Source organism: Diplotaxodon limnothrissa, linkage group LG6 (genome assembly GCF_057381915.1).
Source record: "Diplotaxodon limnothrissa isolate DT_005_m linkage group LG6, D_limnothrissa_male_GT1.1, whole genome shotgun sequence".
Classification (NCBI taxonomy): Eukaryota; Metazoa; Chordata; class Actinopteri; order Cichliformes; family Cichlidae; genus Diplotaxodon; species Diplotaxodon limnothrissa.
Genome location: NC_140601.1, coordinates 13,155,487 through 13,226,614, shown reverse-complemented (window position 1 = coordinate 13,226,614; position 71,128 = coordinate 13,155,487). Strand labels below are relative to the sequence as shown.

Sequence of the window (71,128 nt, the reverse complement as noted above, 5' to 3'; positions counted from 1 at the left end):
TTTCTTCTTCTTTTCTTTTCCAGTAGTTGAACATATAATTGATTATGGTAATGGTGTTTTGATTTTGTACCGCAAAGTTATCTTCCTCATAGCTATAAGCCAGTGAAGTTTTCTCACAGCAGCTTTGCCTGTGTAGAGCTAAAAACCTTAATTCCTAATGTAATTCGAGGATGTAGTTGAAAGACGGGATAGTTCATGAACAGTTCACTTTGTATGCATACATTTTCAGTTACTTGGTTTTAATTTAGGGAGATTAGTGGCTTGCAAATTTGCTGCATGAAAAATTGGTGTGCTGCTGAGTCAGTAACCTGATAAAAATCAGGAAAATCTTTGACAACTTTTCACTTTAAGCTTTTGATCTTTGATAACTGTAAAACAAACGGAGGTTTTTGATTGGTTGATTGATTGATCTGGTCAAGATGAGCATTTTGATGGCACTACTTTTGCATCCCATGCTTCGATCTTTATTTATCATTAGTTATGGCTTATAAAATAATTAGATAATTGGTTATAAATCGCTAAAACGAGCAGCACGATATACCCAAAACAAAGAGAAGGGGTAGCAAGAGAGGAAAGGAATCCCAGATTTGCCCCACCAACAACATTGTCCAATGAAATGAACATGTAGGATAAGCAAACCATGAAAAGTACGGATTTTATATGAGCTTGTGCATATAGTTTGAAGCGGGAGGTTGTGCAGGACATGAAACCTGTGCTGGGACACAGCCTGCAAAGTTAGTGCGGAGGTGGGATATCTGGGGGAGAGGATATCTTACAGCTGGGACTACATCGCCCCCATCTGGCTTTTTGGAGAAAAGCAGCAAGGACAAGAATCTCGGAAAGAAAAAAAAGCAAATTCATCAAGTTAAGGAGAGTCTGGATGTTTTTCATTACCTAACAGTAAAGTCCTTGAGTCTTGGTAATGAACACTGAGTTGTGTATACTTTTGAAGTATAATGCCTGGTTGCCTGTATTTTAGATAGCTCGTGGTGAGAAAGTGTAATGAAGTATAACTCAGCTTGCTCAAATGATACAGTATTTACTACTCAAGTAATGTGAAGCACTGTAAGCCCCGTGAAGCATTCACGGGGCTTACAGTGCTGCGTTCACCCCCTTCCCATTTAATCACGTGTCAGATCATCAAACAAATGTTAATATCAGAAAACGATAATCAAGATTAACACAATATTTTATAATTATTATTTAATTTTTTAAAGAGAAAATGAACCAAACCTACTTGCCCCTATTAAATCATGAATGACCGGGGTTAAATTTCAATTCCACTAGCCAGAGCCCGGCCTGATTACTGGCGGAAGCACTGAATCAAGTTAAATGACAAAATGAAATAGACTAAAAGATCTCATAAAACAACAGCTGAGAAGCAAAATGATTGACAACTATCAGTCTAGATGGTGCTACAAAGGTACAATTACATCATTCACAGGCAGAAAGGTTTTCTATCAGGGAGTTTTCCTTTCATCCCTTTATCTGGATAAAAACAGAAATTCTCTCTTGAGAAGGAGAGACTCCAAAGGGAAACTTTGATATTTAAGATCATTGTTTGAGGACACCGGGCATCATGGTGGTCCAGTGGTTAGGACTCTTGCTTCAAAGCAAGAAGTCACTGGGTTTGAATTCATCTCACTGGTAGGGGTCGTTTCTGTGTGACCTTTGGATGGTTTCCCCTGATAATCTAGTTTTCTCCCACAGTCCAATGGTAAATTGGACCATACTTGTCTAGAATATGTCCCCTTTGCCCTGTGACAGCGGGGATAGGGTCCAGCTTTAGTAGGTGTTGACCAAAATGAAAAGACATCGTGGATGGTTTGTGGGAAGTCTTTATTTTATTATAAACTATGTGATGAAGTCAAGTTATTCAGCAGACATCTGCCCCTCCCTGAGCCTGGTTCTGCCGGAGGTCTCTTCCTGTTAAAGGGGAAGAAACCACTGTTGCCACGTTCATGTTCAAAGTGAGTCATCTGATTGTTTTCTCTGTATCATTGTGTTATTGTATTTTTTGTATTATTGCAGGGTATCTACCTTTCAATATAAAATGCCTTACGATGACTGCTGTTGCGTTTTTCTGTTACATAAATAAAATTGAAATGAATTTTAATTATACCATTATCATCTCTCTGTATATGAGCAAAATAGGTGACTGGTTTTATTCTAAAGATACAGACTGGTGAAGCTCTCTAAGAAAAAAGGGACAGCTGTACGATTAAATGGGTTACAATGACTTTGCTCTCCCTGAACAAAAATATGCTGGTCTGCCTGGTTGTGTGGCACTGGGGGTCCAGCACCTGTGTAAACAGTATGAGAAAATGATACAGGAACATGGCCACTCAGCTCGCTGCAGAGTTTGCAGCAAAGAGGAGAATTTGAGGAATGACAAAACTCAACTCCTGACAGTGGACATACAAAAGAGAAAGATTTGATCAGGTTTTTTTCAATTCAGGCAAATATTCTGAACAAGCCAAACTTACTCAGCATCAGAGAGGCTGATACATGTTTGATGTTAGGACAACACCCCTGTGTCTTCTATAAGGCAATAGGACTATTAGGTTCTGTCAGTTATTCTTTGAACTTCTCTTATTAGTTTTTCTGACTTTTTCAAACTGAGCTCAAAGGTTACTTTTACATCCTCATCCCCTTGACTCATGCTATATGGAACCAAGAATGGGTTCAAACAACTGGACTTCAGAATGGTCATATCTGGGCAACTGAATGGCTTTGCAAAGTGATAATAGAAGTCGATAATAATGTTATATTGGATATCTCAACTTTTTTAGATCGTAAAGGATTAAAAACATTGTTACTCTTTAGTTTTAAAACGCACGTGAATGTTTTGCGCCTTTGTATATCCACTATGATGTATTACAGCGGTGTAAGCTGTAATGCACAAGTAAAAACTAACACACTTCCATCTGTTAATCATCTGTTTTGTAAATTATGGAGGTTTTTTTGGTCCACCCCAGATAGGATCAAATTGGGCTGTATGTGTCCCACGGACCTGAATGATTCTGGGAAGAAGAACCCACTTTCAGCCCCTCCTTGTAGCACCACTCCGAGAGCAGCGGGCAAAACACTACCTGGGCTGTGCTCTATCAAGGTAAACAGAGCTAACGGGTACAACCGGCCAATATTTTCAAAATAAGTTTCTTGTTTAAAGAAATGCGTTGCCCTTCGCTTGAAATCGAAGCGTAGTTTGCCAACTTAAAACACATTATTTCATAAACTACCATTAAATTAAGATAAGCATCACGCGTCACGTTTACTTTCGCCTGTCACGCGTTTACGTTTTTATTTTGAAGACGTCCTCATACAGTTCCGGCACCGCTCGGATTCTTTCTTGGTAATTTGACATCGCTGGTTAACGGCAGCCTGGTTGCTAGACGACTCAATCTGCGACGCCGATGAGAAATCAGTAACCTCTGTACCGAAAGACAGCAGCATTTTAACAGTTTTAAGGAAGCTATGCTCTACAGCCCACGTTACCGTATGAACTGCTTATTATTAAGGAAAGTTAGCTGTCCCAAAACACGTAAATTCCCAGTTGTAGCATAGCTAGCGTCTCTTTTGTTGCCCCCTCTGTGTATTTCTTAGCAAGAGAGGAGGCGACGTGAAGTGAGATTTGGGAGTTGGGAAAAGATGACCGAATTAGAAGTGGAAAAAGTCGAGTTTTCCAACCTAACATAACATTTATTTACTAGCGATGTTCAGTGCCAATGCTAAGACGTCTTTTCAGGCGAGTGATGTCCAAACAGATGAAGACTACGAGGAGCTGGTGAGTGTTCTGATCTGGCTGGGTTAAAGATACAGCTGTTTACTTAAAACTGACTTTACAGTGGTTCTTGTTGGAATTGCTTATTAAAAGCCTATAAGGTTCTATAATTTAAAGCCATGGTAGTTTATGGCAGTTGTTTTCAGCACTTTTGACTTCTCAATCAGAGGGGATTTCTGTCTTAGTATGGGTGTCTTACGCCTCCTAGGTTGAGGATGGCTTCTCGCTCCCTGCTGATGTTCCAGTAAAGGTAAACAAATGGACTCGTGAATCTAATCTGTGCCACATGAACACATTGTTATGTCTTTGTTTTTATGGCTGGGACATTTCCTTTGCTTTCGACGTGCTCTTCCGCATGAAACCAGTTTCATAAATACTCCTGTCATCTGCTTTGCCCCCTTCGTGTTTGTCCTCTATCAGAAAACGAAAAAGAAAGTCTCTTCTGGCAAGCCTCCTCCTTCTCCAGGTGAGTCCTGTTCGGCTGCACTGTAGGTAGTATTTTCAGACTCTGTAGGAAAACCCACCTTGAAAGTTATGTTTGCTTTTGTATTTGTAGGGTCTCCATACCTCACCAGTCTGAATGTGAATCACAGGAGAGCAGCAGTGGGTGCTTGGAGACTACCAAGGGCCTCTCTGGGGGACACCAGATTGGACACTCCCGGGGAGACTGGCCCAGCTCGCCTTACTTCCCTCAGCAACGGCCTTGGTAGGTGTCATGAAGGCACAACAAGCTCTGTGAATGGTGCCTACATAAATACATTAACAGTGAATGGGTTTATCTGCTTGCTTGAAATGAAACAGTTTATGGAAGGCTGTACAGCAAAAACAAGGAGGTAAAGGGAAATATAGGTTTTCAGTGATTTCGTCACATATCTGAACTTAAATGCATTATTCATGCTCTGCAGCGCGTCCTCGAAAAGTGTGAAAAGGCATGAGTCAGATGCAGTATTGACTCGTGTTGGAACAGTTTGTGTAAGCCAAACTTCTTTTTAATGTTTATTAGCACATCATCTAGGCTTAAAAACAAGCATGGCACAGGCATCTAACACTGCGTTATTAAAAACAATAGAAATCTGCCAAATGAATCAGGAAACCGAAGCATGTTGACAAGTAGCCTCTGTCTGTTTCTCTTTTTCAGATGTGTCTCAAACTCTGAGATCAGAGTGTGACGCCACACCAGAGCTCCTCATGCAGACCCTGAGCACGAGGAAATCCAAACATCTCCACTCTGCTTCCAACGGTGAGAGAACGCGTTTGTGTATCAGACTTAGAAATGGAGCGAAGAGGGAGACAGAGCTGAAGGTCAGGTTTTTGTGCTGAACAGGAGACGCTTAAAAAAAGGAAAAATACTGGCTGTGAAGGGAGTATGATGTGATATTAGTGCAGTCAGTGTTGTTTTTCACGACTTACAAAGCCAAGCATGTGTTGTCTTCTTTGTGAAATCATTTACCTTCTCCCATCATTTGCAGGTTTGACTTTAGTTACAAGTGATTTCATGAAGAAGGAGGACATGTACGATGAGATCATTCACCTCAAGAAGGTAAGGAGTAACACAATCACACGTTAAAACAAGACATGCATGCCTGCACATCGGTGTAGTGACTTTTCCATCTCGTTTTTGTTCTTCTTCTCAAAAATTCTTCCTCTTTAATTTAGTCAGGCTTCTTTAAAATGTAAATCCTTATGCACTTATTATATGTTTGAGTAGTCACTGGTGCTGTTCTCTGCAGAGCCTTCATGAGCAGAAATCTGACAACCAGCAAATGAAAGCCAAAATACGACGCCTGGAGGAAGACAATGCCAAGAGAGAGAAACAGATAGAATCACTGTTGGATCCCACTAAGGTAAGAATAGAAAATTATTTGTTTTTTATTTTTTCGTGTGTCGTTTTTTTGTCAAAGAAACTAAAATGATGGAAAAAAAAAACCCCAACTGTGCAATGTTTTTCCTGTAGGGATCTGAATATACGCGTAGTTTGGTAGATAGGAAAAGAGAAGGGAGCGTGGTGAGTATATCCAGTGGGTTAGTGAACATGCCGGGAATAAATGTAATTTTTAGGATGTGTTTATAACAAGAAAAGCTGATCCTCTTTGTCAAGGTTATCAATGGACTGAGGCAGAGGATCCTAAAGCTGGAGCAGCAGTGCAGAGAGAAAGAAAACGCCCTGAGGTAATGCCGTCCTCCAACTTTGTCTCTGTATGTTTGGTTTCTGTGTAAAACAGAATGATGCTCATGTGATTTATTTATTTTTTTGCTTGTTCAGTAAACTGCAAAGTGAGCTGAGGGCCACCAACCTGGAAGAACTGAAGATTCGAGTCAAATCATACTTTGAGGAGGTAAAATCAGTCCCACTTTGCCCACTGTGAGTTTGGTGGTGTGTAAAGGAGTTCAGTAAAGTGGGTCTGTTTGCCTTTCCTTTTAGATCCAGAGACTGAGGATGCTTCTAGAAGCAGCTGAGAAAAGGTGACTGACACACACGTGTCTGAGTGTAGCCGAGTTCAGGAGAATCACGGATCTCCGTCGTCATCATTATAAAAGGTTAACGAATAAACGAGTATGTTTCTGGCATTGAGACTTCCTTACCTGCTCTGTTGCAGCTGTCGAGCCGAGAGCAAATGCTCCCAGAGGCAGCAAAAAGCTTTGAGCTCCACAGTTCACCGTCTGACTGAGAACCTGGAGCAGCTTCAACAAGAGAACGTGGCACTCAGAGAAGAACTCAACACCGACAGTCCTGCTGGAGGAGCCAAAGGTCTTTTCTCACACGCCACAACGTAGTGCTGAAAAAACCAGCAAGAGTCAGATATCAGTGTAAAACGCCTACAACTCGCTGTATATTTTACATACAGTATGTACATATGTATAAAACCGGGAGGAGTAAAAAACCAATGATACTGGAACCAGTGTGTTCTATATGTTGATTTAGGGTCCCGTTAAAGGAGCTTGTACTAGAAACATGCCTTCCTGTCTCCTAGTAAAGCTCGCTGCTATAAAACAATTGTATTGTTTTTAAATCCTAATTGGTTAATACAGTTTTTCTTTATGATCTACGTAGGTTGCCATTACTGATTACATTCCAGCTAACATTAAGTGCAATGCAAAGACAAAGGAAACAAAGGAATTGGTATTAGTCTTTACATCTGTGCTGTTGGGCGAAAGGGGCAAAAAGTCCTTGTGGTCATGGATGCAGGCAGCTTCCAGAAGACTCAAAAGTTGTAGTTTTTAAGCCACAACTAAAACAAAATGCTGTGCCTCCAATTAAACACACAAGGAGACTAAATGCACTTTGGTCACAAGTGAAAATCCTGGAGATCAAGAGGATGGTCATAAAGTGGTTACAGTTTTCTGCTGTGTGCTGTAATGTTACTGAAAATAGTGTAATGATGTGTCCCAGATTACAGAGAGTGGAGTAAACAGAGACTGTTGAGACGGCTGTTGGAGGTGGAGAAGGTGAGAGGAAGCCGTAACCAGTTGTTCATGTAAACACGAGCAGTTGCCTGCCTCTGTTTCTAAGCTCGCAGCTAACAGACTCTCTCCTCCTGTCAGAGGCTGGAAGACAGCAAAAGACACGCCCAGTCACCAAAGAGCGCCATCCTATTGGATAAGGAAGTCCAGACCACACTCACTGAGAGTCTGGCGTTTACCATGGCAACAGAGGCAGTGGTCTCCGGGGGAACGCTCACTGATGAAAGGGAGGAGGTTTCGGAGTTGAGGGAACGCTTGAGCCAATTGGAGGAGGAGAAAATGGCACTTGAAGAGTTGCTGTCAAGTAGAGAGTGAGTGACGAGCAGCCTGAGACTGCTCAGTTAAAAAACAAAACACTACTTCTAAATGTAAAAGTCTAATAAATGAATGATGTGAACCTACCACATTATTACATCCGTAACAGCAGCTGTTGTTCTCTATACTTAATCTGTGTTGTCTGTGGTTCCAGTGGTGAACTGAAACAGCTGAAGGCTGAAAGAGAAAAACTTGAGAAAGCGACAAAACAGTGGAAAGCTGAACAGAAAAAACTACACGATGAAGAGAGACGGCAGCATAAGTACACTTTCACTCCTGCATTTGGTGTTTGACATGGGTGTGATTCAGTGTGTCCACACTTTTCTTCAATTTGCATTGTTCATAAAATTGATCATTGTAGTTTTAAGTTAAAAGCCAAGTGTAATTCCATTTTAAGTCTTAAGTAATAGATAAATATGTAATAATAATACTAATACTAATAATTATGATGATTTGCAGGTGGAGTTTGCTTTTATTGCAAAGTTGTGTTTATTTACTGCTTTGCACGCGTGTGTTTTGTGTTTCCCAGACAGGAGTTGAAACAGTTGCGAACTCGGATCCAAACTCTGGAGGAGGAAAACAGTAAACTTGCACAGGCTGAGCTTTCCTCTCTTCCTCCCACATTGGCAGAGGAGACTCAGGGCAGCACAGGTGTGAGAGAGGGAGAGGAGAGGGACACGGGGAGCAAAGAGGAGGCAGAGGGAGGTGAGGAATCAGTCACAGATGACGGAGAGAAAGAAGAAATGGAGAAAGCAGCATTAGACATTCAGATATGCTGGAGGGAGCACAGAAACAGGGTATGTAACACGCTTATGCAAAGGAAGTTATTAATATCTGATAGAAATGTTATGTAAAAAAAAAAAAATGTCTAGACACTGGCCCAGATTTCTCTTTCTGTCCATATCCGTCCTCTGCATTCTCTTTTAAGGACACGGTGATGCTGCAGTCAGCTTTAAGAGGCCACCTCTTCAGAGACTCGCAGCTGAAGGAGCTACCGGAAGATGCACTGAATCAGGTTTTACCCACACGCTTCCATGCGATGCACTCATATCAAGCCGTACTTGTAAAGCATCGAGAACAGTGTACTAATAAAAACAATAAATGCTACTTTTCATGGATACTTGAAGACTCATGTCTCGTGTTAAGGTTAATTTGAGCATAACGAGTGCTGATTTTGTTTTTCTAATGCTGGGTAATGATCAGCAGGTGTGTGAAGTATTTTCAGCAATGAAGGACTTAAATGTAATTTTGTTTTTCTTTCTTTTTTTCCTTCAAACCCAAACAAAAGGGGAAAAATTGATTAAACCAGAAATTACTTGTGTGCTGATGTACTTCCAACAATCCTACTAGAGATCATGATGTCCTTAATAAGCCAGAGTCAGCGTTGCAGCTAACACAAATAACCACTAGGTGGCTCTAAAAAACATTTTCTGGTGGGTTGGCTGTAAGCTTTTGTCCCTGCTGAAGCTTTCTTATCTCTTCCCCCTTTTTTGCTGTTTCCAGGTTGAAAAATCCTCAAACTTCAGCGATGAAGCTTCCTCCGTTGGTGACACGCTGGATGATGACGCCTTGACGATGATACAGTCGGCGTGCAGGGGACATCTGGCTCGATGTAGTCTTGCACAAGAAAGGTGACTCATTTATGCACTGAATTAAAAACCAAAACAACAAACAAACAGTCAAACCAAAGAAAAAAATCCACAATTGCTTGTTTGCGTTTGTGTGTTAGGTCTGTGCCTTCTTTAATGGAAAACAATTTTCCCACGCTGGCACCAAGAGGAAGTGCATTACCACACCCACCCAGCAAAAAAGGTGAGGTTCTCGCCATCTTTTAAAAATTGTTTCTATGCAAACACATCCACAGCAAACTATCAAAATATTCATCAGAACACAGCAAAAAACCAAAAAAAGTCACAGCTCTCCATCCATCTTCAGTTCAGGGATAGGGGTTGATGCACCCCAACACGCTGTACAAATGTATTCAGTGCCTTCGTGCTACACTGTAACTGCTCAGTGCTCAGACTTCATATTCACTGATGTATGCACCTCCCTGCTCTCAGGTTCCAAATCACTTATGATTCCTTCCCCCCGGCACTGCTTTGAGTATTGATGGATTTCGCTGGAGCAGTAATGTAATTCTATTGTCCCTGTCTGCTCAGCACCAGCGAGGGCACCGTCTGCCTCAAATAAAATAAAGACTTAAGAGGGCACTCAGCAGACCTTCACACCACTACTGCCTCTACTTTACTAGGAGTAAAAAAGACTGTTTAGGAGCTTAACTGTTTAAACAGAGGCGCAAATGACAAGAAGAAAAAAAGAGTTTGGAAAAATATCCCCCAAACTCTCTGCAAGTAATTCAATGTTAATTAAACTTTACAGAATTATATTTAATGCGCTCACGTCAAGCGATCGCAACATCCGCGATGACTCAGGTCTGTCGCAGCTTCCCATCAGCAGAGCCATCACACAAACGATTGCAGGGATTTGACTGTGTCATGCTGTGATGCAGTTCATTTCAGCGCCGAAGTAGAACCATTTTTTCCTGTTAAATGCCAAAATAGGAAATCAGATGATGACAGTGATTAATTATGAAAAGATCGAATGAGCATGGAACTTTCCATGTGACTGAACCGCTCTGTGAATTATCCTCAATCCTTCCTAAGCAAGAAAGTTAGGAGTTCTCTGAGAACATTGTGCGAAGCTGTTTCTGTTTCAGGAGTCCTGCCTTCACATCTGTCTGCCCTAACTGACTCCCCCATTACTTTCCCCGCCATGTCCCAGAGTATTGAGCATGTCACAGCATGCTTGTGCATAGAGCAAAGCAGTGATGTCAGCATTTTCCCCCCTATAATCTTACAAGGATGCCTCTGCATTTGATACCTTGTGGGCTTCACTGAGAGAGTTTAACCTGCATCGTTCCAGCTTCTTTTCGATCTGAGAACACGTGCTTTCTTATGGAGCTTTACAGTGTGTCGTATTGTGTCATGCTTCACTGGTTACATTGTAGTTATATTTTATAAGTTGTAAAGGACAGCCTCCAGTGAAGCTGTTTTTTACCATCTTCATTTGATGTTTTTAATAATGTGGTGAAAGGCCTATCATGAGCAACATGAACTCCCTCGCTGAGCTGTTCTAGATTCCTACAGACAGGGTTTTATTTGTTGAAAAGTTTAGTCAATGCCACGAGAGAAGAAATGGTCCATATTTAAATGCATGCTGTTAGCACTATAGCATCTGTACATGTGTCTCTGAGGGTGTGGCTGAATGGCATTAATTACTCTTTGCTGTTCTGTTAATAAGATGCTGCATCTCTCAGTGATGATGGTGAAGAGGAAGGTGTAAAGAAAAATACCCGGCCTGCGTCTAACATCTCTGCCTCCAGGAAGACACTCACAAAAGGTCAGACAGAGGTCACAGCAAGTGTTTATTTCTTTCATGGCCTTTGTTCTTAAATGTAAGTGTTAAAGGTAATTATAGAGGAGTGCGTCCACACACCTATAAACATGCGTGCTGTATGTCTCCTGCAGCCCAGAGCGAGTCTCGTGACATCGATGAAGACGCCGCTTTCTATTCTGATGATTCTGATGACATCATCGTGTCTCCGTCACGCCCATCGAGAAGCTGAGTAGTCACTAAGTATAGTTACTGAGTATAGTTACTAAGAAGTTTAACTTCTTACTGAAGCTGCAAATAAAAGCTGGGCTGTTCCAATAATGTTTGTAATATCAATGACAATATTCACTGTGTAACACGAGCTGCTCCCATGCCAATGCCAATAACAGGAATATTCTCAGAACATGTCTCAGTGTTGATGTAAGGTTATGAGATGTTTTTTTTTCTTTAATCAGACAAGAACATAAAACGAACAGCCCATTTTTGTTGAGTGTGTTATTCTTGAGCCAAATATCTCTGTTTAATTAGTCAGATTTATTTTTGCTTCTTTTTGCCTGCTGCATGGGAATTCAAATTGAAATTACAGTAATAAATGCATTTATTTCTGCTAACCTAGCAGGCATCACTTTAAATTCATCTGGCTTCATCAGGCTGTAATAATCCATAAAATCACATTTGCACATGCCTTATTTGGTAATACATGAAAGTCAGCACACTAATATATTTTGCATGCTTAGTTTGTTATAGCTGAGTCTGCGGTGTGGTTGAGGGAAAGCTCTTAACTGATGCACTATTGAGCCAAACTGTGAATAAGTTATAGATCAGGCTGCTGCAATACTGAAACGGTGAGAGCAGGGGAGGATACACAGGGACTGTGTCTAATGCCAATAATACTTGTGCTTTAAAACAGACAAATGAGTCAATAAAATCAACGATCGAGTGCATTTGTCTCCACATGATCAGTGTAACTTAATTTCTGATACAGTAAATAAAATGTTTTTCTAATAAAATCTCCAGTCTCATGTGGTCCTTCCCAGAAACTATTACCTGTACTTACATTTTGTGCTTATTTTCCCAAACACTTCTGAGAGAAGTAGCATGTACCCCCTATTTTTTTTTTGTTGTTACACCCTTTGTGTCCATACACTTCTTAATGTTTGAAGTCAGCTAATATCAGTTCCACTGTGTATAAAATCAAGCACATAGCCATGCCGTCTGTCTTTACAAACCTTTGTGAATAATGTGTAGTTTTAAAGAGATGGCTGAGTGTTGTGCTGTAATAGGAACCACAACAAAAGCTGATTGAGGTGTAGTGAGAAAAAAAATCACCAACACTCTGCTGACTTTAGAACTGCACAGCTCCAGACCTGCTCTGGCACTGAGGATTGTACAAAAACCTCCCAACAGTATCATGATCAAGAGTTTTAGCTGAAACAAAAGAGAAACTCTTTACTAAAACTCCTCAGAATAGTGACAGAGTTAAGTGTCATTACTCCATAATGTTGTTCATGGATCTCTTCTCATGTAGAGAATAAGTCTGAGAACAAAAGGGGTGCCTCTGGGGAAAACACAGAGAACAACCAGTGAAATATAGGATTTTATTTCAAAATGTATGTATTTGAAATTAGCCCAGTGTTAAAAGTACAAGTGAAAATATAATTTCTATGTATTTATTATAATGTAATAAAAAATCACCCTCGACACTGAAGATGTGCATCCCCTGAGTCTGCAACCCTCAACCTCTGATATCATATTTATTTATATTTATTATTGGTAGGAGACATTAATATTGTTTGGGACTGTTTTTCTGATTTTTTTTTTTTTTTCAAATTTGGAAATATTCCAGGAAAACATTTAAAACAATTTCTAGTGAAAGACCCATTGTGTTGCTTTCCACCTGTGTCGTAGTCATATAGGCTTTCTAAAATAATCTTCACCATTGTGGAGGATAAAACGTCTAATGTGTACTTCCACCACTTCAACACCAGGGGGAGGCTTTTTTGCGCATTTGCCCTCTCACATACACATCTACAAACTCAGGCGCGCGCTTGCAGAAACACACGCGCTCACACGCGCGCGGAGCTGCCGCAAAGCCCCGTCCTTCAGGGCTTTTAAAGCACCGTGTTTGCTTCACGCTCCAACAATACCATCCAATTGAAGAGCCACAACGCTGAACCGGCGGTCACTGTGGGAAGACCGCCGACGAGCACGAACCGTGAGCAGGGGAGGACAGCAACTGTATTATTATTAAAAAAAATAGATAGTGGTTTGCTGGTCAGATAATTTAACCCCTAATCTGCCGTGACGCTTTTGCGGAGGGTGAAGGCAGTCGAAACGGGAGGACGTCTCGGTGAAATGTGAGCGGACCGGGTCGGTGACCGTTATTCCGTTCTTTTCAATGTGGATGGGACTACAAGCGACTCGCTCGTTGCAGCTAGCTCGGTCCGGCCGCGTTGATGCAGCAACAGCGCACGGCTGTCGTGCTCAAATCTACCGCCGGATTCGGGAAGACAATAGGTGAAGTATACGCCGGTCTGGACCTCCAAGACTATACCAAACGAGGGTCTGCATCCGCTTGGGCTTCACTAGGTAGGTCATAACACGGTTCCTACCCACCCCAGCACACGGACTTGGATGTCCACAGGCACGCAGACCTCAAAATGAATTCTTCCTTTTCTCCCTTCTCGTTGCCTTGACGACTCTGTGGTACTGCGGTAGATTTAATGGACAAAGCGGGATAGAGCTAGCTAATCTGGGTTTGCTAACATTTTATTGAGCGCTGCGATAGATAAATAAGGCTTGAATGCTGAATGTGTAAGGGTACCCGCGAAGGGGCTGACCTACATGTACCCATACAGTAAATTCAGTACAACGGCCATCCCCCCCTCCCGTTCAAGACACATTTATTTCACGAAGCCTGTGTTTTTGCAGTATGGGCGTAAATTGGGTGACGCTGTCATGGATGCTCTTGTCATGCCATAATTCATGTACAGGTTTAACGTTTGGGCGAAATGTACACTTACTGAATGTCTTGTCGGGCTTTAATTACATTTAATAGGTTATCGGTGATAATTGTTGTGCGGTTGTTATATAGTATAATATAGTTATTATAATGCATTGTGATACTGGCAATAAGCCAAACATACATCACTGTAAAGGAAGGCAACCTCCCAAATAGTAAAGTCATATGTCATATTGCAGTCTTTTTGCCTTTGTAACAAAACACACAGAAACCTGTAACCCCTGTGTTTTACAGCAGGGGTGTTTTATATTGGTCCAATGGGAAATGATCACGAAAGATTCAGCAGCTATACTCTTATTGAAATTAATAAATTGTGAAAATATATGCATAACTAATGAATAAAGAGGGTATCCATTATATTGGCATTTTTGACCCGCCCTGTTAGTGGGTATTGATTACTGTTAGGTCATCACATTAGCCTTATGATAACATGCGAATGCTGCGTCTTACTCTTCATCTAATGCGTTTGGTGACATTAAAAGTTGCTTCGTGTCCTCCTCAGATGCAGTGATTGGCTGTTTCTTTTACAGTGTCCCTGTGAGGAATCGGGCTAAAGAGTGAAGTGAGAGCCGGCAGGCAGCTGCATCAGGATGGCGGCCGTGGTGAATTATTCTCCGCCTTGGTGGGTGAATCTGCTCCACCGGTTGCCTCATTTCAACATCGAGTTTCAGACAGTGAGCAGCGACTTCAGGCCAGAGGACTCTGAGTACCAGAAGGTAAGACAAGTGCGGGAGAATAATTACCTCCCACTCAGAAATTCATCATCTCCTTCATCGTGCAGCATTGCCTCATCATCGTACCTCCTGCCACATGCCCACACTGTAATTTCACAGCAGAGTGGCCAAGTGGTGACTGAAGCCGTCCTGCAGCCAGAGTTGTGGGGTCTCTCCCTGCATCGATCAGTGCGCTGTGTGAATGTGTGTGTGTGAGAGAGAAAAAAAGAGAGAATAAAATCTGTGAGCCTATTCTTGTTCCACAGTCATAGACAGATGAATCTATATAAATAGATACTGCATATGAATAGCCTGACTCTGTAGTAAAGCGAGAAGGTAAAGGAATCTTTCTGTCTTCCATTTATTTTCTGCCAAATACGTTTGTAGTCCACGTAGAGAGTAAATAAGGGAATAGAAATGCAATCTCAAACCCACTCGTGCTTGTCTGACAGTGGTTTAGCCTCTATTAGCCTTTTTAAAGACGTATTTACATTTGTAAACAGTGACTGGTTCATTGAACTGAAGTCTTGCAACAGATATCCGGATATTTGAATTGCACTGTAAGTCCCAGACCGTGGAGAACCTGTAAATCAATGAATTTAGTAATCAGTTAAGACTTATTTTTTTGCAAATTAAATTTAGTTTGCTGTAGAACTCCTATTCTGACACATAAAATATCCAACATAACACAGCGTAGTACTAAGCACCGAAGGTACTTATAATTTCAAAAAATAAAATCAAACGAAGTAAGTAAACACTGTTTTACACTCTGAAACTATAAACCTTTGTTAACAGTGCTCCTGGTGTTTTTTTCACCTTGTAAAGCGCGTGGCATGATGCAGTGTTGGTAGGCTGGAGCAGCTACACAGAGCTGTGCAGGACACTGTCTACGTGCTGAAACTGTACTGTCACCTGATGGCAGTGCCAAAAACACATGGAGCAGTCAGTAATGTGGGCTGTTTGTCCCATTGTTTGTGCTTTGACCCCTGTCATGATCAAACAGGAAAAAACAATGAAAAAAGCCATTGTCTGAGGTCTTGTGATTTTTATTTTTTTATATTTACATTTTTTTGCCCTTCTTCTTGTTCATCGAGAACTCTGCTGTTGTTCCCCTCAATCTCCAAGCCAACTAGTCAGCCAATTAGCAGTCAACCTATGAATAGCATGATCGACGTTGGTTAAATTCCCATAATTCTTCACTCTGTTTAGCAAAAAAGGTACCAGTTGGACACCAGCACAGGCCATGAATCCATATTAAGTCTGTGTAATCATCTGTGGACAGATTGGTTTTTTTTTTTTACCTTTCAATGATAAAATGTGGTGGTTTGTGAAAGTATCATCACTCTTGATGAACTGCTTGCAGCTCATACATATATGCAATCTGTAATATGAGGTAGTGAGTAGGAATTGATTTCTTGGCTCTCTAGACACCATTAGAAGTGTAGGAACCAATGGCCACAAATAAATCACAGACAATTTTGAAAACCTATTAATATGTAAAGTCATTTATCACTGGCAGAAATCCCAATGTGATTGTCCTACTTGTATATCATTATCAGTGTAATATCTGCTGATTTGCGAGGGTTGGTTGGACAAAATATGCAGTCAGCACTTTGTGCTCTCCGATGGTCCGTTTTTCCACAAATTTTCAGCATTTTATTGGATTAAAATGAACCTGATACTTGGAAAAAACTAATGAGGAAAAATCCCAAATTAGATTTCTTTGAAAGCATAAAACTAATTGATATCATTCTTGGATTAAACACTGACTGAGTCAGGAACGGTGCATTGGAAAGCAGCTTCATCTTGAAAGGGGGGGGGGGATTAGCCCCAGTTTTGCTGCATTTCATTAGAATCCTCAAACAAGGTGACTCCCAGGTCTCTGCAGCAGTAAACCCAGCCTCGCTAGGCCATATAAAGCAAAGGCACATCACTCAGGATCTCACATTTCATGCACCGCAGTCATCCCTCAATGCATTTGCTGACACTACGGGGAGAGAAGGGAGGGCGTACAAGTTCATGCGCTGAGCGTGGGAAGGCACCCACAGCCACGAACAAGGGGAGGGAGATGAGAACCGTAGAGAGAAGAAGGGAGAGAGGAGGAGGAGGAGGAAGAGGAGTGAGAAACATAAAAAAGGGACTGATTGGAGCCGAGAGGAGAGAGAGAAGGCTCCATGAGCCATGGGAGGTGCTTCCAAATTGCCAAATAGCCACTTCCTGCGAGCTATTCAGTGTTTAACTAAGGGCCTTTGTAGATGTGTGTGCCAATGTGTTTGCCCACTGGAATTTTAAGGACCCCCCTTTTAGACTAATTACATCCTGACATATTTTAGCAAACGAGGCGGTTTCTATGTCAGTGAGGATTTTGTGCTACGACCATACGTTTGTTTGTACAGCTGTAGACGTTGCGTGCACTGTATTTATATATATATATATATATATATATACACACACACACACACACACACACACATACATACATATATGTCACGTACAGTATGTTCGCTTTCTGTGTCAGCGCATTTAGAGCTTGCTCGTTGAGATGAGGTCACACAGCTCCCTTGGGGGGGTTTCGTGTGTGTTATTTCGCAAGTGTGTGTGTGAGTGAGTGAATGTAGGGGTTCCATTCAGGGTGAAATCGTTAATTCTGGCTAGACGCAGAGGAGGGAGAGATAGAGGTTGAGAAGGACAAGGAGAAGGAGGGTGAGTTGGACTGGGGGGAGGGTGAAGGGGAGGGCTGGAGTCTGTTGTGGAAGAATGCTCTCTTTCTTTCTTTCACTCTTTCACTGAAGCCCGTCTTTAGATTGGCTCAGTATATCTGTCTCAAAGGCTTTCATGCATCTACTCATCCAGCTGAGAAGCACATAAACACTCGGGCGCACACATAACAAACAAGGTCTTACACAGTGTCTTTCAGCACACGGTGTTCGTCACCGCACCACGACATTTCTCACACACACACACACACACACACACACACACACACACACACACACACACACACACACACACACACACACACACACACACACAATAGAGAGAGATTCTTCTGTGCAGTGTTTTTCTTTCTGATGTGATTTGGCTCGGGTTCATTTGCATTCAGCTTTTGAAGCTGGTCACAAAAAAAAAGAAAAAAGCTCTCCTCTCACACCATGTCTCACTCACTCACTGGTCTGTGATGACTTTGACTGTAGTGGGGATGCTGACTCTGTGGCTTTGTGAAGAAAACCGTTTGCGTTTTTTTTCCTGGATAGCTGAAATAGGAGCTCTTATCCTGAGGTTCTGCATTTGTGTTCATCTGTTTGCGTTATGGTGGAATCGCAAAGTCAGCTCGCAGCCACAGTTAAGCAGCTGCAGAACATTACAGAGGAATCATGTGACCTGTAATAACACACACTTTCATATTGCCAGCTGTGGAAAGTAAGTCAGTAATTGGTATTTTGGATGGTTTGCTACAGTTTGCACTGAAGAAGGCATTTCCTCGTAGCAGTTTAGAAAGATGATGCTAGCGTTGAATGTTTTTTGTGTGCGCTGTCCATGCCTTTATGCTTTGGTAGCTCTTTGACCCAGTGGCACAGGTGAATATTAACAGAATGAACTTGAGGTCAGTGAATGCCTCAGGAAAGAAGTTGAGAGGATAGTAGGCCAAATTACAGAGTAACACACAGGCAGGGAGAGTGCAAGGACAACTCAGTGAAGTGGAAGTGATTGATCCTGTCATCTCAAACACACACACACATGCATGCACACTTGTGGGAGTGCATGTACACACACTTAAATGGGCAGATTGAAAGTAGATCAGTGTGCCGGGGTGTTTAACGTTTAGCCCCTCCTCCAGCCTGCAAGCTGATCTCTAGTGTGGAGATGTGCACGCACGCACACACTAATGTACACCCAGGCTCACCATGCTTATTAGGGGCTAATTGATCCACGCCTAATCTGCACTGATGGTTTGTTAGCCTGACAGTTAATCTAACAGCCATCAAGCACACCAGGAGGAGTTCTATGAGTACTAGGTCAGTTGTTGTTGCTTTGTAAACATAACAGTCATGACTCGCTGATTTGCACTTTTCACTGGCAGGTGATCATTCAAATCATATTTCCTGCAAACTGTGAGATATCTTTCATTTCTAGCTGCTTAAACATAAACTTTCACTTCATTACGTCTCTTAACCACACTAAGCACTGAGTAATTTTGGGGTTTGATAATCTTGATAAGCTTTATCGGAAATGGTGTCGGTGGAAGGGTGACTGTGAAGAAGTAATTCTTTAGGAGGGGAAAGAGGGAGAGAAAGCTGAGGTATGCCAAATTACACAAGAACTGCACTGAAAATCAGTGGCAGTGGGACTTACGGGGTGACGAATCCAAATTTGAAAGCTTTTGTCCAAAGTGTTGTTAGTCTGCACAGAAGAGGTAGAACAGTGAGTGTCTACAGCCATCTGTAAAACAGGGTGGAGACTGTCATTGTTTTGGGAGAATTATGAACAGAGAAAAGTATCATCAGATTTTGATCCACCGTGCAATACCATCTGGAAAGCATCTCATTGGCAAATCCTTTATTTTTCAGCATGACAATGATCCCAAACAGTGCTACAAAGGCATACCTGGATAGAAAAACTATCGGGCATGAATACTATCAGTGATAGCATTGGCCTTAGAGGAGGATCATCTTTATGGAACAAAACGCAGCCAGCATCCAAAGAAGAGCTTTGAATGTCCTTCAAGAAGCCTGGAATAAGAAATTAGAAGAAAGTTTGCCTAAAACGGTTTCGTCTGTGCTGAAGAATAAAAGGGGTTTAATATTCCAAATATTGACTTTCAAGCTCACTAAAATTGTACAAACTCTGTTTATGCCTTATATGGCGTATCTTATTAATTTTCATTTACACGTGTTTAGGTAAATTTCAATGGTGTTTTAAGACTTTTGCATTGGATTGTATATGTAATTCTTTATATGAACAGACTTAATAGTCTGTAGTATAGTTTATCTATAGATAGCTTTATTGTATGTAGTTGATTTTAGTTGCATTTGTTTGAACTACTTGCTTTTTTGATGATCTGTTTACTAGTTGTTTTTCAGACGCCCAGGTTTTCTGTGAAAATTGCTTTTTTAAAATCAAAAATGCACACTCTGAAAATGTGAGTTTATTGATGAAAAAATGACATTTAATTCGTTTTTAAATACTGTTTTGACTAATGCCAATTTTTAAGCCCTGCAGTTTGATTGCATGGCCTAGCCTACGTTTTTCATGAGTTTAAGCTGTGTTTGGAGGCTTGGGTTTTCACCTTTCAGCCCATCATATGGGAACAGGAGATTTTCTCTGTGTTCACAGTGAGTTTCTTTCCAATGTTGTAGCAAAGCATGTCGCAGCCTTGCTGTCTCACTCATGCTCTGTGTTTAATTGGGTTAACCAAACAATTGTATTAACCCTGAAAGACATGCTATAAACAGTCCAAAAATATTTCCCTGCCTAGCAACAGTAAGGCTGTAAATAAGACTTGCAAACACAAAAACAAATCTGCAGAAAGAATTACCTAGTCCCCTGATATCTGATGATCTTCTCATTCATTCAGGCCAGTACAGTATTCTTTTTTTCTTTTCCATTTTGGCTTAGTCATTGCATGAAACTGTTTCAGTGCCGAAGGCTGTCTTCAGACTGCAGGCAGAAGTCTAGTTATTTTTTCTGGTTTCTGAACTGAAATTTACATTCACAATTCTATTATGTAGTTAAAATAGCCTGTGACAACCTGAAAATTGTCTCTGTGAAGCAATTCATGGTACAATGCCACCACTCATGGCTCCGACTCTGCACCCACACACGCCACAAGAAATGCCATAATTAAAAAGCTGGCTGTCGTCTTTGTGCTCTTTGTCATCTGCTCACAAATTTTCCCACACAAACTTATGAAGTAGAAAATGTAAACACTAACTGTGACCTCCATGTTTATTTCTGTATGACATGTGACGTCTTTGCCATTGTTCTTTTGGGCATGCGAGTCACCACAGCATCATGAGCAGTTTGCTCTGAAATCAGATCTCGGCCACTTGAAAAAAAACATAATCCAACCAAAATTGAACTCTTATGAAAGGGGAAACCGTGAATTCATGTAAAAATATTACTTTCTCTCCATGAATGTGTCCTACTAGTGACATGTATCATAATGTATATGTGCAGTTTCATTGCCAGTCTGTTACGGTTAATCTGTATCTCCATTTAGTTTAAATCCCTTTGTTGATTTTACATACACACATACCTATACATAATACCATAGACTAAGAATCAGGAAACTCATGTCATTTCCTCTCTCATCATCTTTAATCTGTTGGGAGGAGACAGTCAGGGATAGCTGGGTAATAACCAGATTTCTTCTCCTTGTCCTCCTCCTTCTTTCTGATGAGCAGGGCTCAACATTGCTAATAGCACATTTGCTGAGATGGACCCTCACTAATGAATATTTTTTCTTACAGTCAGAATTTGCACAATAAAATACTTAAATTTTTTAAAATAAAACTACTGGAGGGGATAATTTAAGACAGACCTGTTTGTTTTGTACAGCACAGCTATTTTAGGAATAAGCGTGTGGTAGTGTAATAAGACAACTTTTAAAACTACACAAATGGCAGACAATGGCCAAGGGACGTAGTGTGTAAACATCGCCAACACTGTGGACTCCATAACTGCAGAGCTCCAAACCTCCTCTGGCATTAACATCAGCAAAAAACTGCACCGGGAGCTTCGTTGGCTAGATTTTCAATGCTAAGCAGCTCCTGTAGGTATAAAGTATAGCTAGCTCAGTACTTTTGTCCATATACTATAGTTGTAACTTATCTTGTAATGAGGTACATCACATTTAAACATTGCACCAGGTCACAGCCATAACTGTAGGATCTCACACAGTAGACTGATGCGTTTAGTAAATAATGATGCCTGGCATGTTTCACTACACATATACTGTATGAAAAATTTTGCTGTAGTATTCTAATGAACCCATACCTGATTAGATTGGCTCTAGCCCCCTATGTGTTGGTATGGTGCTATAGTGCTGTTACATGTGCCTCAGCTCACACACCAAGAAGCACTGACATTATTAGGGTGCATAGTTTTTCTTAATGTGAAAAGAGATTTGTGCCTTCAAAGACAAGTTATCACTTATATGCTTTTGTGAGTAGCTAGCGTGAATTGTACTGCTTACTGAAAAAGTCCAATTTAAAGAGGCAGTGAAAGTAGAAATAGAAGTGAGAACATTGCAGTTTTAGCTGGCCCCTCATTCTAACATTTTAGACTAAGATGCTGAACACGCAAACGTGGCACAGTCTCTTACTAACAGGTTAGCACTGTTTTTTGTGCTCATGCTAGCATGCTAACATTGGCGTCTAGCTCAGTTGGATTTCCAGCTCAGAAAGTCCTTTACTTCAAAAGTAGTGCCATGCCTAGTGGTTTTGACATCGTATTGAATATAGGTGCTTAGCAACTCGTTTAGACCCATATTTACACATAGCTGGTTCAATCCTTAGGAGGATGTTCATGTTTCTCCATTATTTTTTCATTGGAACCATTCTAAGAGGCTCAAGGAAGAAGACCTTTAAAACTGCAGTGATTGTCTGTTTTTCTTCGTGTGTGTGTTCTTTTTTTTGCTCTTCTAATCCTTGCACGAATCCTGTTGGGTTAAGAGACACAGTCCCAGAGATTGCTTTTCCTGATATATTTTAATAAGCTTAAAGATGTAAGGGCATTGCCGTCTGGAAATCAGCAAAAATATGAGGTCAGTAGCAAAAAAGCAGCAGTTTAAAATCTTGGGAAGTCAGGAAGTGTTTGTGGAGGTGGAGTCCCATTGTGTTTATCATCAAGGGTCCCCAGAGTTGCACTGTTGCAGTTTGTCACCATGTAGCTCCGTGGCAGAATTCCTTTGTCTGCCTTAAGTAGTCTAGCAGGTGGAGATTTTTGGTTTTCCAGAAACGTGTAATTGTCCCTCATGGTCCTCCAGTACAATGACTTTTCCAGACAGTCCCAGAGGGGAAAGAAAAATCAACATTTCAGCGTGTGTGTAAGATAAAAAAAGATTTCATCAGTCCCAGCCAAACTGCTGTAACAGCTCTCGTGTCTGTCTTTACCGGCTTCTTCCTTTTTTAGAGTTCACTTCAGTCATTTTTCACATCTGCTTCCTTGTACGTCTCTCCAGCGTGTCTTTTTTTGTTTCAAATTTACTCCCCCTACTTCTCCTTCTGTCTACCCCCATCACCCCCACCCTCTTTTACACTTCAAAGCTTTTAGAGGGTATGTGATCTGTGTGGTGGGTCTCTGGCGCATACAGCTCCCCAGCAGCAGCGCTTCCTCTCACTTGTGAAGGTGTGTGTGTGCATGTGCTTGATGGTGTGCAAATACAGGAGAAGGTAAAAATTTTATGGTGTCTATTAAAAGCCCATTCAACAGTCACTATTTTGGGGGCCTCAAGTAGCAGGAGACAGGAACACAGTTTTGCAAATACATTCACATGTGTCTGGCAAATCATGTGGTCTGTTGGTGTGTCTGGTTTCTGTTCATATCAGCTAATTTGCTTCCTTAACCCACATCCTAAATGGCCCACTTCCTTGTGATAAAGGAAACCTCTCAAACACGATGCATCTGAATGAATCAAGACAAAGTTTAATGGAAAACGTGTAACACAAACTGTACAAAAATCACAAATGTCTTATTTTTGCTAATTGGTTTTTTGTTTTTTCTCTCACTCTTTCCTCAGTCTGTGTTGCTCCTCGGTGCTGTGGCGTTGCTGTGTTTGGGCCTGGACCTTATTTTCCTCCTTTTCTACTCTTTCTGGCTTTGCTGCCGGCGGCGCAAGAGTGATGAGTCCTCACACTCCCATATGCACTCCCAGCAGCCTAGCGCTGACTGCTGCTGCACCGCTTGGTGCGTCATCATTGCCACACTCGTCTGCAGGTGAGACGTTATTCCTATGAGATCGACTCTTCTGTACAATGTGATGAAGCTGTTTGTGCTTGAGTGCGTTTAGCAACATCCACCTTTGCATCACAGTCTGTAAGATGAGTAAGGGAGGATTGTGTCTCATTGACTTTGAATGAAGTAATGTCGTGTGTTGCTGAACTGAATTGTGGATCTGCTGCTTCACTTTACTTATGCTGAAAAGTTGATGAAAGTTCAGAATGTCGAGCACCATATCAGCCACGTTTATTCAAATGGTCCAGCACTAGCTAGCTCTCGTTAATGTAAAGGTATCCACAGCAACTTGGTTGGCTTGCCTTAAGAGTGCCAGTGTTGCTAATACTTTATTTAAAGTTAGAAGTTGGAAATGTTGACTTCCAAGACTGAATTTATAACTGGAACGCCCCCTCAAGTTGGATTTCCAGCTCAGAAAGTCCTTTACTTCAAAATCCATGTTGGTGGAAGTGCACATAAAAACTGCAAAACCTCTCATCTGTACTACTACTGTTTTGTATTTGTGACTTACTAAATAAGTCACACACAGAGACCCAACCAGGCTCCATCTTTGTGTTTAAGGGCAGAAAAACAGACATTATACTGTATTGCTAGATGGATGCTTCTACATTGCTAGGAGCAAAACAAATCCTCTTCTTTCCTTTCTTTTCCGGCTTGAACGCAGTCAAGTCGGGAGTGATGTCATTCCCTGCTTTGACATCTGACTTCGGAGGTAAATGAAGCGCAGCATTAGACCATCAATCCTGCAAAGAAACAAAACAAAACAAAAGTCAGGGATGCCTTTGTTTGGCAGTGCTTAAGTGTGAATGCTCCCATAGGGCTGAGCCAGCATAATTAGCTATTCACTTGGAAGAGTTGCCCTCTAGCCCTGGACTCAAATTTTCTCAGGGGGTTGCTAAGATAAGCGTTATACAGCCAGTTAGTGTACAGCGTGCAGCTGAAAAGGGATAGCAGGCTTGTAGTGCTTGACTAACAGGCTGAGCAGTGATGACTTAAGGCAAACGTTTTAATTTTCTTCAATCAGAACAAGTTTCTCTCATCATTACTTTGGAGCAGTGAGTAGCATGAGCAGAATGACTTTGGATTTTTTATTTGTCTCTTACTTGTATTATATGTGTACAACAAACACATGCAGTCAACATGTAAATAATTTTTGAATTAGTTATCATTAATAACTAGTTTTGTCTTAGCACACATTGCATCCAAGGTATACAGGAGAGCATTTCTGAAGCATCCTTGAAGCAAAAGGTCTACAGCAGCGGAAAACCACACCAAGTGACACTACAGTCAGCAAAGAGCAGGAAACTGAGGCTACAATTCACTCAGGCTCGCTGGCCTCAAGCCCTGTATTAACAGTTCAGGCTGCTGCTGGTGTAATGGTGTGGGAGATTGTTTTCTTGGCACACTTTGGGCCCCTTAGTATCAACTGATCATCATTTAAATACTATGACCACAGTATACCCATCTTCTGATGCAGGATAATTAATCATCTCAAACTGGTTTCTTTACATATTACAGTGACTTGCCTATACTCAGGTGCAGCATTTTGTAGTTATTTAAGATCGTGATCGTTCTCTCCACTGCTCTGTTTCAACATGCGTGTGTGAGTGTGTTTATCTGCTTTGCCATGTGTATGTTAGTGTGTTTATCTATTTAACCATATGTGTGTATGTGGGGCTAGCCAAGTAGAACATATAAAGTAAAGATAACAAAAGTGTGCAGATCAATGATAACTCGTCATGACACTGTAAGCGCTATAAAATCTTTCCAGAAAGTGTTAATGCCTGAAATGGTACGCCTCATGGTGGGTAAGCTAGTCCTGATGAGAGAATTAGCAGGTCTATTACAGCTGCACGCCCTGACAGGACAATAGATAAATAAAAAGAGGCCGAGGGTAAGAAGCTGACAGTGAAATGCAGAATAGGTGGCAATGGTGGCAAGTCACCATTCCAGCTGCTGTATCACATGCATGAAGCCCATGTGGCATATTTGGGAGCCAGCCAGGTGGTGACACTTCAGTGTTTGTGTTTATCTGACTCTGAAGGCTTTGTACGCTCTGGGTTCTTTAACCCAAGTGACCCAGTGGTAGGATATTTTGACCACAGATAGTGGAGTGTGTGTGGGCTCTGCTCTTACACAAAGACACAGACGAGCACATTTCTGCCTGCTTAGAGACACACAGACTGTTCCTCTTTCAGTTACCCTCTCATCAATTTTATGCCTCTCCTCTGCTGACTTTTTCCTTCCTCTCTTTCCATTTCTACATCTCTAGTCCTCCTCCTTTATTTATTATTTCTCTCTGTTCGGCCTTCTTCCTGGCCTAGAAAGGTTGCCATGGAGACAGAAGCAGATTTGATGCAGAGACGAGAAATGAATTATACAGTCGGGGAAGCTGTCTTTGTGTATGTGTGTGTGTGCATGTACGCACATTAGCGTGATTCAGAGCTGAAGATCGTTGTTTTGGAGGTTTTCATATGTTATGATTAGCTGTAATATTTCTTATTGAATATGGATCCGAGTATATGTGAACGCATTTGCGTGTGATTTTGTGTGCGTGCGGTTCCATGCGTTTTGTTTTTTTGGGGTTTTTTTTGGTTGGTCCACAATTTAATATGACATCATGTGTTATTTTTGGCTCAGTTCCAGCTACATGTGGGCTTCCTTCATTTGTGTGCAGCTGTAGTGTGTTTATACAGGAGACTCTGTAGCTTGCTTTAGGTTTTTTTTTGCTGTTGTTGTGAAAAGATCAGCCAAAAAACAAAAAGATCAACATATTTGATTATTAGTTATTTTCTCAAATAACAAACTGGCTGCCAAGAATGAACTGAACACTGTATCTGAGTAACTGATTGTAAAATGCATATTCAAAAACACATAGAGAACAGGTAAGGTAACATGAACTGCTGAACTGTGGATCAATGTAAATGGCTGGATTCCTGTGAAATTTGAATCTAGTAGAATGATCAAAACAATTACATAGAGAGATCATTGGATCAAAAAATATGCATAGCTCAAATGGCTGTTGCTGAAAAAAAAAAGTCAGCCATGTGTCTCATTTTCTCATATAATATTAGTGAGAATATCCAAAAGCAGAACACAGAGGGAGGCAGGGAAAGCAATAGAAAATGAGCATTTACTGTCAGATCAAATCCAGTCCAGAGTCCAGTCTGAAAAGGTAAACAAGAATCCATAAAGAAGCACCAAAAGAACAAGGAGCAAGGGAACAAACGGGAGAACAACAGGGAACAAACAGACGAGCCGACACACATTGATCGGTGTCTAGATGCAGGTGAAAACAGTGAACAGCGGACTGTCTCGAAGGAGGGAAACAAAAGCAGGAAGTAAAACCAAAACAAGGCACACGAGAAAACTAACCTTCAAAGTAAAAATGGTAGAGGCAAATAACTAATGACGAGACATGAAGACAGCAACGCTGAACAAGGTGACAGAATCTTTGGGACTCACACAGAGGGAGAAAACAGTAAAACTACGGTAATAAAAACCACGGGCACTATGACACTCACCCTGTATGTATCATACACTTTGTATCAATTTTGATTAATCAAAATGTTTTTGATGACATTATTGCGGATAATGTATGAAATTAGAGCCAGAAAGGAGGCCTGGCCAGCACGAATTGGATTGGTGAATCCCCCAGAATAGTCTTAATAGTCATCAGCTGCTTTGTTAGTAGCGGTTTTAATCATCAGAATGCTGTCTGCTAACTGAATGCATTTATTTTGGACTGCAGTGAATCTGTTTGCAGCGTTGTATTCAGCGTTTACTTTCTTATCTGCTGAGCTCCGTCTGACTGCACTTAAGTGTGCTCATTTAGGTAGAACAAAGCATTTTTAGCTCATGAAGTCAGTTCATTTCAGTTGAAAGTGGACTGAAGCAGAAACTAAACAGAGCGCAGTTTCTTTGAGGTGACCTCGTTAAGAACAGCTTGCTGTTCCTAAAAGGCAAAAAGATGTTCTAGTAACGTATTTGTATTCTCCCGTTTGGAGGTTGTTTGTGTTATCAGAACTAAGCTGGATAGTGTTTACTGTCTCTTATTTGATTTCTCAACTTTTGCCTTAAAGGAGGATCTCTGTCTGTTTCATATCCTAAGCTTATGCAATCTCCTGATAGGAGCAGCTGGTATTAAAACCAGGGAGATAAAACTCATGGAGAGAGGAAAGGAGGGATAAAAGGGAACTAAGGGACAGAATGGGTGTTGGGTGAGAAGAAGAGGATGTGTAAACAGGAGCTGAGGGAGGTGGTTGACTGTTTAAGCTGAGATCACATGGAGGATGGAGTGAGATGATGGGAGGCAGGGATGGGTGGGGAAATGATAACTGATGAAGTAGACAGTGGCTACATCAACGCACAAAGCACATTAAAGGGCTACTGTGCTTGTTTTTTATCACCACTCTGTTTTTCTTCTGTGTTTGCGGTTTTATGTCATGTATGTCATAAAGCTCTGAAACACACACGCAGACACACACACAGCGCAGACCCTGTTGTAAGAGGGGCTACTCAAAATCTAATGGGCTACAATGAATTGCTGTAATAAGGGCCATAAATTTCTCTCTACAAATCTGTCTGGTGTTATTGTGCAGACAGCATCATCAATACAAAAGCATACAGTCGGGCACATGCATACAAGGGGAGGGCAGGAGCTTTTACAGGCTGAGTGAGGCTATAAAAGCATGGTGAGGAGGGGGGATGTCGGGGAAAAGGGGTCAGGAGTGACAAAACACAGAGTGGAGAAGATTTCTGTAACGGTGGTGGTGTTGGGCGGGCGACGGGTTAGTCGTAGCGTGAACATGGTTAAGGAGGACGTGGGCTTGAAATAAAGGAAAGTTGGGGGCCAGTAACCCCAGATATCGCAGCATATGTAATGTGTGAACGTGGGTGCAGAGCTGCAGAAGGATCATATTATTTGCGGTCTGGTGACCCAATTATTGTTTGGGCTCCGTGTGTGTGTGTGTGTGTGTGTGTGAGTGTGTGTGAATCATTTCTGGTAGTCCTGTGCTTGCCCGAGGCTTTAGGGTGACACCAAAGCCGAAAAGCCAAAGTGCTCAATGTCGCCTGTTGCTGGTTGAAAGAGCAACTGCACTCAGCAGTTCAACTGTCAGTGGGTAGTTCTGTATGATATGAATTTAACGGTTAAATTATGTGCTGTGTTTACATGTGGGATGTCTTGTTTTCTGCCTCCTAGCGCTGGCATAGCCGTAGGATTCTATGGAAACGGAGAGTCGAGTGATGGAGCCGCGCGTTTAGCGTACTCCTTCCGTCATGCCAACCGCACCGTGTCTGGAGTGGAGAAACTGGTGAGTTGTCCACTGATTGCAAAAAATTTATTTATTTATTTATGGAAAACCTTCCTAATGACAGTTTTTTCTTTCTAGGTTTCAGACAGCGCCCTAGCCTTAAACCAGACTGTGGAGGAGAACTTGGTCCAGTTAGAGACAGCCTTCCAGGATCAGACAGATTATGTGTCCATCGTCCAGAAGCTCCAGGGACAGCTGGATGAGCTGGTGAGGCTGATGGTTGATGTTCCCTTCTGGTCCAATACTGAGATCTCCCTGGAGGACTTGGCCCGTAAAACGGAGGCCTTTGACTTTTACAGGTAACTACTGACCAGCATGGATTTTGTTTCTTACTCAGACTCAAGACTACTCTTACATTCTCTCATACACAAAGTGTTATACTGTAAGATTAACTATTAAAACCACAGATGATGGACCATGTGTTCTGGTCATATCCTCAATCAAATCAAATAAGAATTTAAATATTTTAGGTGCACAACAGCAGAATTCAACAAATGTTAGCAAGAAAAGGCAAAATAACCAGTTCTAGTTCTAACCAGAATGAAGGCTACTCGCTTCCTCTGACAGACACATTGGATCAACAATGTCATGATGCACCTTTAAACGGAGAGGCTGAGATACATGCTAAAAGGAGCTCTTAAAAGCTATTCATGGATTATGTGGAGATTGTATCCTTCGCAGTAGTTTGTGAATGAATGGGTACTCTGATCTCATTCTTTAACTGTGAATGGCTTTCATCCCTCTTTTTCTGTTCATGTTAACCTGCTTTGTTGTTTTTGGGGCAATGACAGAAAAAGTGGTTGATAAAAAAAACAGATTGTGATGCTGTTACGTGTCGAGTCTTCTAGTAAAGCTTTAATTAGCTTTTCCTTTGCATTGCATATGTATCTGTTTGACTTGGTGTTGTATGTTTGTATGAAACACTGTGATAATTATTTTTATTTACAGGTGGTTGGGGTACCTTGGCCTGTTGCTCTTTGATGTTCTCATTTGTCTTCTGGTGCTGTTTGGACTGATACGCAACTCTAGAGGCACTCTTATTGGGTATGCTACCTTACATCACACACCAAAGCCTGCTCCTATTGGACAGATCAAATTGTGTCCTGCCTCTGTGTGTGCTGAGACTGCCTCCTGTATAACGTGTTGGTAAGCTGAATCTTGCTTTAAAAAGATATTTTTTTTGGGGGGGGGGGGGGGTTGTTCTTCAGAGTGTGTCTGCTGGGTGTTCTGACTTTGATCATCAGCTGGGGATCGCTGGGCCTGGAGCTGGCTGTCGCTGCTGTAAGTGTAACCATGGCAACACTGCTGAGCTCTCCGGCTCTGCAGTGATGTAATCTTTACCCACTGCTCGAGTGAGTTTGTTCAGCACGTTACTGTAGCCTGATGTGTCATGTGCACTCGCCCCCCACAGTCAGCCAGCGACTTCTGCGTCTCCCCCGATACCTACATCACCAGGGTGACCAAGGAAAACGATGTCATTAACCAAGGTATGGAGACGAGAAAATAAATCATTGGCCTTTTTTCAAAACCTTTTGTGCTTCTTTCACATAATCATAAAATGAATTTAACAAATTGTATTGCGGTGTTGTTGGCTTTGAAATGATGGCTTTTAAGATGGGGACCAGGTCTGTGACCACTTGCAGTCAGTTGCCCTCTGTAAAGCAACTTTGGTGGATGAAACAGCAAGAAGTGCTGTTAACCTATGTGCCATCAGGTTGCGACTGGATGGAATCAAGTTGGAAATGAGGTCAAATCTGATAACAGCAATTAACTGATATATATCGACGCTAATTGGATATCTGTTGTTGTCTACATGCACAGAAATTTACTTACAGTCAGAGTCCAGCCAGAACCTCATAGATGTGATGTAGTTTCTTCAGGACAGTGAATTAACTGAAAAATGACAGGTTGTCTGTAACTTTGCTTTTATATAGAAATACAACCAGTGCAGTCGAATCTTCTGTTGGACAGAGATAATCACACACGAGTTACACTCATTGGCGCAGACTGACTCAGACTGTGAGCGTGTCTGTGTTTATGAATTATATTAATTTCACAGCTTTGCCAATCTGTCTGAGAGGGATTGCAGTCAGTCCAAGTTGGGTCACAATTCTTTGGAGACACACGACCTGTCGAGACCCATTGTGGTTGAAAGTAGTGCTGAGACACTTAGGATGTCGCATGCTTGACCTGTGGCAGGAAAAAACTAAAGAAAAAGTAAATTAAAAGCAATAATAGGTTATTATCCTATTTCTGTTGTTGTGTGACTGATCCATAATCCACCTGTATTGACATTGGCTGTAGTGTGTCTAAACGGTGCTGGTAAGATAGGCATGAAGTGCTACAGGGCTAAAACAGCCTTTTCCAGTCTTGCAGACCACTGCCATCTATTTCAAAGTCTGTAAATCTGTGTGCAGTCCAAACCTTAAACCACAACTGTGGTCATAAGACGAGCTCATGAAGTGTTTCTGTGTTTTCATTTACTCGTTTTTATCTTCTAACGATTTACTTGTTGAAGCTGATTCTCATTTAACACTTTTAGTTGCAGTATGCGATAGCCACATCTCCATTATGGTTTTTACATCATTAATGAAGTCTAAGGGAAGTTAACAATTAAAATATGTCAGATTCCCCCCCCCGCCCCCCAAAAAAAAAAATTAAAATCTGGTGGCTTTGTGCAAATAGTGATATTTCTTTTTTCAAATTTATATTATTTATATATCACACATAATTATAGTTTATATTATAATTTTTCCCATTTGTTTATCATATGCAAATTTTTCCTGTCTACTTGCAGTTTCTTCACAGCCCCACCAGGGGTCTGTGGCCTACCATTTGGGAATCTCTGGATAAAAGAATATTTACAGTTATTTATGCTGCTTGAAGACAAAAGCATCCCACATTTTGTTTTGGTTTTCACCAAATAAAATATCAGAATTTAAAGAAAGGGTGCGACACTTTTGGATCCAGAAGTCCTGGAGAAGGGATTGTCATGTTTAGAAATTCTCTGTTAATTATAAATCCTGAACATTTTATGGTAAAGGGATGTAGGGTACGACCCTTTATATGCAAATGCTGCATATTGACAAAAAGTGTGAGCTGAAATGTCTCAAACAGAGTCCATTTTCCTCACTGACAGTTGAATCTCACCCTGACATGTTGGTGCTATTTAAAGAAACAAGTGTGTGTGTTTGTGTGTGTGTGTATCCAGCAGGATTGTGTTTGATTGGCACTCTGGTATCTAAAAGCTCTCACTCTCTCTCTGTGCTCACTGCAATGCATCAGCAACCCTGTACTCCCTGCTCGCTCTGCCCTTGCTTGTCTCAGATTCAGAAAAAAAACCCAACCTGACTACATTTCGTTTTTCATTTAATTGCATTTGTTCTCTCTTTCCATCCTGTTATATCCCTCTTTACTTCTCAGTTGCTCCGTTTCTTTGTCTCCATTTCTCTCCCTCGCTCGCCTCCTTTCACTCATCTAATGACTTCTGTTTGTCTGTCAGTTGTTTCCGCTTTGTCTGTTTGCTGTAGCGCACAGATGTTGCCTCTTTAACACACACACACTGAATTATGCCTGAGTGGAATTGCAATCATGGCTCAATACAGTCATACTGGATATTATTTTACACGTGAGGTTTTTAAATGAAACTGTGCAGTCCAAACGTTCCCATCGTCATAGTGATCTGTATTTACTGGCATGTTCGCAGATATCCTGCAGTATTACCTGACCTGCAGCTCTGGACAGATTAACCCCTTTCAGCAGGTGAGGTCTTTGTCATTGCTGTTGCATCGTTGGAACACAGTTTTCTGCAATTTCTTCCTTTCACGAGGCTGTTTTGCTTTGTTTTTTTGTTTTTTGCAGAGGCTGTCGGGGAGCCACAAAGCATTGGTGGAGATGCAGGATGATGTGGCAGAGTTACTGAGATCAGCAGCACGTGACTTTGCCAGCACCAAGGTGTGTCTGTGTGTCTAGATGTACATAAGAGCAGATATTTACAGTATATTTGAGCATACATGTGTAACCTTCGCTCTGCGTGTGCAGGGGAATCTCGAGCAAATCCAGTCTGTGCTGAATTCCACCGAGGTGGGCCTGCACCAGCTGACTGCTCTCGTCGACTGTCGCAGCCTGCACATGGTGAGTTACAGGGTGTGTTGTGGTAAAGATAACGTCCGTAATTGAAGCTTAAAGTAGACGTATGCAGTGACTCTACGGCACGGCTGACACCGTTTTACGCTGTGCAGTTACATTTCTGTTGAGATGCACACCAGATCATGACGCAGGCTTTCAGAGATTATGGTGAAGTAGAAATCCCCTGCGACTTCTCTCCTCTCCTCGTGTGGTGGAAACATGCACAGTAGCTTTATTTTTTTTTCCTTTGTGTGACTGTAAATAAGGAATTGATTCATTAAAGGACTACTTTAGGGCCAAAGCTCTCCTCTACTCACCTCTCCTCGTAGGACTACGTCCAAGCACTGACTGGCTTGTGTTATGATGGCGTGGAGGGTCTCATCTACCTGGTTCTCTTCTCCTTTGTCACTGCTCTGATGTTCTCCTCTATTGTGTGCAGTGTGCCGCACACCTGGCCTGGCAAGAGGTAACACACACCCACCCTCACATTCTCTCATTCACACACACACACACACGCACACACACACACACACACACACACACACACACAAGCCTTTACATCCTTAAATCCATCTCTTCAGTTAACTAATGACTGACACATCACTAGCTCGTTAACATCTTACTGTAACTGTCTAACTGATCTCAGCTGGTGGACTCGATAACAGTGGGAAGACCCATAAAGAATCGACTCGGTGCCCATGCATGTCATTCTTTTTTAAGTGTACCTGCCTCCCAGACTGTCGTATCACTCTGTACTCTGTACTATCTTCTTGCCATCTTTGCATCTATACAGTTTATTTTATCGTTTGCCGGTGGACAAACCGGCAAACCGTTTGGCTGAACATTGTTTGTATGTTTGTACATACTTCTCATTTTTCTTTTCTCCTCTTTGGACTTGGAGCACCAATGTCGTGTTAGACTTTATATCACCACAGTTTTGTTTTTTTTTGTTTGTTTCCGTGCCCCACTTCCTCCTTATGTTCTTTCCCTTCCTCCTCTCCCCTGTGTCCTGATTTGGAAATGCTTTGGGCTTCAACGAATGGTGATGCATATGACCCCCACGGTCAGATTAACCACCGCTACCATTCATACAAATATTCGAACGAGCAAATAATTCTGCGATAAAATCAGAGAAAGAGACAGGTAGACTTTGCTCGCAGTGACCGTGTCACTCCGGTGAAGGATTTGAATATTGAAACAGCTGTGCCATGATAGTTTTTTTCTTTTGCTTCCTTTTACACTTGCTGTTTGCGGGCATAAATCGGCATGAATCGCAGTGTATGACCCAACAGGTATGAAAAATAATCAATCTCTCAGAACAAGTGCTCACTGGGTCTCTTGCCTGTAAAGACTGACTGTGTCGCAAACTCCATTTTGGTTTAATGAGTAACACGTCTCCATCTGGTGGCCAGTTGGGGCAACAACACCTGTCGCTTATTGTCTCTGTTAACACGGGGCTTAGGCTAATTTATTCATCATACAGCTTCCTGCCTCTTTACCTTAATTGAAACTCTTTCAGTCTGATGATATATTCTTAGCATATGGACAGCTGATATAGAGTTGCAAAAAAAATCACTGGAAAAAAAGAACCTTATAAATAATAAAGCCTACACGTACACATGCATTACTGTGACTGACCTTACTTAACAGAATCCAGTGCTTTTCTGCAGCTGCATCCAACTTCCAAATCAGCACGTATCTTATCTGATGCCTCATTTTGTTACGTTGCTGGCTGTTTTACATTTTTGACCATTTTTTTTGTTTTTTTGTCTGAAAATGGTTTGCCCAAACCAGCCATATTATCTTTTTTTTCCTGATGTTTTTGCTTTAATTTCATGGAGCACACAGAGATGCATGAATTATATAAAAGGACATTCTTGAAATCGGACACTGTTTGAACAATGCGACCTGTTAATAAAAGGAGCAAACTCTCTCAGCCAACAGTGGATGACTGCATGAAGAAAATGACATGCATGTTTCTACCAATGACATGGAATACAGAAGGGTTTGCTACTTTATTACAGTTGATGATTACTTAACAACACATAGCAATAAAGGGAAATAAAAGTGTCCACTCTGGACCTCACTGCACTTGTGGTGGGTCTGTTTAGTAGATGAATGCTGCCCAATGTTCCTTTTCTTCTTGTCCAGCTGCTTTGGGGCCGGAGGGCGTAGCCTTACCCAGATTTTAATATCGGGGAACTCCTGATAGTACAAGTACACCTTCCCCCTTCTCCTAACCTCCTCTTCAACCACTTGTTTACACTCTGTTGTCTCTCTCGGATCTCCCTCTCCCTGTACCTTTCCCTCCCTCCCCCCTTCTTATTCATCATGCCCTTTCGTGCCTGGCCCTTACCCCGACCAATTGAAGGATGGATGAGGAAGACGGAGAGGACGAGTCGGGCGCCTCACGTGGCGGGGTGCACGATAACCTGTACCGCGTTCACATGCCCAGTCTCTACAGCTGTGGCTCCAGCTACGGTAGCGAAGCTAGCCTGCCCGCTACAGCCCACACTGTCAGCAATGCCCCCGTCACTGAATACATGTGAGTTAGCACCCACCGCTAGCTAGAGGCTAGCAGGATCATACACTGCCTGCCAATAGGTAGCTGATGCTTGCCCTCCCCCACACCATGTGATCTAGGCTAGAAGTGCAGCAGTGCTTACTGCTTGTGGTAATGATAAGTTAGAAAAGCTGTTAAATAGTTTTTTAAAATATGTATGGCTTGCATGTCGACTGCAACACACTGTCAGCGATATTTGTTACTCAGTGAGTTAGTACTTATCATCTTTGAGATGCTAAAAGAAAAACAGCTGCTTGCTGTATAAAAAAAATTCAGCTTTGCACTCGCATAGTTTAAGTTAATAGTTGCACCATGCTTGCTGTTGCCACAGGACTGAATTGCTTGTTCATAATAGGAAGTAGAGAAGATAAGTAAGCATATATCTCTCCACAATTAATAAACACAATGCAGTGTTTGCTGCAAAGGGAAGAATGATGGTTTTCAAGCCACAAAGAAACCAGAAAGTAAGACATGTGCTAATTTGAGGTTTTTGGACCATCGAAGGACCACATTCACCAACCCTGTATGAGTCTATATTCCAAAGCATACCACAGGGTTTGGTTTGAGCTTTTCCTGAAAGTTAGATGGGAAGTCTCATCCAGTCATTACTTTCCTTTTTGCCATAGCTAAGCTGTCATTGCATAGGTACACAGTCTCATATGGTAGTTGAATCTGTTGAATATGACAAGCTCCAGATTGTCATCAATCCTGGAAAATAAGTTTCATAACATAGTTACAAGGTTTAGGAGCTGGTTTGGCAGTAATGCAAATCATATGTTTACAGTTAGATGAACAAAGCATGCAAATCCATCATTATTAAACCACAGTACACTAAAAAACCCTAAAAACTGAGTGTCGCATGAGCGCTGGCTGGCTTTGATTATATTGAGCTAAATAGAAAAAAAGTGCAGCTTATCCATGCCGGGGTTGTTGGTTTCTGTACCCACAGTGTCCGCTTGCAGTAATAGAATAAACAGCCTCCTCAGCATTTAGCTCCCTAATAAATTTTGCTTGCACAGGACATTTACAGACTGTTATTAAGTTAAAAAATATCTTGTTGAATCCTTTAATAGTTGAAATGTTGGCCTGAAAAAACGATTGCTGCAGAGTTCTTTTAAATGTGGGCCTGAGGCTAATCTCCGGTGGCTATCCATGATGATAACAGTCCTATTTCACTGAGTCCCATTGTGAGATTCAATATTTTGCCTTTGTTCTGAAAGTATGTTAATTATGTTAGACTGTGGCCGAGGTGTTTTAAGCCCCTGTAGTACCAAGCTTACGTCCTACGTTGGCAATAATTATTGAGGTAATTTTTCAGAGGCCATATGTCAGAGTCATTGTGTTTCAGCGATGAGCAGATCCGCACATCATGAGCTCAGCGGCAGGGTGACGACATGCAGTAACCTCTTATTCTATAATGCAGGAGCCAGAACGCAAACTTTCAGAACCCTCGGTGTGAGAACACCCCCCTGATTGGCAGGGAGTCCCCTCCACCCTCTGTAAGTGCACACTTTCTAGAACACATTCTCCCACAGCTATCTTCCAATAGCCACAGTGCTGCTGGGACACATTTCAAATCCCACACAGTTGGCATATTATTCATTTAAGCGTAACAAGCAAAGAACGGTGTAAATTATTCACTATTTCAGATGTTTCATAGTGCGCTATGTGTGGATATTGGAAGGTAGCGCCACCCACCCACCCCAAATCCCTAAAACACTGCAAGTGTCCTCCGTGCTCACGCTAGACCGTGATCACAGATCGCCTTCATGTAGGTCATTTTGGCAGCCTGGGAAAACTGGAAGCTTGAAAAAGAAGCCTGTCGTTATAGTAAGATCTGCACTTGCATCAAAAGAAGGAGGCAGACTGTTTCGATAAGCGCAACTGCCGGGTCATGTTTGGCTAAAGTTGTCTTCTATTTCTGATGTAAAACGTCTGGTTGGCGCTGGGTGATGTGCAGACCACATAGATTTTTTTTTTCTCCTCAAAGACTTTTTTTTTCAACCTCGAACTTTGTTTTTTTGTAAGAAATGAAATGCTGACTGTTATGGCTTTTAAAAAAGTGCTGCTGGGCCTGTAGTTGTGGATTTCGTTCCATGCAGTATCACCTGTACACTTCTACATTACAATACTGTGGAGTGACAGCATTTATTGAACAAATCTGGTGTTATTACTTCAGGGCTCGGGTTGCATTCCTCGCTCGGTGCAACCTGACCCCGAACCCTTGCGGGTCAGAGCTCATATAGCTTATATTGCAATTCTAGCAAAACTTGAGCCCAAGCCTCTTAAAAGTTCCCGCTCCTCCTTCCCTCCCTTGTTCCCACACCGTGTCTATGTGTGCATCTTCTGGTCGAGGTGTATGTGTCCTGTGTTTCCCCCTCACCCTTCACCATTGCACAGCCACAGGAGCACTTATTCCCCCACCTCCACTGTTGAAACGTAGCAGCCAGCAAAACGGCCTGCCGCTCGCCACTCTTAAGACAGGGCCGATGGCTGGGCCGCCGTCCTGTGCACAGCTGCTCTTCTGTCTTCTGCAGCGATGTGGAAACCGCAGACCTCCGACTGTAACTACCTCGGTGCTCCCGAGAGACCACTAACTCATACCAGGCTAACCTACTACATCAGAAGTAGAGCAACTAACTACGAATGAACCACATCTGCTAATTTACAATAACATCATCCTGACCTAATCAGCTGTTACACAATGAATAACTGTTGTAATCAAACCCCGGCTGTCCAAATGACTGGTCACAGTATTTCAGCTGTACATGTGTGTTTGTGTTTGCCTTTCATATCGATCTATCTACAAGCATTAATCTTTGTTTGTCCGTCGTTTCCTTGTCTTCTTTTCATCCTCTTCTCCTTTCTCGTCATTTCCCACTCTCGTCCCTTTCTGCTTCTTCTTCTCTTCTTTTTTTGTATCCCCTGTCTCTTCAGTACACCTCCAGTATGAGAGCGAAATACCTGGCGACCAACCGACCAGACCAGAACCGACGCTCCGTTCCTAACGACCAACTGGATCCCGCTAGCCGGCCTCACCCCGCTGCTAGACCACAGTCCTCAGTCCACTAAGAAAGCACTTCAGCCACAACACTGCCTGAATCCAGTTCTCACAGCCAACAGCAAGATCCAACACGGCCCACAGCACCAGAGCTGGGTGCTTTTTTTCCCAGTTCTTTTTCCAGGTCCACTGAATTTAACCAACACTGACCGGTTCATCAGCAGAACTCATCAACCAGATACCACAGCACATGACTGCACTTTTAAAGCTCAACTTCTACTTCTTTCCTACATAAAACCAACATAACTGAAAAGGCAGAAGAGCACATCGTAGAAGATCAATGCTTCTGCTTCTCTTCTTTATGGACACACACATACATACACACGCCCAAGCTGCTTGATCCACCACTGCTGCGAAGCCATAGTTTCTTCCTCCCAACTTGCATCTGTCCACTGCCGTCCAGTGAAGGCATCCACGCTGCTCTCACTGCTCAACCGCCCCTGACACACTCACACACAGGCAAGCACACAAACACACACACACACACACACACTGTACAGAGCTGTAAATAGTGACCATGTGCTTTATTCTGAGTTCATGAAAAGTAGACTGTTCAATCCTTTACTGGTAACGTGGTGTGCTGTGTGTTTATCATGGAAATGTTTGCTGTATCTCTCATACAAACACACACACACATGCACACACAAGTAGGAAGATAGTCTAACCAAACACTCATTTGTGTAAATAATAAGCCAGTGAATCAGAAAGCCATGCTTAGATGAACTGTACCACCAGATCCCCATTCTCTCTTTAGCTTAACATTGTCGTCTAAGACTTGAATTGTAAGCTCAAAAAAAGAAAGAAAAAAAAGTGTGCCCGCGTGTCTTTTCCATACTTGTTAACGTGCGCATACGTTTCAGTTACGAGCCAGTAACCCTGTTGTGAAATGACTGCTTTTGAACTTTGGGAAAACGGAGTCTGAGACAACGGACATACGGAGGCTCAAACCTGTGCCAAAAAACTGAATAATTCAATGAGGGATGCCTGATTCTGCCCTCATTTCCTACTGCCTCCAGATATCTCGAGAAAGGACGGGGAAAAAAGAAACCTCACACGGAATCTTTTCCCTCCGTCTGTCAACGATAAGGGAAAGAGGAGAGACATTTGGAAAAGGGAAGGAGTGGACCGATAGTTGCAACTACACATTTGCCAGGTGCTATGTAAAGCGGTCGAGGATCCGGACTGAGGAGGGACAGAAATGTTTTTGTTACTTTTAATGCTTTTTTTCCTTTTCTTTTTTTTTAAATTCAGGGATTTGTTAAAGAAAAGCAGAGCGGCTTTCCGTGATTACTAAATGTAAATTGTGTCCCGAAGCCAGAAAAACTCCATTCCTGACTGAAAAAGATGTTACATCAAAGTTTGTTTTTATCATAAGCTGACATTGATGCTGTGATACTGTGACCAACTGTAGTATTCTGTTTCTTCCTGTGCTTTTATTTTGGTGACCTCAGATTTAACCTTTTAGCGCAGATATTGAATCTTTTATTTTCTTTCTTTCTTTTTCTACCCACAAGCACAAATTCTCTTCAAGGTGACTTTGTGAGATGGAGAAGTAAAACTCACTGCCTGGGTCACTGCCAGTGGCTTTTTCCCCTCCCACTCTGTGTACAGTATATAAAAAAATCCAAACACAGTCGTCGTGAACCCGCGTGTGTGTGACATCACTGCGACGTGATTGGCCGTTGCTCTATGTCACTGTTACTCTGTGTGAGTAGTGATTAAGTGACTGGCAAAGCAAGCAAAGGCTGGCCTATCTAGCCCGAGTCATTCCTATACTGACGTTGCACACACGTTAACGGACACACACATACACACTTTGTGCTTTACTGACACACACCTTCCATACATACTGCAGTATTCTTTAAAGCCCATCTTTCCCTACTTTTATCCTGTTTACATTCATATCTAGAGCGATAGTAGCAGCACGTCCCCCTCCACCATGCTGATAACCCCGTGCATTATGGGTGATGTAGTAGGTAGTAACCGAATTAAAGAGAAACCCCCAATTCTGTAGTCGACCACCCTGAACTCCCGTACGCTGTTGCACCACCCAATCCTGTACAGCATTTTAATACTGTCTTATTAATCGATGACCACTTCTCGTATTAGCGAGACAATCTTACATGTGTGATTTTACTAGGAAGGAAACGTCCATGTTATGGTAACAATGCTACCTATGGTCTAGTACTTTTACAATGTTTTATTGCACCATGGATGCAAACAGTGTTAAGATCTGTGGGACTAGTCACTGATTAATGGCCTTTCATAATGTTTTTAAACTCTTACAGCACTCTTCATATCACGACATGTCTTCTTCTTCTTCTTTTTTCTTTTTTTAAGTGTTTCGCTGTCTTGTAAAAATCAGACTTTAAAGATAAAATAATAGCTAGCTGTTTTGTAGGATAATAAAGGCAAGAGCAGCGTTTTTCCTCTCTTATTAATGGTGAATGACTCTCTGTCTTGCAACTGTTTTAATAAGACTATTACAGTGTCGTCCGCGCACCTGACGCAGTGCTGCGTTTGAAGTTCTGTGCCAGTGCTGTCTGTGATTTGGCTGCTCTGGTACAGTATGTCGTGACGGGTGGGAAGAGCCCAGTAAGAGTCAGTAACGAGTGGGCGCTTCTCCGTGTGGTAATTACAGGACTTCAAATGCACGACTGTTCAGATGTGACAGACAAACAATGTTTTCTATGGCTGTTTTTATTTTCTGATGGTTTAACTAAGATATTAATGATATACATGTCAAAACTGTGGTAATGATATCATTCAGCCTGGAATAAATGTTTTAAAAAAAGAAATTAAAGCAACTTTAACGTACTGATGAAGACCGTTGCGTCTGGTTTTTTTTTTCTTATCACCCTGTTCCCTGAAGGTTTTACCAGGTTTAACACAGATTTAACAAGGTGCTGCAAACATTGACATGACAACATTACACAGTTGCTGCAAATTTCTCTGCTGCACATCCAGGATGGAAATCTGTTCCACCACATCGTAAAGCTGCTCTACTGGACTGAGACTGCTGACTGCAGAGGCCATTTGAGTGCAGTGAACTTGTCGTTATGTGCGAGAAACCATTTTGAGATCATGTGAGCTTTGTGACGTGGGTTGCTTTCATGTTTTTTTCACACTAAATGTCTCAACTTCCTGTTCTTATCTGACAGGAGTGGTGTGGTCTTCTGCCGATGCAGAGATGCTCTTCTGCATACCTGGTTATTTGCGTTACTGTTGCTATTATCAGCTCAAAGCTTTAGCCATTCTCCTCTGCCCTCTGGCATTAACAAGGCGTTTCCACCCAGAGAAATACCACTCACTGAATATTTTCTCTCTTTAGGACCATTCTTAATAAATCCTACAGATGGTGGTTTGGGAAAATTCAAGTCGATCATCAGTTTCTGAAATTCTCAAAGCAGTCCATCTGCTACATTCAAAGTCACTTAAATCACCTTTCTTCCCCATCCCAAGTTTGAACAATCTTAGTGCCTTAATGGATTGATTTGCTGTCATTTCCTTGACTGATTAGACGTTCGCACTGACGACCAGCTGAACAAGTTTATCTAATAAAGTGGTGGATGAGCGTCTTTACTGTAAGCTGATATTGCAAATGTTTTAAAAGTGCTGGAATCTCTTCAGTGACACTGAAATATTGGTTTTTACAGCCATTTAATTTGGCAGACTCCATCATTTCATTATTGATGTGATGCTATTTACCAGCATCTTCTCCTGCACCATCAAAATGAATACCAGTACAAATCACATCAAGAGGAAAATAAAAGCGACTGGACCGATGTCAATGAACAGAGAGAGCTACTTCCATTAATCTTGACAGTGTAGATATTACAATAATGAGTGCAGCTGATGTGAAGCTTGAATCTCTATAGAGCTACATTTGCATGGCGAATGATTTGTTTGGTCGCTCTATGACCTCTAGATTCTTACAGATTAAGAGCAGCAGTTTTTACTGATGATTAATGAAACCTAGGAGAATAGTATAAGATACATTTAGCCTAGTATATTAATAAACAGCAAGTTTACGCCTCAATAAGAGGACTGTCATGGCCACTTCTCCACCTAGTGGTTGATAGAGCGTTTTCAGACTTGTGCGCAGAAGTAGCAGCAAGCACGATTCATGCATTCATGAGACTCCAGACGATGCAGATTACTTTGAGCAGGAAGCAGAGACTAACAATATCATTGCTACATTTACAAGTTCAGTGTTTTGAGAGAAGTGGCACTGAGAATCTACCATCCATAATAAAATATGCCATGTACAGTTTAGACATACCAAACAGGCCGCACGTTTAATGCTTTAGACAAAATTCATGAGAGGACAAAACTTTCGGCTTACTTTTTATTTTGCAATAATGTCTGGATTCTGGATTCTGGATTAAATAAGGGGAATGATTACTTAATAATCAGCGCAATTTAATTTGTAATTGCGTTGTTTAAAATTTAATCTTGAGAAAGACAAATTTTGGATCTCACAGGCTTGATGGTGGAGCTAAAACCTACAGTGTTAGGCGGATAAAAAGACGTCTGACCTTGAAATGCAGCGCAGTTACACATACAGCCAGCAGGTGTCGCTGTCCACTCAGATGAGTGTGAAAGCCCAAAGTGATTTTTATTCACTGGCTAAGTTTTCCTCATGGTTAACACAGCCTGACACCGGTGGGTTCACAGCGGGAGAGAGCACACACACACACACAGCTAATCTTTGGGTTCTGCCTTTATCTCTTGCAGGCCCTTCTGCGTGGCTTGATCAGATAAGAGGACTGTTAGTGTGAATGTGTGAGGGAAATGTCAGAGGGTTATGAGTGCGGAGAAGTCCCGCCAGACAGAAACCCATAGATTCATGAACAAGTAAAAAAAGGTGAAAGGTCAAAGTGCATTTTTCTTCATAGCTCAAAGACTTCTTCAAACAAACGGCAGATTTCTTTTCATGTAAGAAGTGTGAGTGTATTTGCATGTGCAATTTTTATCACTCCAACTTGTTTGTGATTGGAGAATTCGCCAATAAGCAATTGAGTAAAGAGAACAAACAGCTGATTGATAAAACACTTTAATTATAACCATACAGTCCAGATACTGGAGAGAGCCTTTCTGCTTCAGGAGCAACAGTTATTATATATACACATTCACGTGGGGAGGGGCGGGGGTGGACTTTTAATTGCACAAATGTCCTTCAACACACAGAAAGACATCAAGACGACTCAACATGAGTCAATGCTCAAAAACAAAAACATTTTCGAAGCAGTGCAGTCATGTTCCTTCCATTTGCATCAATAACAACCTTTACAAAGAAGTTTTTGTAAAGGACAGTTTGACATTTTGGGGAATCTGATTGTTTTCTTGGAGAATTAAATGAGAAGACTGACATTACATCATACGACAGAGTAGCCAGGCACAAACAAGAGAAGAAAGTCATTTCCCCAAAATGTCAGACTGTTCCTTTTAGTCTTTTAATCAAATGACAAACTGCAAACAGCAAAAATAAGAGAAAAACGTGAAGTTCTAAAATATATACACCCAAGAATGGGGTTTATATTGAACACTGATGTTAAAAAAACAAAACAAAAAAAAAACCCCCCACATTGTTTTAACATTATGGACACGTGGTTTTTTTTTTCCTTCATGATGGGGAAATGCAGTGATATACATTCTCTGCTGTAAAAAAAAAAAAATCTCTTGAAAGAAGAGAGAGGATGCTCAAAGGAAAGCAGGACAGGCTACACTATGCAGCAGTTTAGATCCAAGTGGGGCCAATTCTATAAAAGTCCTAATGGAGCGGCGCTACTGGTACTGAGCATCTCTCTACTTTCAGACTGTGTCATATCTTGCACACAAACTCCAGATAACACTGGTGAAATCAGATCGACACATTGTCCAAATTTGCCCTTTCTCGTGTAGCACGCAGCAGGAGAAAATCCACCTCAGAGCGTGCAGAAGGCATGACTCATCGTGACTTCAATAGACTAATACCTGCTCGGCATTCTTCCACAGGCGCAATCACACATCACGCAGACTCTCGTGTTCGTGAACCGGCATGCTAAGGATCAGCCGATCTGACCGCAGCTTCCCTGGGTTATGTCGGCAAAAGTTCAGGCCTTGAGGTGCGTGCCTGAATCATCGCTCCAGGCCTGATAAACTTGAAACTAAAATAGCTGAGAGTTTGCTATGAGTAAGCTGGCGTTGGCATTCCCTGTTCTCAGAGGATGAATGCGATCTTATGATCATAAAATGTGTTATAAATCCATGTAGTCAGACCAACATACAGACTTTAAAAAGCCCTGCTTGAAGGAGAAAAGCATCTTTGACTTTGACATTTTGAAGGCCTTTTGCATTACTGCAGAGTCAGATAAATAAAATTCATACTGTCGGGGTCAGCATTGCGAGTATGAAGGCACAATAAGCCGTCAGTTAGCACAGCTTGGCAAAAAAAAAAAAAGAAAAGAAAAGAAAAAAAAAAGTCAATCTCCATCAGTTTTCCACGTAAAAGACACGTGACTTTTACACACTGGGTCAGAGTTCAAGTGTCCTAAAAAGCCTGTCTTCTAGTTGAGTTGTAGAGAGGCAAACACAAATCTCCCAACTGCCTCGAGACATTCTCCGGAGTCGGGAGCGGCGGGACTCGGCAGATATTTACGTTTTCTCCCCCATCGGTCCATCCCTTCCTCCCTCTTTTGTCTCTAGATGGGTGTTAAAGTCGCCAGGGGCCGGGGCACCAAGGAGTGTCTGGGTACAGCAGACAATGGACAGACCTAAATCTGAGAGAGAGGGGGGAAATGAGTGCGACAATGCCTGGAAGCTGCCAACTGGGGATTTCAAAATAAGGCCGTGGATACAATCAGTCACACACGCACGCACACAGACAGACAGAGGACAAAGCCAGGAAACTTGTAGTAAAACATGCACCACAAGTGCTTACATAAAGCTTACTACACATGTATGAAAACTATATTTGAAAGCAGACTGCCAAAGCAGCTGTGGGATTACGATGAATAGATTTAAAAAAATAAATGAAAAAAAAAAAAGAATAAAATAAACTATTGCAGGCTTTACTGATTTTCTATTCCCCTCCATTAGCCGCCAGTGGCTCACAGCGAGCTTATCTCATTACCTCCCACCATCTAGGCACACTGCCATCAGCACCTGCTAACAAAGTAGATAAATAAAGAGAATTACCTCAATTCAATACACAACAATATAATTACTGGCCAAAGAGCCAAGGGAGGGGGGAAAGAAGGGAAGGAATCCCCTTAATGTGAGGAAGCGTGTTCTCCAGCCTTTTGTTTTGCTTTGCTTGGATGTGCTACGGTCCTTGAACTGTAAATAATCACAGTGAAGGTGACCTTTTGATTTTTTACTGACTATTTTAGAGATCAAACAATTACACCGTTGTGTCCTGTGCTCAACATTACATAAGGAAACAAACTAAACTACCAATGCCGTTGTCAATCACTTCCAGGGCCAAGTGTAAAGTATGGTAGAGGGGGATTGGAGTTGGGCTTGGCCAAGCCTTTCCAGTGAAAGGAACTCTTAATGCTTCAACATACCAAGAGATTTTTGGATAATTTTGTGCTCCCAACTTTGTGGGAACCGTTTGGGGATGACCCCTAACATGACTGCGCACCAGTATACAAAACGAGATGTGGATGAGTGAGGTTGGTGTGGAAGGACTTGACTGGCCTGCACAGAGTTCTGACCTTAACCTGATAAAACACTTCTGGGATAAAATGGATGCGAGCCAGGCCTCATCCAACATCAGGATCTGACCTCACAAATGAGATTCTGGAAGAATGATCAAAGATTCCCATAAACGCACTCTTATGCTTTGCGGAAAGTTTTCCCAGAAGAGTTGACGCTGTTAATATGATGTGCTGACATAATAATCCCTCATGTACGTGTGTGAGAAGGCAGACAAGCGAATGTTTTTGACAACATACGGTCACACGTTGACACAGAAAATTTACCTGTTGGGATCTTCTTCTATAGTAAACGGGCCTTTCACGTTAACAGTGTTCCTGCTGTTGTCCACTGTGCCATAGCTGAGAGTGACCTGATGGGAGGGCGACATATATGAGGCTTGTTAGTTTGTCTGTGAGCAAAAGCCACCAAGGCAAAGTTTGTGAAACTGAGCAAAAGGGAGAGATCCTCAAATTCTGATGCAGATCTTAATCACGCTCTTTAAAACTGTGATTGGTCTTTGTGCAAGATGTCTCCTCATCTGCCCTTTTCGTTTCTTTGGCGTCACAATGAGTCTTTGTGTGGACGTGTGTACCTGGTTGTGTATGTCTGACACCAGTCCCAGATTCTCCAGGTGGGAGTGAAACAGCCCTGAGCGGATGAGGCTCACGCCGAGCAGCGCCTCCACGATGTAACCAACCGTGCAGTCATCAGGGAGGCGGATGTGCTCAGCTGTGGTCATGAAAGTGCCATCGCTAGAACAGAGAAGGAAAGAATCAGTAGATGAGACCTGAGGCTGAAACAAAAATAAATAAATTAATTTAAAAAAAACAAAAAAACAAATTCATCTTAAGTGAGGGCATACCTTGCCCAAGGTTTCATCTTCAGGGAGAGGCCACGGCTCAGACAGAACCCTGCTCCTCCGGTGGCAAACCAGAAACGCACTTGCTTCTACACACACACACACAGCATGAATATAAATGGACTGTCCACTTCCTCTCTTATTAATTTATTCATTTTCCACTTTTGCAAATTTCTGAATGTCGATAAACAATCTTAGGACCATTGTGTGATAATTGTTTCAGCTTCATGTTTTTATTCTAGAGTAGCTTTGCGTGTCCCAGTGTCTGAAACAAGCTGTTGTCGCTGCCTTCCAACTAACTTTAAACCAGCTTTATTCTTATTGGTTGCCCCTCTCAAACAGCTAGTGGAAGGGGCTGCTGTACGGTGGCCCTGATCAGTCAAACACTTACAAAAACAGCAAATAGGCAAGATAAACGCTAACAAACCCCCACAGAACACAACTGAAGTGTTTTTGGGGAGACGATAACATGAGAACAGCTGGGGAAGTGACAAGCTAACAGTATCTGGCTAATTACAAACATATTGACACGATTATATGAATCATGCAATTAAAAAAAATAAAAAATAACCCCACACACAGTATCTTTTTCTCCCTGAAAACACTGATGTATCCTCCACCTTAAGCGTGTCTCAGTGTGACCCTTCCCATGTTTTGGTTTCTGTCACTTCCGCAGCTGTTCCATCACGTTACTGCGAGATCGTTTTTTTCTACTTCTTTTCATTCAGCTCCTGTTGTGTTTAGTGCGCTTTTGCAGCATTTTTTCTATTTGCTGGTGTTTTCTTATGTTACAGTCTGTTTGACCTCTCGGGGCCACCGTACTCCCGTCCGTCTGTGACGTCAAAGAGAGCCAGGAGTAGAAAGAAAGAAAACATGAGAGAGAAGAAGGAACAAAAAGGCGCAAGCCTGCATAGTTACAAACCTAAAACATTCAATATTTCAATTTTAAGGTAAAACTGTTCTACGAAATCATGCCAAATTACCATTTCGTCAGTGCCGGGCCTCTCCGTGGCCTCTATCGGTCGCTCCAGGCTGGGCCGCCCAATGTAAACGTCCTGTGTGTGGCTGTACTGAGACAAGAGTTTCAGCAGGGAGCCTGTGTTCAGGTAGTTATCATCATCAACGTGACAGAACCACCTGCGACATAACAATGCTGTGGGTTAGTAAACTGTGTATGTGGGTGTGTGGTGCAGTGTGGTGTGGGTTGCGCCTTACTTCTTCCCAGAGCTGATAAAAGCGTCATACTCCAGAGACATTTTACAGGACAGCGCCTGACGATTGTGTGCCTGCGAGCAGTTGGTGTTGATCAGGTGAGCTCCTGATGATCAATAAGAAGCAGAAATCAATGATCGAGGCAGCCTCGACTTAAGCAGTGGAGCTGTTTAAGTATTGGATTTCATTATATCCTGACTGCTTCAAAACACCCTTATAAAAACACCCCAATTACACATTTCTGCACTGTGCAATACAATGAGAAGAATAACTGATTGAAAGATGAACAATTCCATGAGTAAGAGGAGGAAAGGACTGTTGATTAAACTGAAGTGACTTCCTGCACTTTGTGGAAACATTACTGCCCAGTCAGCAGCCTGGTCCCTGATTTCCTGCCTTGCACACTGTAGATAAGACTGCAGCTACTCAGCAAAACTGCTGTGTGTGTTTGTGTGCGTGTGCGCATATGTGTGTGTGTGTCTCACCTATTCTTTTCCTCAGCTTCTCATCCTCCCCATCAGTGAACACGTATGTCTGTGGAACAAAGAAAAAAACAAACAAAACACGACGGCGGTCATATTATTTCAGTAATCTTTCCCGAGTAGCACAGAAAGAAAAACAGCAACCACGCAGGTGATGACTGCATCAGCATTTCACAGATCACATTTGTGATTTCAGGTGAGACTCATCCCGTTTCCACGAAGCAGCAGTAAGCAGCGCCGACGCTGTGCTGACTGAGCGCCAGGCCAAAGGTAAGCCTCCCGTCTATCAGCAGCGCAGCAGCTGGCTTCGACCCCCTCGCTGCGCGTCTGTGTGAGCGTTAATGTGGTGAGTGACAGGGTTGAGGGTCACTGTGCACTCAGGAAGCTGTACAGACCTCGTAACCCTCCACAGGAAGTAAAAAAAACCAAACATACAAGTCTCTAAATAGTCTGTTGTTTTGGCTTTTTTTGTTCCAGGACAATGTGTTTGAAATGAAAAAAATCGCAGGTATAATGTGCCCACTGTTGGGAGTAATTCTGAACCCGTTTATAGGTCCTGGGGGGGGGGGGTAAAGAGTTGTCATATTTAGTCCCCGCAAATGTTCAGGGGTAGAAGTAATGATGTGATCCCCTGCTGAATTTGTAAGTGAGCAAACTTACAAATTCAGCAGGGGATCACATCATTAGTTCCCCCATTGTAGGATGATGCAGCCGGCCGTTTACACAAAGTATCTGATGATTTTACATCCTGTCAGCTCAGTCCAGCATAAAAGCAGTTAAAGTGTTAAAGAGCCAACTGATGAAAAAAACTGAAACCCCCCAAAAAGAAAAAGGGCGTATAGAGCTAAACGCTAACACCTAGCTTGTTGTGCTAATATGTTAAAGCTAAATACAGACTGTGGGTCTGAAAAGGGACATTCTTTCTCATGGCCAGCAGGGGGCGACTCTATTGAATAGAAGTCCATGAAAATCACCCAATTTCTCAATATCAAATTTAGGGTAAACAAGTGTGGCAAGTGCAAGTATCTAATACATAAGGTCATCACTGTACTTGGCAGACAGTTTGTTTCAGGAATCTCCGATTGAGTGGATTTAATCTGTCTCTCCGTTTTCCTTTCATTGTTGTTCATAAAGAGAATTCTTCATGGTTCGTTTATGACTTTATTGTCTATGTTCGAGTGAGGCGTTAGAAACTTAACATCTGAAGTCCCCAAAACTCCTACATAGAACAAAAAGATTCTACTGCATTTCGATGGTAAGAGGACAAAGAGCTGCAGCGAAATCATTTAGCAGCTAAAGATCATTTAAATGCTGTTAGTGCTACAGCTTTCCTTGAAGTCTACAGAACTTCTCCACAAAAGTTGCCAAGAAGTTTCTTGCTCTGCCAGCGGACAGATGAATACTTGATGCGAGAGGATGCTGCGGTCCAGACCTGGCAGCAGGGCAGATGTCCAAAGTCTGCTGCAACCTCCAGCCACAAACTGAATGCAAAGGACTTCCTAGGACACTAAATAGCAAAACCCATCATAGCACTGCGTTGTGTACCCTCCACAAATCTATCATGTACTGCACACTTTTTTCATTTGACAAAATAAATTCAAGTCTTTGCATCTTATAGGCTCTTTGTTTCCAGGCTCTTTCCTTGTTCTTGAGTCAGTTTATTCCCTCCTGACATGCAGCATGAATATATCAACAAATCTTTGCTTTAAGTACTACGTGATCAAGAGAGTAAATGTGACTGACCCCAAAAAAAACAACACTCCAGCCAGCTGTGAGATTCTGTCAGTCTTTTTTTCCACTCTGAGCCTCTTAAGCCCCCACAGTCAGCTTCTGCATCAGAACGCCTGCGTAAGAGTGCGTTCTATGACAAACCAGTGCACGCCTGAGCCAGTCTAAGAAGGCAGCAGCGCGGGGGGAGGAGGAGAAAATGTAGACCTTTTTTGCTTTTTGGGAGGTGGGGGTAGGTTGCCAGGAGTTGGGCTGGCAACCCAGGGAGAAAAAAAAAAAAAAAAAAGCAGCAAAAGCCAGTCAGTGTGTGTGGTGGAGTGCGCGCGTGTTTATCCTCGTGATCAGACACGTTTGTAACTTCCCATGAGAAATCCTTCGAGTTCCCAGGGTATGTGTGCGTTTGTGAAGGTCTCTGACTGTGCGTGTTTCCATTACTCAGCAATGTTACAGTACAGAGGTGTGTCTGGGAAACAGGTAGGGTTAAAAACACCTGACTGTGAGAGCTAATGCACAATTATGCCCCATACGCACACGCCAATTTCCACATAAACTGTATTTACATGTCAACAGTCTGGGTGTAGCACTGAACTCGAATGAGCTTCATCCCCTCAAACACTGAGGTTTAAATGGATGATCGCACGATCCGCAGTCACGTCTGCCTTTGATTACGAGCTTTGAAGCTGCTGGGTGCACTCAACCGCTGGCCCATGTGTTTTATAGCAAGGGATTCATCCTTGACTCACTCACCACCGCACCTCAGACCAAAAAGCTGTCTGCTCGTCCTGTTTGATCTTAAATATTTATCTGTGAGGCACTGAAACTCCTCCTGTACCAGCCTCTCCCTAAAATTCCAGCACTTCTAAATCCTCATCACAGGACTAACGTTTAGAAAGGAAACTGTAGTGATCGGCCAATTCATTAATGACTCATTTGGGAGAAAGTTGAAAAATATTTTGTAGTCGTTTTCATTTTTTTTTTTAAATAGACACAATTACAAAAAAATCTGAAGACTTATTTTTTTCAGAACATGAAAATGATTAGTTGATGATTAGTCTTGTGCACACAGTCTGAGTGAAAACATTTATAGCACAAGAGACAAAAACATCTTGTTTGGGTAGCTTGAGGTTAAAATTCAGCTGCAAGCACAGTTTCATGTTGAATCCTGATGATAATTTGAAATAATTCATCTCAAAAGACTTAAAAAAAAAAAAATCTGCAAAGTAAGTTGTCTTCCTCCCCTTAAGCCCCGACCACCAAGGCAGAATGTGGAGGTTTCTTCCTGTTAAAAATGAGTTTTTCCTTCCCAAGGTCGCCAAAGTACTTGCTTATAGGGGATCATCTCACTGTTGGTGTTTGTTCTGTTTTCTCTCTATTACTGTAAGATAGTTACCTTACAAAGTAAGGCGAGGCAGCTGTTGTTGTGATTTGATGCTATATAAATAAAATCGATAAGATTAAATGCGCAGCTCTTTCATGTTAATGTTATCGCAGAGACAAAGAAAAAAATGATCTGAATTGGCTCATGTCATTAGGCCTGCCTGTAGCTGTATCGTGTCAGCACATCAGCAGCAGTGTGATCAGCCTGTTTGCCCTCTGATCTCCATCTCATACATTACAGAAGGACCCATCTCCGTTTTACAGCTCCCTGCCTGGAGCATCAAAGAGCCGTGAGTGCGGTTCAGGGCAGGACTGATAATCTGGGTTACAGGGGCATTTTCCTAGTGGGCCGAATATAAAGGATTCATGTAAAACGAATGGCTACTTTGACCATGAGCAACTACTAATAACTAAAACTTGGCTTTTAATTGTCACGTGCTGTGTGGCCGCCTAGACCCACATTTCCAGGGCCATGTTATTTTGTCCCAGTCCAGCCTGTCCCGGACTCACACAAAGACTTGGGGATGTAAATGGCAATCGCAGCCTTCGGTGTATGAAACCTTTAGGACACGCCTTCCCCAATTGTGCCTTTAGTGAGTTGACCTGAAACTAAAGGGTGCTAGAAACACAAGTATACAGACTACCGAAGGGCTGAAACCGAAGTGCTTAAAACCAAATCCTGTCGTCATGATGTGAAGAGAAGCTGGCCCGTTTCTGAGTAACAGGTGGGCCATCAAACCTACCTGTGGCATGTTCCTGGATATCCAGGTGTCCAAAAGAAGCTCCAGTCTCTGCCGGTGATACCTGCCGGTGGTTTTTACCGCTATGAACAGATCAGCCGGGGAGAGACGCTCCACCGGACCGGTTGGATCGCTGCTCCGCGGGGGGCCGCTCACCGCTCTTCTCTCCCGGGTCAGTTTGCTGAAATATGCTGAGAAAACTTTTCCGCTCGTACCCGCGGCTGGAAGCTCCTCCGGGACTCTGCAGTTTGGGTGTCCGCCAGTCACTACCAGCATCCCGGTCACCAGCAGACAGGTGACCGCGGCGGCAGCAGCGCGAGGTCCCGCGGAGCCGAGGAGGCCTTTTGATACCCACACAGGTTTCCACATCGTGGACGCTTTTAGAGTGAGAAAGTTTCTGAGAGCGCTTGTCTCCGGATTACAGCATCTCCACTGTAGTACCCAAATCACAGCCGTCCCGCGTGTCTCCTTCAGTGGATGACCTCCCACTGAGTGGCTTGCAGCTGTGTTTAACACAGAAGTTATCCACCAGTGGGCGGGACTGTTTTAGGTCCGGTTTGCATCCAGTGGCAGATTTGAGCGTTTAGTGTGGGCGGAGATCCAGCAAAGAAGCAGGGAAAGTCCGCTGCTGAATACACTTTAAAGGGACAGCTCACCCCAGCGTCCAATAGACATAGTTTTCCATTGGCCTGTACGTATGTGTATACAGGGGTGAACTGTCTCTTTAAAAGACAAACTTTCTCAAGTTCCCTATAAATCTTTTGGGACTTTGTCTTGAATAAAGATGCAACCAGTGTGATCAGCTGCAGAAGAAAAACAACTCATGTAACCCCCCCCCAGTCATTTAGAGGAACAATATCCCTGCTCATTAAATTTATTTTTTAATTTTATTGGCCATTTGCTGTGTTCCATTTTAAATTTCATACTTGTCCTTTTACAGCCTATTTGGTATTTCTCCAATTTCTGAGCAGAGGGGCAGAGTATCACTTACTGTTCCTACACAAAGCAGTGTTTTTGTGTTGCTTATCTGCTTAGCCAATTTAATTTCAAACTTATATATAACTTCTTATTTCATAGTGTAATCTTCACATGCTTTATCAAAAGTACAGTCTGTTGATTCAGCCGCTAATTATTTTCACAGTATTTATGTCTTTAGGGAATCGCTAAGCTTAGCTTAGCTCATAGCTGACTCGCTAGCAACATGGCCTCTTCGAGAATCTTGGAGTCGTGTTTGACCAGGATATGTGCTTCAATGCGCATATTAAACAAATATGTAGGACTGCTTTCTTCCATTTGTGCAATATCTCCAAAATGAGAAACATCCTTCTCAGAGTGATGCTGAAAAACTAGTTCATGCATTTATTACTTCTATGCTGGACTACTGTAATTTGTTATTATCAACATGACCTAAAAACTCCCTGAAAGAGTGCTGACAGGGACTAGAAAGACAGAGCATATTTCTCCTATATTGGTTTCTCTTCATTGGGTCGCTGCCAAATCCAGAATCTAATATAAAATCCTACTCCTCACATACAAGGAATATCAGGCCCCATCTTATCTTGATTATAGTATTGTATCACTATTGTATCAGTCATTAGAGCTCTAGGTTCTCAGACTGCAGGCTTACTTATTGTTCCTAGAGTATTTAAAAGCAGAATGAGAGGCAGAGCCTTCGGCTTTCAGGCCCCTCTTTTGTGGAACCAGCTTCCAATTTGGATTCGAGAGACAGACAGTGTCTCTACTTATGCTGCAATAGTTCTAGGCTGCTGGGGGATTCCCATGATACACTGAGTGTTACTTCTTCAGTGATCCTTTTTGCTCACTATTTAACTATTTGTTATAATTAATCTCTGGCTCGCTTCCACAGCATGTCTTTGTCCTGTCTTCTTCCATTCACCTCCTGTAGGTCACGGCAGATGCCAGCATATGACCCCCTATAATCAAGCGCTTTGGCAGCAGTGGAAAGGAAAAACTCCCTTTTAACAGGAAGAAAGCTTCACCAGAACCAGGCTCAGGGACAACTAGCAAAAGCAAAGCCATCTGTGCTTCTAGAACCAACCAGTCCCAATTAACAGGTTTCTCCCTGTTAAATGGGAGTTTCTCACTGTCTCCAAGCGATTTTCTCGTAGGGGGTAATCCGATTGTTGGGGCTTTGTCTGTATTATTGTAGGGTCTGCCGTGAGGCGATTGTTGTTGTTGATTGTTGTTTATTTAACATTTAATAATTATTATTATTTAATAATTAATTATTAGAAACAGAGCTCTTTGGAGTTTCCTTTGATTTTTTTTAGGATACATTTTCCAAATGAAATTCATAAGTCCTAATTTGGCGAAGAGTACTGTCTCAAAATATCCCATGAGTGTTAAAGCAAGGTTTGGAACCCAATGATCAAAAAGGACGGTGCCCGAATTACTTATTCACACATTCCTTGTGTTGCGTATGGATGATCCATAAAAGTTTATTCAGCCATTTCATTTTATTTTGCATCTGTCTCATCTGTTTCAGCGGTCTAGTTTTCATTAATCTGACCAATGTTAAATTAAAATCAGCACCTGAAAAAATGAGGTTCTCCAATGGGACACAATTAATGACCTCCCCTGTGATGCTTGGAAGGAAATATGGCAGGTGTTTCAAATGCAGCATAACACACATGATAAATCAGCACAGCCGTTTCAGTTGTTGGACATAAAAGTGGCAGTTCTCCTCTCTGGAGAGTGTATTGAATTCCTCTGTGTGGAAGCCTGGTGGGTCATTCTCCAAGAGGACAGATGTTGAAAGAGGCCGTGACAGAGGAGCGTGTGTAGTGCTGCCAACTCTGTGCACTCTCACACACAGAACACAAGACGTGCCAAGCAGACAGGTTGCCAGATCCACCAACCATCTGAGGAATGTTTCCCCTCTAATAGTGTGCAGTTTGTTTGTGCTGGTCCCTCAAGCAAATTGGTGTAATGTTGCATTTTTCAAAACACAGAAGCCTGTCTCAGACACTGATAAAAGACCACTGCATGCTGTCATCCTGTCTTTAGGCACTGTAGATAATAATTATATTCAGCTGGCATCTCAGTTGTATGACATGAACTATTGATTTGATTGAATTTGTTCAGTTACAACGGAGATGGCCCAAAAAAGTTAGTAAAGGAAGATAACATTTAAGTTTTGAGTTTGGTGGTCACACTTCTGTTCACTTCTGTGGTCCAAGGAACTGATTAACTTATCTTTGAAGCTACTTTAACCCTTTACAGGAAACATTTAAAAATACATTGTTCAGTCACAAACAGAAGCAGAAGTGGTAATAATATCCAATATGGCTAAAAACTGATACTTTTCTTCAAAGATTTAACTTAATTTAAGTTCATTCACTGACAACTGAGCGTGTGTATTCTGTGATATGGTGTTGGATGGGGTGCCTTCCATAAAAGAGCCAAGTGGACAGCTGCAAAAGAAAAGCAAGTACATTTTTGAGTCAATATCCAGCAGCCTGTGGAAGGAAAACAGTCAAAGGAAAGTGTAGATCTACTAAAAAGCAAAATAAATTGACATAAAAACTTTGAATACTTAACAGTAGGTTAAAAAAGGATTGTAACTACTAGTGGTACCTCCTCTTTCTTTTCTCATATATGATTCAGTCAAAACTAAACAAGTATTGATTTGCTAAATGAATTTTAGCAGTAACAGGAATGACAGTAAAAATAAACACTAATGTATGTAATTTTAATACAAAAAAACTTGCTTTAAGGTCGTAACACAAATAAAATCATATATTTCTCAGTTGAAACTGTCTATAAATTGGTTAAATTTCTCACTGGATCACCGTCTGCTTATATGCAAAGTTGTTGCAACATCCAACCCTATTGACTACTACTGTTCTGTTTATAATAAGGCATCTTTTAGAAATAAGTATGGCTCACTAGATGCACCTGGTGCATGCCTAAAAAGAGACTTCCCATCTCTTACATATGATGGTGCCACTATTTTTGTGCCACAGAGTTCTAGAATCCAACGCAAACAACACCGATCTCAAATTTTAGAACAGGCTTCAAATGTGTAATTCTTAACATTCGTCAGCTTACCACTGTTAGTTCTGATGTTATGACCTGATGTGTAGGAGCAGGTAGGGGCAACAAACTTCCTGATTTTACGAACAACACTGAAGTTTGAAATCCTCCAATATGTCACATGACCAGATCTTTCATGTGTGGCTGGTAGAAACCAATGGGCTTCTACAATCTCACAGTGAGTCATGCGAAGTCCAATTTGGATGTTTATATAAGTTAGAAAGGAAACAGAGCTAGAAGAGAATAAATATTAAGCTGACATATATGACATATGTGTGTATCTTGCTTCTATAGCTTGTTGTTGAAGTGCTTTAAAGCAAGTGATGGTAAGTCCATTTTAAGACAAGCACTAGTTCCATCTAGTGAGCCATACTTAAGTTATTTTTTTAAATGTGATAACACAAATGTTTATCAAACAGCTCAAAAATGCTCTTTCTCAGAAAGTTCCCTCTCTGTCACACACGATGCTAGTTTGTGACATGTCTCAGAATGATTTGCGTAGGTGCTATGATGTGTGATCAGTATCTTGCATCCTGTGGTTTAATACTATTATGATAAGCGTCGTGTTAGCAGGAAATCCTTTAGCCGATTAAGTAGGAAAGTGACATTAAATTTGGGGAACCAAATGGAAATGTTTTGTGGGTGCCACCCCTCCCCACACACTGCTATCATTTTAGATAATAATCACTTTTTATATTTTTCACCTTGGTAAATTTTTAGCACAAGTCTGAAATAGGCCTCTGGGATCTGAATGAGGTAAATATTGTCACTACAGGGTACGTGTTAGACTTTATCAGCACAGTTACAGTCACATGACCACCGTGCTGAACGAATTGCGCCTGCAGTGGAAAACCAGACTCGATTCTAACTTTGAACAGAGGTTGTGTGAATGGTTGTGAATGTGCTTTTCCTTCTGATACATCAATATGTTGATATATTGCCTATGTCCATTCATAGCAGACCAAACTAATTAAGTAACAGATAAACGACTGAATGGAAATGTTCTGTGAATTAACAGACGTTTTCTTTTATAATTCAAGGACAATCTGGGCGATAAGCTGCCAGAACTGTGATTTTACTAATTTATGTATTACAGTTGAAGTCCAATTTTATCTGCGCTGACATGACTGCAGGAGTATTACTTTATCAAGTGGAAAAACTGCCGGCAGGACTTGAGATCAAAGTGGCCCGTGATGTAAAATGAGTTTGACATTCCTGCTCAAAGGACTTTCTGAATTTTGTTGTGGTCACTTTGGTTTGTCTGTGTTTTCTTTTGGGCTTGGTATCATTGCTTGTTAGCCACACTGTTTCAATTTTCTAAAAGTAACTTAAAGTGTGTTTGTCTGAGACTTGTGTGAAACAAAGTAAAAGTTTAGTATGCTCAACTTGTTGTATGCACTCAAGATACGAGTGCACCAGTGCGTCTGTTTTCAAGCATTTCTGCAACTTTGTGAAACCAGTGACCCCACATTCACACCCACTTCTCACTGTGATTGCTGTGTGAAGGTGTTAAAGGCTGGGTTTAAACTTCTCTGGCTCCTTTTATTTCACATACAGAACTTTAAATGAATGTAAACTCTTTCCGTGCCTCCTTCCACTGTGGTGGTTTGGATCATATATAAAGGCTTTTGCCTTTCGACACATCTGTTCGACATGTTGTACGAATCCCTTCTTTTGTTGTCTGAAACAGCCCGTGGGCATAATTTTACATTGGGGTTACATGCCCACAAAGACAGTTATGCTGACATGCTGATGTTTTGCAGGTTGTTCTGTATAAGCATCTTAAGCCCTTTTCAGAGATGGGAACCGTAATACCGCTGCCTTCACCAGTCTGTTGAAGTGATGATATTCTGTCTTTAAGACACGGATCTCTTTTCTGTTTCTTTATCTAAAGGCTTCATTCAGACATACCCATGATAGTGATGGAGAGGAAAATGGCACAAATGAAATTGGACAGTTCATCAAAGTGGCATCTAATGTGGTGGTATAGTGTTGGCTTGGAGCTGTGGGAGAAACAATACTGTGTTTTATTGGTCTGTAGAGATGCTGCTGTTGGTGGTGGAGGAGATCAGAATCAGGCTACTCTGACGAAGTAGTCTTCGTGTGCCCTCTGCTACTAGATCTGTATAGCCTCTCTCTTTCAGGTCTCTGCCTCTGTAATCCACCTGGACTTTAGACTTGTGCCAGACTTTATGCAAATGATGTCATGGTGTTTATTTGGACGTGAAGCTGGCAGGTTCAGGTGGGAAAAAACACGTGTCTGAAAGAGCCACCAGTTTAGAGTCGTGCAGTCCAACATTGGCTAATTAGCAGTCAACACAAAGCACAGCTGAGGCCTATTTGAATTTCATGAAGGCTATAAATGTCCGGTCTAAGAAGGAGACTCTTTTAAACCAGATTTTACTTTCAACACATTGTTGAAATATGTCATACAAATTCTAAATGTTGACTCTAGTTGCTGCATTAAAATAATAGAACAGGATTTATTGAAAGCCTTGATTACACCCTGTTCTGAACACAGAGAGTTGGAGACCCCCAGCTGAGTAGTCATTCCTGTGCGTGCATAGTTGGTGCATTGTAATGTAAATTCTCCACTGACGAGGCAACACATCAAGCAGTCATTCAGATGTCTGCACAGGCCCTTGTGCTCACCATCTGATGATGACCATAGTGAAACTTGTCAGACTTGTGGATGAACTTCAACTTTCAGACAGAGGAGTGAGAGGAGTTTTTACCCATGCAAAACGCATTCCTGTGCAGTCCTCCAAGATCCTGACTGGAAGCAGATGACGTATGCGTCTGCCGAATGTTGATTGGTTGATGAGTGGGCTGGAATAGAGCTGGAAATGATACCAGGAATGGGAGAACTGTTAAACAAAACTTCAAATATCAAAAACGAATGCTTGAAAAGCACAGACAGTAGTTTTCATTGATACTTTTCTTTGTTTTCAACATTCGGTTTCACTTCAGCTTTTTGCATTTCGCTCTCCTTCTCAGCTGGCTCATGAACTAATAACAACATAGGCAAGAGTGGCCCACAGACCGGTTGTAACACATACTTTGTACACTGCCTTCATCTGACAAGCTCACTGCAGGCAGACAGGCAGGCCCTGGAGTGAAGCGGACAGCCAACGACCACCCTCTGCTCACCCATAAATTCTGTTTTAATGCCACCGATCAGAAATAAAGTGTAGTTCAGTAATAGAAACACTGTAACTACAACAAGTAGTGAATCATGTCCACGCAAGTTTTCAAAGTAACAGCAGATACATTTTTAAGTTCATGAGATGGAGGCAAACTAAACATTTTTTTAATGTCTTACTTCTCAGCTGAAAGGTTTCTTTAGTTCTAACAGCTAATGAGCTCCAAGCCTACAACACCAAGTATCAGCCACCTATAATGCATCCCTGAGATCCCCTCCCAGTCGATTCAACCCACCGTTCACGACTTAAACCACGACACCTTAATACCTGCATGATGGCAGGGTGGGGCAACATCTCACAAAGACTTCACACCTTGGGCTCATGTGCCGCTAACAACTTGCATTGTGAACGTGTCTCAGGACCACCTCCAAGGTGACAACCCCACCTGGGGCTTCTCACCACCTTTTAGAAATGCAGAAGCCTTTTAGATGAGAGGAAAACACCTTCAAAAAAATGATTCTTCACCCACAAAAGTTTTGAGAAAAATGAAAAAAAAAAAAAAAAAAAAAACCCACCTGAAATGTTTAATGTGTAAAATCAAAGTTTTATTTATTCAAATAATTAATCGTTAAGGAGAATGTGCTTGATATAAACTGAATGCATACCAATCAAGTGCATTTCATTTGACCAGATTACAGTGCATTAAATGCAACATTTGAACTCATGTAACAAAATTATATAGAGAATCTGAGTACGTTTGCTCCAGGCGGCAGACTTCAAAGAAGTATAACAGGAAGCACGTGCCCACAACAGAATATAATCAAAACATGAGATCCTACACAGACAACAGCAGATAAAACAGTTTCACATTACTCCAAAAATGCTCTAGATTTACGTTTTTTTTTCTTCAATATAATGCGACGATAAACAAGAAACAGTTCAAATCTCTGACTTCTCTGAGTTGTGTTTGCGTGTTTTTCTTTTTGGTGATATGAGAAGCAGATTCTCTGCCGTGCATAACATACAGAACAAGCACAGCTGATGCTCTGAAGAGACACATATTGAGAGAATCAGTGAAGAAAAGAGAAAAAGCAGACCGCTCATTATTTTCCCCTCTCTGTGTCCCCTTCTGCCTGTCTTCATCATGAAATCCCTGTTTATTACTTCCCTTCAAAGATAAGGGCAGTTTACTGGGATCATTAAGAGCACAGCATCTGAAACACATATACAGTGGGGCAAAAAAGTATTTAGTCAGCCACCGATTGTGCAAGTTCCCCCACTTAAAATGATGACAGAGGTCAGTAATTTGCACCAGAGGTACACGTCAACTGTGAGAGACAGAATGTGAAAAAAAAATCCATGAATTCACATGGTAGGATTTGTAAAGAATTTATTCGTAAATTAGGGTGGAAAATAAGTATTTGGTCACCTCAAACAAGGAAAATCTCTGGCTCTCACAGACCTGTAACGTCCTCTGTAAGAAGCTTTTCTGTCCCCCACTCGTTACCTGTATGAATGGCACCTGTTTGAACTCATCATCTGTATAAAAGACACCTGTCCACAGCCTCAAACAGTCAGACTCCAAACTCCGCCATGGCCAAGACCAAAGAGCTTTCGAAGGACACCAGGAAAAGTATTGTAGACCTGCACCAGACTGGGAAGAGTGAATCTACAATAGGCAAGCAGCTTGGTGTGAAAAAAATCAACTGTGGGAGCAATCATCAGAAAATGGAAGACATACAAGACCACTGATAATCTCCCTCGATCTGGGGCTCCACGCAAGATCTCATCCCGTGGGGTCACAATGATCATGAGAAAGGTGAGCAAAGATCCCAGAACCACACGGGGGGACCTGGTGAATGACCTGCAGAGAGCTGGGACCAAAGTAACAAAGGTCACCATCAGTAACACACTACAACGGCAGGGAATCAAATCCCGCAGTGCCAGACGTGTTCCGCTGCTGAAGCCAGTGCATGTCCAGGCCCGTCTGAAGTTTGCCAGAGAGCACATGGATGATACAGCAGAGGATTGGGAGAATGTCATGTGGTCAGATGAAACCAAAGTAGAACTTTTTGGTATAAACTCAACTCGTCATGTTTGGAGGAAGGAGAATACTGAGTTGCATCCCAAGAACACCATACCTACTGTGAAGCATGGGGGTGGAAACATCATGCTATGGGGCTTTTTTTCTGCCAAGGGGACAGGACGACTGATCCGTGTTAAGGACAGAATGAATGGGGCCATGTATCATGAGATTTTGAGCCAAAACCTCCTTCCATCAGTGAGAACTTTGAAGATGAAACGAGGCTGAGTCTGCCAACATGACAATGATCCAAAACACACTGCCCGGGCAACAAAGGAGTGGCTCCGTAAGAAGCATTTGAAAGTCCTGGAGTGGCCTAGCCAGTCTCCAGACCTCAACCCCATAGAAAATCTGTGGCGGGAGTTGAAAGTCCGTGTTGCTCGGCGACAGCCCCAAAACATCACTGCTCTCGAGAAGATCTGCATGGAGGAATGGGCCAAAATACCAGCTACTGTGTGTGCAAACCTGGTAGAGACCTATAGTAAACGTTTGACCTCTGTTATTGCCAACAAAGGTTATGTTACAAAGTATTGAGTTGTATTTTTGTTATTGACCAAATACTTATTTTCCACCCTGATTTACGAATAAATTCTTTACAAATCCTACCATGTGGATTCATGGATTTTTTTTTCACATTCTGTCTCTCACAGTTGAAGTGTACCTCTGGTGCAAATTACTGACCTCTGTCATCATTTTAGGTGGTGGAACTTGCACAATCGGTGGCTGACTAAATACTTTTTTGCCCCACTGTACACTGTTTGTGATAGCTTTAATTTCTTTTTCTCAAACTGTATCTGTGCAGCCACCATGTGAGCTGAAGCTGTGTTTGTGTGCACGAAGTCTCCAGAGCATGCTATGGTTGTTGAATGGACTCAAGAAGTCATATCTATAGTCCTGACAGTGTGCTGCCAATGTCGAAGTAAAAATGAAGGTCTTCTGCAGCACCGTGTGCATTTTCTATGTTAAACACTTACAAAGACTGTAAAGCATCTTTTTGTTCCTCCCTGTCTGTCTCTCATCTTTCAAAACGTACATTTTTACTATTTTTATTATTTTTATTTTACTTCACCTATCTGAATGCTTTTTCTTTCATTTCTTTTTCTCAAATCTCCCCCTTCTGCTTCCCTCTTTTTGTGCTTTTCCTTTCTGCCCCTTCTCTCCTCTCTTGTTTCAACTTGTCATCCACACGCTGCAGAATTCAGAGTCACAGGTCACAGTTTTCCAAGCCTCAACTTGGGACTTTTCCTCCGGTTTCCTCTCACTCTACAAACTCTATGCACACACATAAACAGAAAGAAGCCCACACATTCTCGAGCCTTCAAAGTCTATTTCATCTCCAAGTTTGAATTGATAAGTTCGACGACTTCCTAATTGTGCTTATTTATGAGAGGGGAGAAAAAAAAAAGAAACAGTGGGGATTGGGTGATTGGAAGCGGGAATAAGAATAAACAATGAGGATGTTTTCCTCGTTCCTTTTTTCCAGAGTGACGATTGCTCTCAGACCACATCTAATGGAGAGAAGTCTGGCGTGTGGTGGGCTGTGAGTAGGGGTGGGCGGTAGGGTTAGATGTATCCCAGGTGTCAGTTTGGGATGAAGAATTGGGGTTGCCATGGCGTCACTCGTGGTTTCCGGGGATTCTGATTCACAGTGTGATATTGATTAAAGGTTTGGGCTTCCCTGAAAAAAACAGGAAGTATTTCATTTGGTGTGTATTTGTGAGTCCGCAGAAGCTTCTTAAACTGCTTCAGCTGCTCCTCACTTCATCCTGACTGATAAAACCATCAGACAGACATACAGTAATCCTCAGAGAGCAAATATACGTGTTGTTGCTGTTGTGTAAACCAATGGTGTGCGACCTATTATGTTTATTTGGTATAAGTCAAGCCACCAAAGTGCATTGAACGTAAGAGTAATATAATCTGACCACTCTTACTTTAGAAGCACAGCTCAGGACCAAAAGCAGTACAATCTCTATGTGTCAGATGCTTGTTGAGAATGGATTCACTTAAACTGTGTTACGAAATCGGCAAATATGTAATCAAGTACAGGGAGTGCAGAATTATTAGGCAAATGAGTATTTTGTCCACATCATCCTCTTCATGCATGTTGTCTTACTCCAAGCTGTATAGGCTCAAAAGCCTACTACCAATTAAGCATATTAGGTGATGTGCATCTCTGTAATGAGAAGGGGTGTGGTCTAATGACATCAACACCCTATATCAGGTGTGCATAATTATTAGGCAACGTCCTTTCCTTTGGCAAAATGGGTCAAAAGAAGGACTTGACAGGCTCAGAAAAGTCAAAAATAGTGAGATATCTTGCAGAGGGATGCAGCAGTCTCAAAATTGCAAAGCTTCTGAAGCGTGATCATCGAACAATCAAGCGTTTCATTCAAAATAGTCAACAGGGTCGCAAGAAGCGTGTGGAAAAACCAAGGAGCAAAATAACTGTCCATGAACTGAGAAAAGTCAAGCGTGCAGCTGCCAAGATGCCACTTGCCACCAGTTTGGCCATATTTCAGAGCTGCAACATCACTGGAGTGCCCAAAAGCACAAGGTGTGCAATACTCAGAGACATGGCCAAGGTAAGAAAGGCTGAAAGACGACCACCACTGAACAAGACACACAAGCTGAAACGTCAAGACTGGGCCAAGAAATATCTCAAGACTGGTTTTTCTAAGGTTTTATGGACTGATGAAATGAGAGTGAGTCTTGATGGGCCAGATGGATGGGCCCGTGGCTGGATTGGTAAAGGGCAGAGAGCTCCAGTCCGACTCAGACGCCAGCAAGGTGGAGGTGGAGTACTGGTTTGGGCTGGTATCATCAAAGATGAGCTTGTGGGGCCTTTTCGGGTTGAGGATGGAGTCAAGCTCAACTCCCAGTCCTACTGCCAGTTTCTGGAAGACACCTTCTTCAAGCAGTGGTACAGGAAGAAGTCTGCATCCTTCAAGAAAAACATGATTTTCATGCAGGACAATGCTCCATCACACGCGTCCAAGTACTCCACAGCGTGGCTGGCAAGAAAGGGTATAAAAGAAGAAAAACTAATGACATGGCCACCTTGTTCACCTGATCTGAACCCCATTGAGAACCTGTGGTCCATCATCAAATGTGAGATTTACAAGGAGGGAAAACAGTACACCTCTCTGAACAGTGTCTGGGAGGCTGTGGTTGCTGCTGCACGCAATGTTGATGGTGAACAGATCAAAACACTGACAGAATCCATGGATGGCAGGCTTTTGAGTGTCCTTGCAAAGAAAGGTGGCTATATTGGTCGCTGATTTGTTTTTGTTTTGTTTTTTAATGTCAGAAATGTATATTTGTGAATGTGGAGATGTTATATTGGTTTCACTGGTAAAAATAAATAATTGAAATGGGTATATATTTATTTTTTGTTAAGTTGCCTAATAATTATGCACAGTAATAGTCACCTGCACACACAGATATCCCCCTAAAATAGCTAAAACTAAAAACAAACTAAAAACTACTTCCAAAAACATTCAGCTTTGATATTAATGAGTTTTTTGGGTTCATTGAGAACATGGTTGTTGTTCAATAATAACATTATTCCTCAAAAATACAACTTGCCTAATAATTCTGCACTCCCTGTAATGTAGCTCAGTATTTAAAGGAATGCATTTTTTATGATGCATATAAGTATGTAGACTGCATGAAAGACAGATTTCACCATTTGGCTTGTGGACCCCTTGTTGAAAGTTTGGCTTATTTTGGAAACCTAGGCAGTTAGCAGCTAAAGGTAGCACTTGTTAGCTAGTGTTAGATGGAGGGACTTTTCTGTAAGAAGGTTGCCTGATGGGTAATGTATTTTTGGCATAGGTCCGGTGTTGGAGGGGAAGCGAGGGATAGTTCATTAAGAGGGGCTTTTCACCCACCACAAATGTGCTACCATGCAGTACGAACTGCATGTTGCTTGATAGGGATGACCTATTTGTCTGTCGGTCGAATGCTGATTAGTTGACAAGTGAGCCAGTATAAGGAAGTTCACTAGAAATGTGAGAAATTCAAGAAAACCAGACAGGTTTTCCATGATTGCCCACCAGCTGCCTTGGCGATACCCAGTCAAGCATAAAACAGAAGTAAATTAGAAGTAGCCACAGCAGCCCCAAATATGTCTATGCGGCCCAGTTCTGAGTGAACTGTTAGTAGCCACTGGGGACCAAAGTCCTGTTGGTTTAACATCTCTGTGTATTTATCCACTTTACTGAGTTAACCCAGAGTTAACCCAGTTAGGTTCCAGGTTAGAGATTAACATGTGTGAAATCACTGCATACTGACCAATCCATTCTCTGGGAAGTAGTGGGATTATTCCTGGAAGATTCCTCAGACATCTGTGCATAGAGTTTAAAGTTCTGTAATACCAACCAAAATCTTTGGGTTTCCCTGAAAAACATCAGTATTGAGTATTGATTCTTGTATATGTAACTTTACGCCTTAATTTTTTCCTATTGGCTGCAAACATTTTAAAACAATTTTGTTGCTCTATAAGCGTTAATATATGAGAGCACTTACTTACATAGTTTATGCCATCAGTCAGTTATATCATTGTCTTCATTCTTTGCTCTTAGACTGATAAACATAAAAGCAGCTGAAAGAATAAAAAAACCTTCTAAATATTAATTTTACTTACTTAATCTAAAGCGATATCCATCTTTCATATACAGCTTATGATATAATTGAAAGCTCATGTCATGATGACATGTCGTGGCAGACCCTTACCCATTCAATTTCAACTTTTGAAATTTAAAGTTCACCAGTCTGTGAACTTTATACATAGTCTATACAAACATACACATATGCTGCAACACTGTTATTTCCCAGTTTCTGGGTATTGGAGAGTAGATTGGCACTTTCTCACACTGGGCTCCAGAGCAGGTTACCCCAGGCATATTGAGAATGAGTGCCGATGCATCCAGTAACTCGGGAAGGCAATCAAATGAGTTAGGACTCGTGTATTTGGCTGTAATAGAAAACACAGAATGCCTGGAGAGCATCATATGTCTTGGATTATTATTCAGGATTGGATGGTTTGTTGGTTTTGCCTTTTTTAGAAAGAGAGAGTTTGTTTAATGTCGAGGAGAGAAGACAATGAGAAACAGATCTTTAAGAGTTTGCATGGAGCTTACAGGGCTTCAGCTGGCTCATCACAACATGTTGTTTTCTGTCTTTATTCTATTTTTATCTCCGGTTCCCCCCCCCCCCCCCGAAATGCTCACCCTTTTGTTCGCTGACTTCAGTACCTCAGTTTGTTTCTGCCACCATATGGTTAATTCTGTGCCATGGTAGGTACTTTCCACTGCAAATCACCACACAGAGGAGCGATACCGAGCACTGTGTACTGATGCCAAAACTTCCCTGGCCATTGCTTGTGTTTCATATCATCTGTCCGTTTTCATAGTGTAATGCAATTAAAATCACACTAACAGTGAAAAATATGTGTGTGTTTTTAGACTATCTGAGATCTTTTGTTTCTTTTCCTGAATGAATAAAACCACATTTCCTTCTGCATGTTATCCAGTTTCCAGAATGTGTGTGGGTGTCTCTGCATGCTCTCGCTGTGTGTATATATATGTGTGTATATACGTGTGTGTGTGTGTCCAGCTACAAAAAGAGGTCCTGTCATCTTAACCAGGATTGTAAAGTCATGTGCTTCTCATTAAAATACTTCCCTCAGTTATGGATAAAAGGACTGATAGTTTTCAACGTCAATGAAAAATCAATTTGCATACATGTTTATTATTATTTTATTTACAGGGAGTTTGTGTTTGTTTATGTGTGTTGTGGGGACATAAATATATTAAGTCAACAGTGTGAGGAACTATCTTTTTGGGGGACAAAAAAGTTTCACGATATTACAGCCAGGAGAAAGCTGGGTTAAATAAGTAGAGCTTTATGGTTTTGTTTTACTTGATTTGTTTTTGCTGAAGTTGGTGTTGATAGTTGGGATGATAACAAGGCTGCGAGCCATGAAAGAAAAACGCGAGTGATGATCATATGATTAATAAAAGCACGAATAAATCTTCACAGATGACTTGGCAGCTATTTGCCAAAAGCTGATTAAGACCATGTGAGTCCATTAAACAATATCACAACCGCACATAACACCCAGGATGTGTGTGTAATTTTGTGCATGTGTGTGTGCTTATGGGTTAAAAGTGTCTCCTGTGGGTATTTGGAGACAGTGTGTGACCTGCAGGGATTTGAAAACCACAATCTTTGATCACAGGAATTCACAGAAGTCACCCTAACGAGTGCTCTGTGTACATTCTCTGTGCATTATTTGTCGATTACATTGTATTTGAGGTTGTCTCATGCACAAAGTAAAATGAGGACAAGCAGATGCTGTAAAAGAGAGACAGATGCGACTTTAACAAGCTTGCTGAAATGTGAGGACATACAATGAGATTGGATTATTATAGCTATTAGATGCAGTGGAGCACACTTGCTGCTTCAAGACTACAAGACTACTAAATCCTTGTTTTTACTTGTCTAACTTTAGATATAACCATTTCTGAGAAATCTCTAAACACAAGAAAACAGGGGATGGAAAATTAAAATCAAAGCAGAACTTGACTGCTACCATGTTATGTGCATGTAATCTATATTATTGCTAGGTGTCTCAGGTGAATTGAAGGTAACATAGTGATTACATTCTGTAAAAGATACTAATTCCCCTTTAAACCGAGCTGTGTGGTGAAGAGTTGGAGTTAGAGTTAAAGTTAACATTGGGATAGTGTCACGGTCTGTTTTTGATTATTAATATTCTTTGATTCAGTGAGTTGCTGGTTATACTTTCACGTCGAGTCAGTTATGTTTTCTTGTCTGTTCTTTCCTGGTCTCTATGTCCCGTGTCTCCCCAGTCAGTCGTGTCTCCATGTCACAGTTTGCTACTCTTGTCTCTGTGCTCCATGTTCGCTCTGTCTTTGCTATCACCTTGGACAGTCTCGTGTCCTGCGTTCAGTGTTTTCGGTTTTGCTTACGCCCTGTTTCGATTTGTCAAATTAGTCCCAGCTGTGTCTCCCTCCTGTTTCCCGTTCCCTCGTTACTCCCCAGAGGTGGGACCAAGTCATTGTTTTGCAAGTCTCAAGTAAGTCTCAAGTCTTTACCCTCAAGTCACAAGTCAAGTCTCAAGTAATGTCAGGCAAGTCAGAGTCGAGTCTCAAGTCACTGGTGTAAAAGTCCAAGTAAAGTCACAAGTCTAAAACTTTGAATTTCAAGTCCTTTCGAGTCTTTAAAAAAAAAACAACGAAAAAAAAGCATGTTGCAGTTATATGCTAAATGTAAATATTAGACCATGTGATTTTTTAATCTCTGTTTTTCTCAACACATGACAAAATAGTGATCTTAGAAAATATACACAAATTGTGAAATTGCACCTCTATAAAATGCAGCTCAATTACATTTAGCTCCAAGAATAATTTTCACCAACAATTCTGAGATAAGCTGCATGTTATTCTTGGATGCGCTTGTAGGACTGGCTTTAAAATAGCATGACAAATATATATATATATATTCTCTACTTACATGTTTTGCATATTGCATTTCATCTTTTTGTTGACTACTTCATAGTTTATGTACTTGAAAAAAATAACTCCTTGCAGCATTTTTGAGCGTTTTTCTTTTTTTCTTAAAAAAAATCTGGTTAATTTGATTGGCTGTGCTACAGCTCCCGCACACATACGGACGGAGTGTGGTTTGAATAAATGAATGAATGAATTGAATTAATGGTGCACACTTTCTATATAATATGCGTGTTAAATTTTAGATTTGGGGTGAAATATCAAGTCTTTTCAAGTAAACCGGTTCAAGTCCAATTCAAGTCCCAGGTCATTGGTGTAAAAGTCAAGTCACAAGTCTTAGAACATTTTTTCAAGTCAAATCTAATGACTCGAGTCTGACTCGAGTCCGAGTCATGTGACTCGAGTCCACACCTCTGTTAGTCCCCGGTGTATTGGAGCCCTGTGGTGTCCTCTGTCCATTGTCGCATCGTTACTGCATGTCGCTGTGTGTCTTTTGCCTTCTTGCTCCCATAGCTAAGTGTTTCCTCCTAGTTCCCAGTTTCAGTTTCTAGTTCTAGTTCCCAGTTTCAGTTTCTAGCTTTGGTTAAGTTTTCTTGTATCAGAAAAAGTTTTGCACAGCTATTAAAGCTGCTTCCTTCAGTTAAACCTTTTGTTTTGAGTCCTGCATTTGAGGCCTACCACAGCACAAGTCATGACAGGTTCTGGCTCGGATAAACATTTGATGGTTACTTCTTAACTTATTCCTCATTTCCACAACGACCCACAAGGTTTGACTCGACTCAACTCGGTTTCAGTTATTTTTCCATTATAGTACCACCTCAATGTGTGTGGGGTTGTTATAAGAACGCGGCTGAAGTCCTGTGACATCATTTATATATGACACAAACAACACAACAATGGAAGACGCTGAGATGATGGTAAGTGTATGCACTTTGTCATTGGACAATGGTGTTGGTCTTTTTGTAGCCATTTCCCTCGAACTTGCCTGCTCGTGTCCCCGACAATCCACTCGCCAAGTTTCGAGTTTGAATAGTTGTTGGGACTGTGTCCTACTTATGCCAGGTTAAGCTGTCAAACTATACTGAAATGGGCAATAAGGTTTTTGACCACTCGAGGGGAAAACATTACCATATTTTCTCTCGTCAAGCGATCCAGACATTTTAGTGAGTTGGTAATGTATAAGTGGTATGAAGAACTTTCCAGAACCACATTTCAATATCCTGTTACCTCAGAACAACTAGTGTTATAGGCCATTATGTCTGCGATCTTGTCAAAATAGACAAAGAGCTTTTTTGCAGTGATGTTAAATTAAGTGTTAAAAGCAGTGAAAGCTGCAGCCGTGGTTTGCTCTTCTCATCTTTGTGACGGGGGGAAGTGCATCTCTGAATGAGTGAATGGGAGTTTAGTAGAACCATCTGTGTGATATAATGAAAAAAACAAACCTTAATAGAGACTTGGGAATTATGGAAATGGGTGAATAGGAGGGTGAGAAAGTCAATAAAGAAGTTGGAAAAGA

General features: G+C 41.7%; 3 protein-coding genes across 4 annotated transcripts; 2 read left to right on the top strand and 1 right to left on the bottom strand.

The window, feature by feature from the left end:
- Positions 1–3,715: 3,715 nt before the first annotated feature.
- iqce (IQ motif containing E) lies at positions 3,716–11,186 on the top strand. 2 transcript variants are annotated; one of them, XM_085355681.1, is made up of 21 exons: positions 3,716–3,787; positions 3,993–4,034; positions 4,205–4,250; positions 4,341–4,490; positions 4,923–5,024; positions 5,254–5,324; positions 5,515–5,628; positions 5,739–5,789; positions 5,883–5,953; positions 6,048–6,120; positions 6,207–6,247; positions 6,382–6,533; positions 7,176–7,231; positions 7,328–7,557; positions 7,716–7,823; positions 8,091–8,358; positions 8,490–8,576; positions 9,065–9,192; positions 9,291–9,373; positions 10,862–10,960; positions 11,089–11,186. In XM_085355681.1, exons 1-21 carry the CDS (start codon positions 3,716–3,718, stop codon positions 11,184–11,186), a joined length of 2,142 nt encoding a protein of 713 aa, XP_085211807.1. The 2 variants fall into 2 exon arrangements, with proteins under 2 accessions (XP_085211807.1, XP_085211808.1); XM_085355682.1 differs by having other exon boundaries at positions 7,310–7,557; positions 10,862–10,971; positions 11,094–11,186.
- Positions 11,187–13,063: 1,877 nt separating this feature from the next.
- Positions 13,064–41,510, top strand: LOC146630237 (protein tweety homolog 3-like). The gene is made up of 15 exons (XM_085356813.1): positions 13,064–13,543; positions 14,507–14,692; positions 23,430–23,626; positions 28,848–28,959; positions 29,038–29,258; positions 29,908–30,003; positions 30,168–30,240; positions 30,371–30,446; positions 32,666–32,721; positions 32,821–32,913; positions 33,001–33,093; positions 33,417–33,553; positions 35,459–35,632; positions 37,074–37,149; positions 38,588–41,510. Exons 2-15 carry the CDS (start codon positions 14,567–14,569, stop codon positions 38,720–38,722), a joined length of 1,665 nt encoding a protein of 554 aa, XP_085212939.1. The 5' UTR covers positions 13,064–13,543; positions 14,507–14,566; the 3' UTR covers positions 38,723–41,510.
- Positions 41,511–45,357: 3,847 nt separating this feature from the next.
- On the bottom strand, positions 45,358–53,268 carry LOC146630236 (beta-1,3-N-acetylglucosaminyltransferase lunatic fringe-like). Its single transcript, XM_085355680.1, has 8 exons — positions 52,796–53,268; positions 48,951–48,999; positions 48,469–48,571; positions 48,237–48,390; positions 47,257–47,342; positions 46,987–47,146; positions 46,679–46,764; positions 45,358–45,472 (listed from the first exon to the last, which is right to left on the bottom strand). Exons 1-8 carry the CDS (start codon positions 53,159–53,161, stop codon positions 45,406–45,408), a joined length of 1,071 nt encoding a protein of 356 aa, XP_085211806.1. The 5' UTR covers positions 53,162–53,268; the 3' UTR covers positions 45,358–45,405.
- Between the last annotated feature and the right edge of the window lie 17,860 nt (positions 53,269–71,128).

Coding starts and splice junctions, on each gene's coding strand:
- iqce (XM_085355682.1), top strand. CDS start 3,716: ATGTTCAGTGCCAATGCTAAGACGTCTTTTCAGGCGAGTGATGTCCAA. Junction 4,035..4,204: donor CTGCTGATGTTCCAGTAAAG/GTAAACAAATGG, acceptor GTCCTCTATCAG/AAAACGAAAAAGAAAGTCTC. Junction 5,954..6,047: donor GAGAAAGAAAACGCCCTGAG/GTAATGCCGTCC, acceptor TTGCTTGTTCAG/TAAACTGCAAAGTGAGCTGA.
- LOC146630237 (XM_085356813.1), top strand. CDS start 14,567: ATGGCGGCCGTGGTGAATTATTCTCCGCCTTGGTGGGTGAATCTGCTC. Junction 35,633..37,073: donor GCCCCCGTCACTGAATACAT/GTGAGTTAGCAC, acceptor TCTATAATGCAG/GAGCCAGAACGCAAACTTTC. Junction 37,150..38,587: donor GGGAGTCCCCTCCACCCTCT/GTAAGTGCACAC, acceptor CTGTCTCTTCAG/TACACCTCCAGTATGAGAGC.
- LOC146630236 (XM_085355680.1), bottom strand. CDS start 53,161: ATGTGGAAACCTGTGTGGGTATCAAAAGGCCTCCTCGGCTCCGCGGGA. Junction 48,391..48,468: donor TTTATCAGCTCTGGGAAGAA/GTAAGGCGCAAC, acceptor GTTATGTCGCAG/GTGGTTCTGTCACGTTGATG. Junction 45,473..46,678: donor ATAGAAGAAGATCCCAACAG/GTAAATTTTCTG, acceptor CCTCTCTCTCAG/ATTTAGGTCTGTCCATTGTC.